Source organism: Schistocerca nitens, chromosome 8, assembly GCF_023898315.1.
Source record: "Schistocerca nitens isolate TAMUIC-IGC-003100 chromosome 8, iqSchNite1.1, whole genome shotgun sequence".
Taxonomy (NCBI): domain Eukaryota; kingdom Metazoa; phylum Arthropoda; class Insecta; order Orthoptera; family Acrididae; genus Schistocerca; species Schistocerca nitens.
This window is the reverse complement of record NC_064621.1, coordinates 324,071,608-324,143,696: the sequence shown is the minus strand read 5'-3', so window position 1 is coordinate 324,143,696 and position 72,089 is coordinate 324,071,608.

The following is a 72,089-nucleotide window of genomic DNA, read 5'->3' as shown; positions in this document are numbered from 1 at the left end:
GACGAAGATTTCCGGTATAAGAATTCACCCTAGTTCTGGCAACGGTCTTGTCAAAGGCGGCGGAGGAGCGGACAGAGGTTTAGGGCACTCTCTTGCACATGGAGTGGGAAACAGCCTCTAAAGTCGTAAGACTCAGTTTTCAACGGCCTGAGGAAGCTGGAGCCACTGGAAAGCACCCCATTAAATACACATAATGTATGCCCAAAGGACAAAATGGTTCAAATGGCTCTAAGCACTATGGGACTTAAGATCTGAGGTAATCAGTCCCCCAGAATGAGTACTAAGGACATCACCCACATTCATGCCCGAGGCAAGATTCGAACCTGCGACCGTAGCAGCAACACGGCTCCGGACTGAAGTGTCTAGAGCCGCTCGGCCACAGCGGCCGGCCCCACAGGACATGTGACCTGTAACGGTCTCTGACTGGCAAAGGATACCAGAATAGGCCCATTCGAATTTCTGAGAAGAAGCAGCCAAGGAGGAGATGATCACGAGAAAGAATTGAACAGCCAACGAAAGGATAATGTTCTACGAGTCAGAATTTTGAACGTGATGGGGAAAATAGAGATTCTGAAAAGGGAAAGGATAAGGCTCAGTCTTGATATAGCGGGCGTCAGTGAAACGATTCATCATGAATAGGAAGGTATTGCTGACAGTGAGTTACTGTGAAAGGTTCAGTGCTAAGATTGTTTTCATCAGAATCGATAACAAACCAATACCAACAACATACCGACATCGCAAGCCGAAGATGAAGAGATAGAGAATCATATGAGGATACTGAATGGGCAATTCGCTACGTAAATAGTCACGGAGGATTGGAATGCGTTTGTTGGGGAAGGAGTAGAATAAAGTGTTACCGGACGGCATGGGCTCTGTGCAAGGAAAGAGAGAGGAGAAAGACTAATTGAGTTCTGAAATTAATTTCAGTTAGTAATAGTGAGTGTTCTATTCTAAGTCAAAAGGACCTATACATGTGAATGGGTGGGAGACACGGTAACATATCAGTTAAATTACATCATTGTCAGGCAGAGATTCAGAAATTGTAAACTATAAGGCGTTTCCAGGAGTAAATATGGAATCCGATCACAATTTAGTAGTGATAAAGAGTAGGCTGAACTTTAAGAGACTAGTTAGGAAAAATTAGTACGCAAAGAAGTGGGATACGGAACTAGTAACAAATGAAAACATACGCTTCAAGTTCCTTGCGGCTATAGTTACTGCGATAGTGAATAGCTCAGTAGGCAGTTGAGTGGATATCTCTATAGAGGGCAACACAAATTTTGAAAAAAAAAACATGGGTACAAAGAAAGTAACTGCGAAGAAACCATGGATAGCATGGTAAATAAGAGACGGAAGTAGAAAAACGTTCAGGGAAACTCAGGAATACACATTGCAAGTGACAGTGGAATGAAATAAATAGGAAGTTCAGGGAAACAGGCGAAATGGCTATGTATGTGAAAAATGTGAAGAAATCGAAAGATAAATGAGTGTCAGAAGTACTGACTCAGCATATAGAAAAGTCAAAACAATCTCATTTGAAATTAAAAGCAAGGGTGGTAGCATTATGAGCGCAAAGGGAATCCTCCTGTTCATTGCAGAAGAGAGAGCTGACAGATGGAAAGAGTAGATAAAAGCCGTATATGAGTTGGACAACTTGTCTGATACGTGATACGAGGATAAGCAGAAGGTAGGGGATCCAGTATTAAAATCAGATTTTATAAGAGCTTTGGTAGATTTAAAGCAGAAGGAATAGGTATTATTCCCTCAGACTTTCTTAAATCATTGGGAGAAGTTGCAACAAAACAACTATTCACGTCGGTGTGTAGGATGTATGAGTCTGGCGATGTATCACCTGACTTTCGGAACAATATCATCCACACAATTACGAAGACTGCAAGAGCTGACAAGTGTGAGAATTATCGCACAGTAAGCATAACAGCTCAAGCATCTAAGTTTCTGACAAGGATAATGTACAGAAGATTGGAAAAGAAAATTGAGGATGTCTTAGACGACCATCAGTTTCACTTTAGGAAAAGTAAAGTCCCCAGAGAAGCACTTTTGACTTTGCGGTTAATAATGGAAGCAAGGATAAAGAAAGACCCAGACACTTTCTTAGGATTTGCCGACCTGCCAAAATCGTTGACAATGTAAAATGGTGCAACATGTTCGAAATTCTGAGAAAAATTGGGTTAAGTTATAAGTAAAGTCATGTAATACGTAATATGTACAAGAACCAACAGATAACAATCACAGTGAGATACCAAGAACGAAGTGCTGAGACTGAAAAGAGTGTAAGACTGGGGTGTAGCCTTCGCCGCTTCTACTCAATCTATACGTCAAAGGGGCAATGACGGATATAAAGGGAAGATTCAAGAGCGAGATTAAATTTCAAGATGAAAGGATTTCAGTGATGAAATTCGTTGATTATATTGCTATTTCTGAAGAGTTACAGGATCTGCTGAATGCAATGGAAACTCTAATAAGTGCGGAGTATGGATTGAGAGTAAATCTCGGAAAGACGAAAGTAATAAAAAAAGTAGCTCAAATGAGAATAGAGAGAAACTTAACACCTGGATTAGTGATCAGGAAGTAAATGAAGTTGAGTAATTCTTCTACCTAGACAACAAAGTAACCCGTATGGATGGAGCAAGGAGGATATCAAAAGCAGACTAGCACTGGGAAGACCGATATTCATGGTCAAAAGGATTCTACTGGCACTAAAATAGGAATTAATTTGACAAAGAAATTTCCTAGAATGTTCATTTGGAGCACAGCATTGTATAGCAGTGAAACATGGACTCAGGGCAAACCGGAACAGAAGACAATTGAAGCGTTTGAGATGTGGTACTGCAGAAGAAAGTTAAAATTAGGTGGACTGATAAGATAGAGAACGAAGAGGTTCTCCTTGGCGAGGAATGGAATACGTGCAAAACATTGACAAGAAGACGGGGCAGGACTTGAGGACATCTATTATGACATCAGGGAATAGGTTCCATAGAATTAGAGGAGTTAGTAGGCTGCATATGCTACTCTCAGGCGTAGAGTTCGTGGCGGGCCGCATCAAACCAGTCGAAAGACTACTGATGCAAAAAGAGGTGTAAGAGCCCCTTCAAATACTTACAGTACCAGTATTTGTCCCTTCCGAGACGACTTCGTTTGTCTGCCAACAGTTCTCCTACACAGTATGGTAAAGTGTTGTTTTCCATATTTTTCTCCAGCACCTGTATATAGGAGTACCAGGATACAGATGAACGGGTGATTTCAAACCCTACGTCATGTATGTGTAGGGGTTGTAGATCACGTCATGCGGAACAAATTTAGACAGAGGAAATATGTTTGGTGACGTTTCCCGCAACGCCGAGCGTCTTTTTAAGACTGATTATGATCCTTGAGAAGCAGTAGGGCGTAGGCGAGGTCGTACTCAGTGTGTGTTGCCTATCAGCCAATTATTTGTTGTGCGCGAAAGATTGTAGGCCGAACAAAATTGAAGTTCATGATTCACTTCTAAGATATCTTTGTCCAGTAAGAGTCATGCATTCTAACGGTTATCTTGTTGTAAATCAGTCTATCACTGTACTGGAGTACGTAATATGCTGCACACGTGGTTGATAGGCTCTGATATTTCGGTGGTAACTCATCGTCGCTGAGACGGGAAATACTAAAAGGACACCTGCCATCATTTTGACTGTAACAAACGGAGTTCCGCATGACGTGATCTACCACTCTCTCACATTTGTCGCAATCACACTGAAATAGCCTACATGCAATCGAAGTTTCGAATCTCTTTTGTGAATTTACCAGTAGTTAATAGATAGTTTGTTCTTATTACGTGTTGAGAACCAGACATGAGACGCAGCTGACGCAAGCTTCTAATGGCGCGCCGTTAATTATCTGCCATTCACGTCAGCCGATCAATCGTGGGGACGAGAGTGCTGTCATGAGCTGCACAAGCTGCAGACTTAGCTGGGCCAGCATTTCGCTCTGCCAGCTGTCCAGGTTTCTGCGCTATCCGGGCTGCCTCTGTCCCCCCCGCCCCCCTGCCCCTACCGCCACCCCACCCAATTCTTCACGCATGGCTGCGCGCATTGTTGCTTGGCGCCAGCATCCTATTATCCACAGTCATCCGCCCTTCCAGCCCGCCACCGACTCAACTAGCGCTGCCAGATACTGATAACCGTGCCACTGATGTCGAAACGTGATTGATGCGATTATACAGACTGTCTTCGTTCCCTGTATTAGGCGCATGCCGAATCTTATTCTCAAGAAAATATTGATAACGCTCTAACGTAATACCTACTTTCCTTGTAACTGGTGATCCCTCTGAAATGCGCGACAGAACTTAAGCCATAAGAGAATGGTCGAATCCGACATGTTGAGAACTAGCCTGGACGTTTTCACACAGGAAGAATACATCGAAAGAATTACATCGACATAATTTTAGCTGCTAGGCCGCACTGAAACTCGCTCATTTTTGCCACACGAAGAACCGCTTAATACGGTGGCTTGTAGAGCCCTTCTTCCGTAGCGTGCAAATTGGCGAATAAGCAGAGCAGCTATGACAGGAGAATGTAGTGCCGTGTAGCGCGAAGTCCAAAGTGCACACACGTGAATTTAAACGCTTAAACTACACCAAAAATATCTCACATCATTAATTGTCTGTATAAATTCATGTCAACAGCTGAACTGTTGCATACGTGATGTTTACGTAAGTGAGGAGCAGAGAAAAGAAAATGAAGACAGTGTGTAATGTTACATTACAGGCGGCTTCCGTCAATCGGGACATTAATTTGATGACTTTAAATATTTTATAACAATTCCTGTAGCAATGTTTAAATGGTTCAAATGGTTCTGAGCACTATGGGACTTAACTTCTGAGGTCATCAGTCCCCTAGAACTTAGAACTACTCAAACCTAACTAACCTAAGGACATTACACACATCCGTGCCCGAGGCAGGATTCGAACCTGCGACCGTAGCGATCGTGCGGGTCCAGACCGTAGCGCCTAGAACCGCTCGGTCACTCCGGCCGGCATGTAGCAATGTTCTTATGATAAATTCTGAATACTGTATATTTCGCTGTCAATGAAACAGTGTCTTGTTTACGCACTGCAGTCGTCACAAAGGAACATCCGATTAAAAAAAATTAACGCATTCAGGCGCTTCACAGTAATTAGTAGTTTTATTTACACAGTAATGGAATAGAGTAAGAAATGGTTGTGGCCGCTGTTCTGCGTATCGTGAGGCGCACGAAGCACACTTGCGCCAGTTCGTAAAATGTGGTGGCGCAAACTTACATTTTGGTAATGACTGCACAAAGCATCCTTGATCCAGTTTGTCTAAATACCGTGGTGCAAACTGACGTTTCGGTAATGACTGAAGTTGCACAGTGCAGTCCCACTGAAAGCAGAAACGATAGAGAGGTAACGGAAATTATAATTCTCGACAATCTTCTGATAAAAGCTTCAGGCTGTTGTAATATTTCGTATTTAGAGGCTGAATCACACTGTTAGTTCTTACAAGGGAACCTCCCCATCGCACCCCCCTCAGATTTAGCTATAAGGTGGCATAGTGGACAGGCCTTGAAAAACTGAGCACAGATCAATCGAGAAAACAGGAAGAAGTTGTGTGGAACTATGAAAAAAAAATAAGCAAAATATACAAACTAAGTAGTCCATGCGCAACACTGGCAACGTCAAGGAGAGTGTGAGCACAGGAGCGCCGTGGTCCCGTGGTTAGCGTAAGCAGCTGCGCAAGTAGAGGTCCTTGGTTCAAGTCTTCCCTCGAGTGAAAAGTTTACTTTTTTTATTTTCGCAAAGTTATGATATGTCCCTTAGTTTATTGACATCTCTGTTCACTGTAATGAGTTTAGGGTCTGTGTTTCGCGACCGCACCGCAAAAGCGTGCGATTAGTAGACGAAAGGACGTGCCTCTCCAATGGGAATCGAAAACATTTGATCACAAGGTCATAGGTCAACCGATTTCTCCACAGGAAAACACGTCTGATATATTCTGTACGACACTGGTGACCGGCATGTGCGTCACATGACAGGAATATGTTGTCGACACACCTAACTTGTACACTTGGCGAATGGGTAAAAAGATTCTTCTACCTTTACACGATTTACGTTTTCTTGTGGATGTGATAATTACTCCCAAAAAAGTGATGAAAATATAAGAGTTTGTTAGATAATAATCGTCTGAAAATAAAAAATTGAACCTTTCACTCGAGGGAAGACATGAACCAAGGACCTCTCGTTCCGCAGCTGCTCACGCTAATCACGGGACCACGGCGCTCCTGAGCTCGAACTATCCTTGATGTTGCCTATATTGCCACGAACTACTCAGTTTGTATATTTTTCCTTATTTTTTTCATAGTTCCACACAACTTCTTCCTGTTTTCTCGATTGATCTGTGTTCAGTTTTTCAAGGCCTATCCACTGTGCCAACTTATAACTAAATCTGAGAGGGATGCGATGGGGAGGTTCCCTTGTTAGTGTAATCCGTATTGTATTAATAGTCTTTTGTCGTCCCCTAAAAGACAGAGGAGTAGTTATGTCCACGCCAAGAGACGTGCAATGGACTTTTTTTGCAAATTGTAGGAATACGTTTCGGATGTAACATTCTTCCAGATTTTACTACATAGTTTCTAGGATTTTTGCAAGTAAACCATTAATTTTTCAAATTTTTTGGCCTAGTTTACCTTCTTGTTCCTGAAGACAAATATAAATCAGCGGAAACCGTAATCCACTGATACTTATCACTGGCATTATTGTATACGAATGTGTTTATCAACTGCACAAGCGACTCCTCGGTAACGGTGCATTGAATCTCACGAGCAGTTCTAAGTCTTTCGAATAGTTTTTCTTTCATAATTTTGCTAGCTTTATATCCACGCAAACTTCCAACTTCCTGTAAATCTTTTTTTCCCTTTGTACACTGAAGCGCCAAAGAAATTGGTATAGGCTTGCGTATTCAAACACAGGCACAACACGGCGCTGCAGTCGACAACGCCTATATAAGACAACAAGTGACTGGCGCAGTTGTCAGGTCGGTTACTGCTGCTACACTGCCGGGTTGTCAAGATATGATTGAGTTTCAACGATGTGTTGTAGTCGGCGCACAAGAAATGGGACACAGCACTTCTTAGGTAGCGATGAAGTCGGTTTTTTTCCCGAACGATAATTTCAGGAATTTGGTAATACATCAAAGCTTCAACATAGTTGCGGCTAGAAAAAGATCCTGCAAGAACAGCAACGACGACGACTGAAGAGAATCGTTCAACGTGGCAGAAGTGCGATCATTCAGAAAATTGATGCATATTTCGATGTTGGGCGATCAAACAGTTTCGGCGTGCGAACCATTCGGCGAAACATCATCGATATGGGCTATAAGAACCGAAGGCCCACTTGTGTACCGTTAATTACTGCACGAGACATAGCTTTACGTCTGGTCTGGGCTCGTCAACACCAACATTGGACTGATGATGACAGGAAACGTATTGCCTGGTCGGACGAGTCTCGTTTCAAATTGCGTCGAGCTGATGCCGGGTACGGATACGGAGGCAACATCATGAACCCATGGACCCTTCATGTCAGTAGGGGACTATTCAAGCTGGTGGAGGCTCTGTAATGGAGCTGTGGGAGCCGTGACACGTCTAGATACGAGTCTGACAGGTGACACGTATGTAAGTATCCTGTCTGATCACATGCATCCATTTATGCCCATTGTACATTCCGACGTTATTGGGCCAATTCCAGCAGGACAATGCGACACCCCAGAAGCCCAGAATTGCTGCAGAGTTGCTCCATGGACACTCTTCTGACTTTAAGCATTTCCGCTGGCCATCAGACTCCCAAGAAGTGAACATTACTCAGCGTATCTGGGATGCCTTGCAACGTGCTGCTCAGAAGAGATCTCCACCCCTTCGTACTCTTCCGGATTTATGGAACTTCTGTAGGATTCATAGAGTCAATTCCCTCCAACACTACTTCAGTCATTAGTCGAGTCCATGCTACGTCGTGTTGCGGCACTTCTGCGTGCTCGCGGTGGCCCTACACGATATTAGGCAGGTGAACAAGTTTCTTCGCCTCTTCAGAGTTTAATCATGTTCAGGTTTTATGAAACAAAATGGCTTTACACAATGCCAGTGTATAAGCATTTTCTTCCTCCTTCGTTTAAACAAAAAATTCTCACGAGAGACTTTAGCTACCACAACACTTGTCGTTCGAACCACAGTTCACAGAATCGCTCGAGTTATTTCCTGTTTTGTGTAATGTTTCCACAATTTCTAACGAAATGTTGATATCATTCAAATGAAGTACCAAGAAATTAAATAATTAACAACAAATTCGTAGGTCTTTAAGAGAAGTAAATGGTTTCGATTTGCATAAAACGTTCTTCATAATTCATCTCCACGAAGTTGAAAACATTAACTCGATTCCACACTACTGTGAAACTGTGGAACCTATACAAAGATGCTATTAGTAAGGATAACGAGGACAGATGCTATTAGCAAGGATGTATGAAGAAATCGCCAAGAAAATTAATTCAGTTTTATCTTCATTGCTGACACTTAGGAATACCGCAAACGTAACTGCAGATTATTATGGATATTAAAGGAGTTGCAAATACGAGCGAATAGTAACCGAAACCAATTGTCAGAGGAACTATCAACGGAAACTGAAATCCACTTTGCAAATTACTATCGCGTTGTGCCATGTGCCTTCAACCAAGGATATGAACCAGCTGCGTTGTGCACGTGCTGTCTGCTGCTGATAAGGTAGGGGCGTACATTTCACCAGGTACTTGGCGAGCCACGAACTTGAGAAATTTCAACATATTTTTTAAAGTACTTGCATTGTGTCTTAGCAGCTAATATTCTGACATTGTACTATGCTGGTGAATTATTCCTAGCTAGAAAAATCAGGGTGCTCTTCGACAAGTTGAGTTAGACGGTTCCCTGGCCAGTACATATTGCATAAATTGCGATGTTGTAATCATTACAGAATGCCCCCAAACGTGGTGCTCTCGGCAAGAAGCCATCCATCTATCTTGAGAACAATGCACTGCAAAATTTCAGGACCAGTTACATAAAGTACCATAACATTTTAAGAAAGCGATACGATATTGGAAGAACAGAGATTTGTGAAGGTGGTTTGATGAACCCTCTGCCAGGCACTTAAACGTGATTTGCAGAGTATCCATGTAGATGTAGATGTAGATGTAGAAATGAATAAAAGTGCACGTCCATGTTCTCAGAGGTTTCATGTTCTCAGAGGTCCACCGGTCGTTGCACAGAAGACTGATATCGCTTAGCATTGGATCAGCGTGACTGAGGCACCAAACGCGAGTTACTCCACAATACGAGGCTGTTGAAGTAGCGGGAAAAGACAGTGTGTGTCAGCCAGCGAGCATGTAAGGTGCACGGTGGTGCTTTACATTACAATACTGTCCAAAGACAACACCTGGATGACTTCACACAGGGAGACTGAGTGTGTATCCCAGGAGTTTCGTACTGCTTACAGCGCTGTTTCACGTGCATGAGGAGCGTTCCGGACGACAGGCTCTTTTGCCCGAAGGAGAGGACGTAGTCGACGAAGGTCAACTACAGCACCAGATGTCCGCCACATCGTTCATTGGGCAAGAAGGGACCCAAGTCGAAAACACTGCGTGACTGCATCCACTACAACAGGACTGTGAGGTACACAGTCTCACCCTCGATAGTGGCACGGTGGCTGAGTGGGAAGTGGTCTCTTTGCTCGACGATCAGGATGTTGTATTATGTTTATATTCGTAAATCTGCGGCTCCATTCGGGATGGTTCCAAGAGCATAGCGACTGGAGTAGCGATTAGCTGAGTTGCGTGCTTTTCTCAGACGAGATCAGATGCGTTCTGAGTAGTGCTTCTGGATATAAGTTCGTCTTATGAGGGGTGGGAACACATAATACGCTCAGGAACATTGTCGAACATTATAGTGGTCCAGGCGTTTTGGTATGGGGAGGCATAGCTTTGCGAGGGTGAACTGGTCTCTGATTTTTCAAACACGGTACACTCAACGGTCGACATCATTTGACAATGTACTCATCCCCCATGTGCGTATTTTCAGGGAGCATTCGGCTCCGAATTTATATTTGTTGATGACAATGAGCGACGGTGTCGAACAATGGAGGTGGAGGTGGAGGAGCTCTTGGAGTCAAAGGATTTTCGCCAAATGGGCTGGTTTGCACGTTCCTGGACTTAAAACCTATTGAGCACGTGTGGATGCAGAGGGGTATGTATTGCAGCACATTCAAGTGCACCAACAACCATACAGCCCTTAACCGTACTGGTGAAGGAATGGAACGCCCTGCCACAGAAACTCCTTACAAACCTGGTGACGACCGTGGGAGGTCGTTGTACTCGTAGATCAAGCATTGCCTTCCTTGGCAGTTAGGCACCCTATTAAGAACGATGCCCCGAATTTTTTAATGACGAGGGGTCCATCGTAAAAGCGTCATCTCTCTCTTCGTCTCATTACAGATTTGTGTCAGTTAACTTCCGTACTAGACTGTAGCAGTGTTTCCTTTGTGCGGTAGATATTTCAGAGAGCTGTGTTACTAGTCGCTGATACAACACGCTAAAATCACTTTTATTCTTAAGTTTTGCACATCACTGCGTGAGCTCCTGTAGCCCCTGATAACTGCGCGGCGGCGGTGGTTCAGATGAATGTTAGCGAACTTGTGTCCTAGTCCACTCGATTTTTGAGCGAGGGGGAAACAACTGGACATGATTAAGTGCACTGAACTTTGTTGTCTTATTCTGATGTTTCCAAAGACAGATATACATTAGTGGCAAATCACAGAATGGTAAGGCAATCGTTCTCGGAAACTGGTGCCGGTACTCTAAGTTTACTCGACAGTGTTTGGCGAGATCTACTTCCTACATTCACGTTGTCCCAGCTCCCCAGATATTCGTATTGGGTGTGCCGATCTGCTGCGATACTAGGCACAAGTCTCTGACTTCTTGGTATTTTCTGTTGTCATGCATACACTTTTAGAACTCAAAACGATGAAGTAGTACTGTAGGACTTGACGCTTGTAAGAGGTCCAATCAGACGTAATTTCGATGTATCGCTCATGCGCTGCCTGCGATATGCAAGGTATAAGAGAATCTCTGACCAGAGAGCAGTGTTGACTGCAATAGGAACTGTGTAACTGTAGCAGTAAGTTGTTGCTAGTGAGCAGTCTGCTCTGGTCTGGTCTGGTGTATCGTGTTGGCTCGGCCGGTCGCGGTGCAGCGATGCCGGAGCCTGAGCATTATTGTACAAGGTAAAAAGCAGCCTCGAGCATCTGTAGTAATGTTATCTCAAGTCCCATGTAAATGTTTTAAAAATCTCGTAATAATAATCTTTCTCATAAAAAGTAACTTTTAACAACCATTCATTTAAATTTAAAGAATTTACTAATTTCTCCAATCCATGATCATCCCGATTATTGCAAAAGAAAAATCAGTTGTTTCCTTTCATAAATGACAAATCTATCGGCCAGCATTGCACAGGGCTGTGCCAAAAAAATTTATTGTAAGAGCATATATATATATATATATATATATATATATATATATATATATATATATATATATATATATATATATATATATGCGTTATCCGGCGACTTCATTGAGGTAAGAATTTTTCTCTTTTTTATTCAGAATGATCTTTCAAGGCCATGACGCAGCACTGCTGACGTCCAAAATTTACCAGGTTAAATTCACAGTCAATTATTGAAAAGTTATAAGTGAGCGACAATTTAATTGAGAGATTAGTTACATTGTATTATCACCAGGTTACTGAATTTATTTTTTGTTGGGACGTTACACTGAATGTGCACGACATAATTACATTTTTTACTGTTGAGAGGTTTAGCAATTTTTCTGTTTTGAGGTTACACTAAATGTGAATGAAAATTTTGTGGGGAGGTTACACTAGATGTGAAAGAATTTTTGTTGGGAGGTTACACGCTCTGTCGCCTTAAGTGCGATTTTCTTTAGAGATGCGATGCAATTTTACATGAAATTTGACAAGCACCAATAAATAATAGCAATAAACAATCAGCAATAAACATATAGTCGTTGGCATTTCATGAAGAGTGGTAGTTTTTAAAATTGTAATTTCCAGTTTCTCATGTGTTTCTTTGTGTGTTTCGGGGTGTGAAAATATCGAGTACAATTTGAAGTTCATTATGCAGTGTCTCAAGCTCAGTTTGGCTTTAGAAAAGGTAAAGGCACGAGAGACGCCGTTCTGCGATGCTGACAATAGGCCAGTGGAAGACCGGCAATCGTTAGACGGCACATCTATTGACGTCAAAGAGCGTTGTTTCCCTCAGCGTCCTGGAATCCGCTGAGCACATCGCTTTGCTCATGACATCACGACGGCGCCCGGCTGCGCTGAGGGGGAGTTCGAATCAAGGCCCTCTGGCAGGAACCGGATGGCAGTTGGTACTGTGATGTCAAATCGCACTAGGAGCTAAGAGTTGGAGGAGTTGGCGGCAGCGTCAGATTGCAGGTCGGCGGGGCCGTGGAAAAACGTCCCATGAAGAAAATAATGCTGACGGCGGATGCAACCCGGTCTTTAATTCATGGATGCTGCTGGTGATGCCCAGTTGTCCCCCTCTCCAGTCTAGCTCTGCCGTCAGGGAAGGGGGGGGGGGGATGTTGGTCTTCGGTGAGGGCTTGTGATCTCTGCATCAAACCTCAAACTTATTTCTAGTGTCTGGCGCACATTTGTTTCACTAAAGCCAGAAGTCTATAGTTCAATTAAAATTACTTTATAGTCGACTTCTGTCACTTGCCGCTTCAGTGTTGCCACATCGGCTATCGGATACCGATCGGCTGTAGATGACACACACACACTTCACAAGTGCTGTTAATGTGTAACATGAAGCAATGATCGAAGTATCCGCCGAGAGGTGTGTCGGGAATGCGACATGCTCTGTCAACAACTGATTTTAAGTGCCCAGTGACAGAACTGCAGCAGACGACGTCTTTTGTAGCCCTGAAATTGTACTTATGTGCTAAGCTAACCACAACCTCGTGATATGTAATGTATCCGAGAAAATGGCGTCCAACAATCTACGGCAGAGAGAAGATCTCGATACTTTCTTGACGGTGATGATAGCTAACCTCTACGAGCAAATCAACACCAAAAATTCAGTTCCAGCGCTAAAACCAAACTGTTATTTCTCGCTATTATTGGTTACGTGAAACCCTCCTTTATCTGCACGAGTGGCGGCGTTACCACAGATGTGAAGTTCTCGTTGGCACTTGATTGTCGATTATAGGCGACACAGGCAGACTCCAGACGAAATAAGAATGATGCGAGGAAATATAAGAGCAAATGAAGTCAATACGATGATGTAAATGACGCAGCAAAGAATTATAAATAAAAATTACATTTAAACCAATTAACGGAATAAAAATAATTATCATTTTATTAAGCATAGAAATGAAAGTCTTACTACATGTGACGAAATCGGAACCCACGACATTCCATACGCCAGTTTTTATACTTTAACCATTACACAGTGCCACAACGTTAGAATAGACCGCTATATTTAAAACAGTGGTGCTGCAGTATCTCTTTCAAATTCTAAAGGCGGGAGGGGTAAAATACAGGGAGCGAAAGGCTATTTACAAGTTGTACAGAAACCAGATGGCAGTTATAAGGGTCCAGGGGCATGAAAGGGAAGCAGTGGTTGGGAAGTTACTGAGAAAGGGTTGTAGCCTTTCCCCGAAGTTATTCAATCTGTATAATGAACAAGCAGTAAAGGAAATAAAAGAAAAATTCGGAGTTGGAATTAAAATCCATGTAGGAGAAATAAAACTTTGAGGTTCGGCGATGACATTGTAATTCTGTCAGAGACAGCAAAGGACCTGGAAGAGCAGCTGAACAGAATTGACAGTGTCTTGAAAGAAGGAGTATACAAGATTAAAATCAACAAAAGCAAAACGAGGATAATGAAATGTAGTCGATTTAAGTCGGGTGATGCTGTGGGAATTAGATTAGGAAATAAGACGCTTAAAATAGTAAATGAGTTTTGCTGTTTGTGGAGCAAAATAACTAATGATGGTCGAAGTAGAGAGGATATAAAATGCGGACTGGCAATGGCAATGAAAGCGTTTCTGAAGAAGAGAAATTTGTTAACATCGAGTATAGATTTAAGTGTCAGGAAGTCGTTTCTGAAAGTATTTGTATGGAGTGTAGCCATATATGGAAGTAAAACGTAGACGATAAATAGTTTGGACAAGAAGAGAATCGAAGCTTTCGAAATGTGGTGCTACAGAAGAATGCTGAAAATCAGATGGGTAGATCACATAACTAATGAGGAGGTATTGAATAGAATTGGAGTGAAGAGAAATTTGTGGCACAACTTGACTAGAAGAAGGGATCGATGGGTAGGGTATATTCTGAGGCATCAAGGGCACCAATTTAGTATTGAAGGGCAGCGTGTAGGGTAAAAGTCGTAGAGGGAGACCGAGAGATGAATAGGAAGGATGTAGGTTGCAGTAGGTATCGGGAGGTGAAGAAGTTTGCACAGGATAGAGTAGCATGAAGATCTGCATCAAACCAGTCTCTGGACTGAAGACCACAACAACAACAACACCAGAAAAGTGGATCTATGCACGTCTGTGAGTATCGATGAATGTGTGTACGTTCCAAATCTTCTAAAGAACTAGTTCAACTTCAACTAAACTCTGTACGCGTATCACCGAGGGATAAAAACGATCTACCTCTCAAAGGGGTCGGCGTGGGGCTGAAACAGAAGCGTAGCTCAATTCCTCGCAAATAGCCACATCGTATTTGTGCAGCATTTGAGAATATGAGCTTTCACTGACTTGCAGTCAACTTCACATACAATTTCTAACCTACAGGAATGTTTTTCCAGCTGACATCCCCATGCCACCTCCCAAAAGAAGGAAGGACAAAATCCTGTCGGTTGCTACAATTTGCTTTGCATCCTGTAAAACTGCCACATCAGGCACGGCCTTTTAATTTATTACTTCTTTACTACTAACTGTATTTGCAGTACAATTTGCAGACAGCATTTGCATATACCACTTTTCCCGGCGTAACGACAAACGCCAATACGAAGATGAAGAACGCAAGAGCAGGGAAGGCTGTGTGACGACGTCAACCAATAGCACGCTAATTAGGACACCCCCACGATAGGGTCGGTCTCTAGGAGAAGATATTATCTCCCGCAATCTACTTTATTGTAATAAAAACCATTAATGGGATTTGCTTGAATTGTTGTACAGCTATCCGAGGAAGCAGCATCCTTTAGGCACCCTATAAGAGACGAGTGGGCAGGACACCACATAGGCGACGATGAGCTACAAACAAACCCAGTGCTTAGCGGCCACGGAATTTTGTTTTGTGTTTGCTGACGTCTAAATTCTCTCTTCTCTTTATTTCGCAGGCGTGCTTACTTACTTTAATAGTCTCTTTTGCTAATGAGTGTTTTGAGGTGGTCGTTGCAGAAATTTTCTTTGCTTTTCTGCTTATTTTGGTTGCTTGCTTTTCTGTTTGTTGTATTTGTCTCTTCCAAAATACTCACCCCGCCTACCCCGCCCCCTGCTCAGGCGCCACAGCTGCAAGCGCTAGATGCCACACAGTTAATGCAGATGTTTCGGTTCCAGACATTGCAAATCTCCACCCTGCTCAACACTGTGCAGCTGCTACTAGCCAACGCTGCGTGCCCAACAGATACCTTTAATTGTAAATAACGCTCAGAACAAACTTATCGCAAATGGGTAACAGATTAGCAAAGTATGACAATTGCAAATGTGCATGTGGTGCTTTATATTCAGATATTGTGTTGCGTGATGCGATCGTGTACAATGTCCCTGATGTCAAACTCAGAGCACAGATTTTGAAACAGTCCGATCCATCATTTCAGCAGATAGTGCAAATACTAGATCAGTACGAGTCCGGTGCCCTGTCAGCTGATAAATTTGAGCAGCCAGCTATTTCTTTGGTTGAGTCCCTTGTATGCGATCGGCCCTTCCAGCGGCAGCTTGCGCTAGTCAAAAGGAGTAAACAACGCTCCACGCCACTTAGTTCGCTAAACAGGAGGCTACACAGGCGAACAGAATTAAGTCTTGCCGTCGGTGTTATTCACGGCACGAACGCCAAGAGTGCTCCTCCCAACGAGCTCAGTGTTACGCATGTGGTAGGACAGGATGTGAACAATCCATATGTTAGCAACGGAACAAACACTAGAATTCGGCTCACTCACAAAAATCTCGTCACAATGCCCACGTCATTAATGCAGTATATTCAAAGTCTACAACAGGCATTCACAAAACTGGCAAGTGAGCAGTTTCTTCAGTGTTACACCAGTCGAAGAAACGTTTTGTTCAATTACCCCTTTGTGGGCCGGCCGGAGTGGTCGAGCGGTTCTAGGCGCTACAGTCTGGAACCGCGCGACCGCTACAGTCGCAGGCTCGAATCCTGCCTCGGGCATGGATGTGTGTGATGTCCTTAGGTTAGTTAGGTTTAAGTAGTTCTAAGTTCTAGAGGACTGATGACCTCAGAAGCTAAGTCCCATAGTGCTCAGAGCCATTTGAACCATATTTTACCCCTTTGTAGGAAACGTGTGAACCTTCAGTTGGACATGGGTGCCTCTCTCACATTGCACAATCGCTACACATATGAATTGTTAGGCTCCCCACGCCTGTCTAAAACTAGCACGCTACTGACGGCTTTGTAATGGACAAGACATTCCCTTACTGCAAACATGTGCTTTGCCTGCCACGTATCGCTGGCATACGCGAACTGAGACTTTTACAGTGTTGCAATCATGCGAAGATGACAACATATTTGGTCTTGATTCAATTGATTTGTTTGGCTTTAACATTCATGACAATGTGTTGTTAGTGTGTTCATTCCATGCAAAAGATACTGTAGCTAGCTCGCTAAAATAGTTACTGGAACTCTTGTCTGACGGTTTAGGCAGAGCTAACAATTTATTTTTTCATATATTACGCTGAAAGACAATGTTCAGCCGAAATTTTTCGTGGTCATAACTGTTCCCGTTGCATTACGGGACCCAGTCGCTGCTGAACTTAAAGATATGCAAGATAGCCGAGTTATTGTGCCCATATCATCTAGTCAGTGGACAAGTCCACTGGTTTTGCTCTTAAAAACCTTCAAGTCACATTCGCCTCTGTGTTGACTTGAAGTCTACGGTCAACCCACAAACAGTGATTGAAACTGATCTATTGCCACGCAGAGAGGATCTCATGGACAAGCGCGGGACGCTATTTTTCAAAAATTGACCTGCATGACGGGTATCTTCAAATACCGCTCAATGAATAATTTCAAAATGTGTGTGTAGTAAATACTCATTTGGGCTTGTTTAAATATTTACGTTTGCCATAAGGCAGTGCTTCCGCATCTGCCATTTCCCAACGGTATTAGGGAGAGCTGACTGCACAAGTGGCCAATTGTTCGAACTATTTGGACGATATTGTCGTAGCAGGTCGTTCACCTGAGGCACACATTTCAAATTTACGAACTTTGTTTCATGTGTTATCTCATGCGGGAATAAATTGCCAAGTAGCTTTTCAAAACGTTAAGGATGGATTGGTTAGTGATCGATGCTTAGTTCAATTTGACTCTGACAAACCAGTGGTATTGCAAGTTGACGCTTCCTCTTTCGGAATCGGGCATTGCTTTCGCACAGAATTGGTGATAAAGAGAGGCCTATTGCTTTCGCAACAAAAGTATTCTCGAAAGCTCAATGTAACTAATCAAAAATTGAAAGAGAGTCTTAGGCTATTTTGTGTGGTGTCACCAAATTTCACCACTATTCGTACGGCAGAAAATTCTGCTTGGTTACGAATCACAAGCCTTTGCAGTCCTAGTTTCATCCGACTAAACAGGTTCCTGTACAAACTGCCCAAATATTGCAATGATGGGCTTTGTTGTTGTATCAATACCAGTGTACCGTCCGATGGCTCAACATGGTAATGCGGACGCGCTTTCTTGTTTTCCTATTGGCACTAACTCAAACTTTGACGCTTCTGCTGCATCTTGTTGTCACATCGGTGCCGGGGTTTCTTAATTCCATCTGTCTTTTCAACTGTATTATAGAAAAATTGCACAGGCCACGGCAGCTGATTCAGATTTGAACATTTTGCTAAAATACATACGAATATCTTGTGCTCGTTCCTTGCATAGCCTACAGAACTGTGTTGTGCGCCGATACTTTGCACGTCGACAGAGCCTCGTTGTACAGACAGGTGTGATTCTTGTTCAAAATGACTGTGGACAGTTAGGCGTGTTGAGCCCGAAAGCCTTGCAAAAGCAAGTGTGGCAGATACTTCACCATGCACACTTGGGGATTGTTCGCACGAAACAGTTAGCGCGTCGACACTGTACTTCGCAGAGGATGTACACCCAAAGAGAACAGATGACGTCACAGTGACACACATGCGCTCCACCACAAAAATTCTCTGCTTGGCCTAAGTCACAATCACCATGGCAACGTGGGCACATAGACATTGCGGGACCTTTTCTATAAGACACGTTGGTTGATTGTGGTTGACTCGTATAGCAAGTTCCTTTTGCTTTGCCAATGAACTCGACAATGTAATGTAGCACAATTCAGGTGTTGTCATAGATTTCTTACCTCGGAGGTTTACTTGAAGTAATAGTGTCAGACAACGGCCCTTAGTTCACGTCATACGAATTTTAAACATTCTATGAACTTAGTGGCATACAGGATCTAACTATTGCACCGTTCCATCCACAGTCAAACGGCGAAGCGTAACATTTTGTCAGAACCTTCAAGCAGCAGATGGTCATACTTCGCTCCGCACCCACGAGGGATCAAGCATTGCAACTGTTTCTAGCCTCCTATCGTTCGCACCCATGAGATGGACCATCGACGGCGGAATTGCTTTACGGCCGCCGGCATCGCACACTGCTCCCCCTGCTCCACCCTCTTCAGCATCCGGCGATGAAGGAAGGCAGCAAGTATCGATTCGCGCCGCATGATATTGTCTTTTACAGGATTTTTAGCGGTAGCAGACGGTGCGATTGTCCATCGACTTGGCTCTTGCACGTATCTTATGTCAGGCCCAGGCGGCTTGCAGAGCCGACATAAATATCAACGCCTCTGTCATGTACACTATGATCTTTCACTATCTTACCCCTGATTCACATATCGAGAGGACAGCGTGGCCAGAGCAGCCGCCAGAGGGTGTCAGTACGACTCCGCGTGACGACCCCATGGAGACGGAGCCTCCACCGTAATCTACCGATGGAGCTGGAAACTTCCACACCGCAGCAGCCGCCGCCCTCTTCATCTGGCGCATGGCTTCAGGAGGTGGACGCGTACCCTTCTGGTTAAGGGACCTTTCTGCCAGCGCGTACGACAGGAAGATTTGACGTCACCTGCAGTCTAGCGATACGGGTCCAGCGATGGGCCCACACTGCTGCCTACCCCACCGTGGTCGCACTTCCTACACGACGACTACACGTCGCTTTGGAGAGGGGGGGGGGGAGGAATGTTCCGGCGTAACGACAAACGCCGGCACGAAGATGAAGAACGCATGAGCAGAGAAGGCTGGCTGGGACTGCACCACTACAAGAGTAGCCTCTAGTCGAAGACAATATAAGCTCCGCTCCCGCCAGCCTCGGCCAGACGGTAGAAGATAGACACTAGTAGACCTGTTACTTCTGATCCGTATCCATTACTTGCACGGACATTCTATACAGCCAAAGACACTGATTATTTGCAAGTCATAAATAGCTTGCGACGCGGCATTGTAAACCAAAGTTTTGGCAGTCTACTTTATTCTAATGAAAAACTTTATTGTGATTTGCTGGAATTGTTGTATAGCTATCCGAGGAAGAAGCATCCTTGTAGGCACCCTATAAGAGACGGGTGGGCAGGACCCCACACCACTGAATGTACTCGCAAAAATACGTAATTGTCTGACGGATACTTCAGGACGTATGATGTTATACACATTGAGCTACGTGAAAACAAATAACTGGACGAAATTCGCTAGAGAAGCAGGTGAAGTATGTATAAATATATGTTAAATGTGTGTGATACGTGTTTACGCAGGCAAAGCAACACGCAAAAAGCTCTTCCTAAATCCTTGGATCGATTTCAGCCAAATTTGTTAGTCATATTACTATCTGGAAAGGAGTCCTGCGTGGTTGAGAACCAGCAGCCTCCTATTTTGGTGGCGGTGGTAACGTGGAGGAAGAAATAGATTCAGATATGGTGGGAAAAGGAGGTAGATGGAGTGAGGGGAAGGGGGAAGTGGACAGAGAGGAAAGCCGAGGAGATGGACAGAACGAGAGGAGAGATGGACTGGGAAATTTGAAATGAGATGGGGAGAGAGAAGACAGAAAAGGAGTGGGACTGCGAGGAGTGGGGAGGGGGTAGGGAAGGAGGAGGTGGATAGGGAAAGAAGGACGACGAGATAGGCAGAGAGACAGACAGAGAGGTGGGAGGAGATATACTAATATAAGATTGGAATAAATACATATCTGGGCAATGCCACGTACTCAGATAGTACTGTATATAAGTAGTTTCTAGAGATATATCATTAGCAGCTATTTCTAGTACTTCCGTATATTTCAGGCTTAATACTCTAAGGTACACAGTTCTATCTTCTATCAGAAAGCAGTTTTCTCACCTCAGGTAAGGTTTCAATTACAGAAATAAGAAACAGACAAGCTGAAAGTCAGAGTCTGTGAGGCTGCATATATTAGGCAGCTTTATTCATTGAAAAAAAAAGAAAAAAAAACCAAAGAAGAAGGAATAAGAGTTTGTAAATTGAGATTATCGTTGAAACTCTCACATTTTTTTTTTCATTTTGCATAGGATGACTGTTGATAATGTAATTGTTACGAAACTTGTTCACTGTACGAACAATGCACAAATAAAAATATTACTGAAACCGCGAGAAGTGCTGTCTATAAATCCTTTTCATTATTAAATTTCTATAACGCCATGAAGGGCGCCATTATGAAATCAGCTCTACGCCCATGTTTCAGATTCTGATTAAGTAGATGAGTTAGCCTCTTACGTTTCCTTCGAAATTATTCAATGTTTGAAACGCTAATGTGGCACAGGAATGCAGAACCACTACAGAGCTCGTGTAACGAATTGTGTGACGACCATACTAAACCTAGATACCGGTTTACCTTACTAGGAAGTAGCGTCTATGAAAGAAATTTCAGTTGTTTCAATAATGCTGTGTACGTGAACTGTTAGCAGAATTCCATGTTCCAGCAAAACTGTGGGCAACGGAGGTAGTTAGTATCGTATGGCTTATTCACTAGCAGGCGACTGAAAGTTTAATAACGCAAACATGTGTTGCTCGTAAGTTCTAGCAATGAAATATTCGAAAGTCGAGGAATCAGCACTACACAGGAGAGTACGCTGCAAATTACTGTTAATAGTATTAATTAGACTCTTGCTCAGCGATGCACAAAATGAGGAGCAAAGTTGGTGCACAACACAGTAACGGAAACGGCTATTCCGCTGTTGGCTGTTTAGCGGCCAGTAGCAGCTGCGTATCGGTTTCCACACCAGTAGCTGTTCAGAGCAGGTACCAGAGTCAACGAGCTGTAAAGCGTATCTTTTTGTTTTACTTCATCAAGACACTAAAAGACAAATGTCGTTCATTCAGAGAGACTAGAAATTCAATAATTCCCTGGGGATACAGGCTCCGATCTAAGTACCCTCCAGACAGATCGTTTCGAAAAACTACCCCCAGGGCCAATTTTAATATACTACATCATAATAGTTACAACGCATTTTTGAGAAGGTATCAATTCAAGAAAAGCTACTGCGGTCTGGAAAAGAGTGAGTAGGAAACTATAGGCGAAAATGAAAGAATTTAATATTTAGCGATGGTGTGCTGACGATGAAAAACCAAATTTCGTGTATTTCCGCTGAAATTTAGTTGTGTTACATTTAGTTCCTTATGTTCCAGAATCGAAGGCTCCACACCTCGCCATATTTTCTGTTATAATACACTCACACGCACACGCACACACACACACTCACTCACGCACACACAGACACACAAAGGCACACAATCAAAAGGGGAGAGATAGGCAGAGACAGAGAAGGAGAGGGAGTGAGAGTGAGAGTGAGAGAGAGAGAGAACATACTGCAGTACTTTCAGAAAGTTTTCTACGCAGTAGGAATGATCAAGCACATATGATTTCACTTTCTGTTTGAAACCAGGTACACGGTCTATTAAATTCCTTATATCACTATTTAGGTGCTGAAAGATTGTAATTGCTTAATAACTCACTTCTACATTCTGTGTTCCTTATTTTTAGGCTCTTTTTCTCCGCAGTTACAGGTACACAAGATCTCCAGGCTAAATTCCGTATTTTGCGTCAATAATGAGAGTCTTATTAAGACACTCTTAACCCTGTAACTCTGCTCTGGACGTGTTAACGCGCGCGCCTTTGTACCTGTCCCTGTGTGCTCTGAACGTGTTTACGTGCACCACGAGTCCTTCTACCTGGTACTCTGAACGTGTCTCTCAAGAGTACAGTCGGGTTTCTCTCATGCAAAAAAAGCGCCGTTAACATGTAACTTAGCAAGTGGAAGCCGCGAATTAACTTCAGTTTTATATATAAACATCCACAACAGTAATGCAGTATCAGAGCGTAATGACGCTGTTTTCGAAGGGTAAGGCTACTGCCATCGTTTGTAGTATGAGGATATTAAGATGTGCTTCGCGGAAGTAAGTCTGCTAAGAACATTATTAGTATGGTGGACTTTTTTACCTTTTGCCGATACTAATCTTTTCTTCTTCAGTCAGTCTGCTCTCTGCTTTGATGCCGCCAGTGCCAACTGTTTCATATCAGACTAGCATTTGAAACCCACGTCCCAAATTATTTCCTGAATATATCCCAATCCCTATCTTCCACTGCATTTTTTACCCTCTACGACTCCCCGTAGGACCATGAAGTTATTCCCTGATGTCTTGACAGATAACCCATACTCTGTCCGCTCTTCTTGTCAATGTTTTCCATACATTCCTTTCCTCGTGGACTCTGTGGAGGGTCTCATCATTTCCTACCTCATCAGACCACAAAATTTTCAACATTGTTTTGTAGCACTACAAGTCCAATACTTAGATTCTCTGCAGCTCCGATTTTTCCGAAATCTGTGTTTCACTACTATATAACGCTCTCCTGCAAACGTACATTATCAGAAATTTCTTCCTCAAGTTAGGAACTATATTTGATACTAGTAGACTTTCCTTGGCCAGGATTGGCCCGTTTTCGAGTGCTGTTCGTAGTTTTATGCCCGCCATCCTCCGTCCATCACGGGCTATTTTCTTGACTAGGTTCCTCAGAGTTGTCCGCCTCATGATCCCCAGTTCTGATGTTAAGTTTCATGTTGTTCCCATTTCTGAAACCTTTCATTACTCTCGTCTTTCTTCGATTTACTCTCAGCCCATGTTCTGTACTCAATCTGTTCAATCCATTAAAGACATCCTGTAATTCATCTTCACTTTCGCTCAGGATGACAATGTCAGAAGTGAATGCAATTAGTGATATCCTTCTGCTTTCAATTTTAACACCACTCGTGAACCTTATTTTTATTTCCGTCATTGTTTCTTCGATATATAGATTGAACAGTAGGTGTTTTAATACGAGAACTTCGTTCTTGGTCTTGCACCCGTACTGTTCGTTCTTGACTCTTGTACGTATTGTACAGTAATCATTTTTCCGTATGGATTACCCCTATTTCTCCCAGTATTTCGAGTATCTTGCACCATTTTACAACGGTCGAACACTTTTTCCTGATTGACAAATCCTATCAACGTGTACTGATTTTTCTTCCCTCTTCCTACCATTATCAACCGCAAAGTCAGGACTGCCTCTCTGAGGCCTTCAACTTTCGTAGAATCAAAGAGATGGTCATCTAACAGAATCTCGATTTTATTTTCCGTTCTTCTGTTTATTATTTTTATCAGTGACTTGATGAGCTGTTAAGCTGACTGCGCAATAATTCTTGAGCTTGTGGGTACTTGCTATTTTTTCCCCGGAAGTCTGATGGTATATCACCAGTCCCGTACTTTCAAAGTGAATGGTGGTTTTGTTGCCACTTCACCCAACGGTTTTCCAAATTCCGAGGGAATGTTATCTGTCCCTTGTGCCTTATTTGATCTAAGCCTTCCAACGCCCTTTTAAATGCTGATACTGGATCCCCTATTTCTTCTCTGTCGACTGCTGTTTCTTCTTCTACCACTTCGTCATACTAGTAATCCCCCACATAGAGGTCTTCAGTGCAACCATTCCACCTATAAAATCTCACCTCTGCTTTAAACATTGGAATTCCCATTGCTCTCTCAACGTTACCGGCCTTGCTTTTAATTTCGCCGAAGGTTGTTTTGACTTTTTTATATCATGTAACTGCGTAAGCGTCCACGATCAGATTCAGTCGACATAAAATTTTTCTGGTTATGGTGCCGTGTCATATTGTATAAAAGTACTGCTGGAGAAAACCAACGTTTCCGTCATGGTTGCAGCGGCCTTCTTCTGGGGCTATTGGTGCGTTATTGCTATGCAGTGTTCGTTGTATTTTGTTATTACTGTTCGCTGCACATGTCATTAAGTCATAATTTAAAAAAAAGATAATTCTTCCCTTAAGGAAGAATGAGAGGGAACTTTATTTTAATAGGTTACTGCGTTGGAGAGAAAGGTTTGTTGTCTATTGCCCCTTGTATTATGTGCCATGATTGATGGTCACCGGCGAATAACAAGTTGGGCCCCTGTTTACTAAGTGCTGGGCGTCGGCCGCGAGGTGGCAGTTACCCGCCGGGAGTGCTCGCGCCTCGGGTTGACAGTGCGGTCTGTTGGGACACTGCAGAGCTACTCGTAGAATGCACCAGTAGCCCCAGAAGAAGGCCGCTGCAACCGTGGCCAAAACGTTGATTTTCTCCAGCAGCACTTTTATGCAATATGACGCGGTTGCATACCCAGAAAACGTTTATGTCGATTTTCTGTACAACTTCAGCTACATGTTGAAAATGACTCCCGCAGCGATCTCGCCGCAGGTCCGAAGTGGTCAACTGCTTTCGTGGCAGGAACTGAACGTGGATCCACTGCATAAAATCTGTCCAGACCAGCGACGGAAACTCCACGGAAGAACTGAAGAGGTCCACAGCTCGTGGTCGTGCGGTAGCGTTCTCGCTTCCCGCGCCCGGGTTCCCGGGTTCGATTCCCGGCGGGGTCAGGGATTTTCTCTGCGTCGTAATGACTGGGTGTTGTGTGATGTCCTTAGGTTAGTTAGGTTTAAGCAGTTCTACGTTCTACGGCACTGATGACCATAGATGTTAAGTCCCATAGTGCTCAGAGCCATTTGAAGAACTGAAGAAATATAGGTGGCTACTAGTAGCATAATTAGCTCCAAACCGAAGAACCTGTCCTCTTTCCAGGTAGACAATCGTCACTCTATCTGGGCTGTGTTGGCCGTCTCATGGCTGCGAGGTGACTCCGTGTCCAAATATCGTACCAAAAACCCATCCTCCGTCCCGCGCTTGCGCCCGTACCAAAACCAGCGCTCGAGGAACTGACGCCCTCTCGCGAAACTTCAAAGAAAACTCCCGATACCACAGGTCGAGGCACGGACAATATCTTGCAGGATACGATACGAACCTATCAGGATTTTTTTACTGTTGGGAATATTTGCGTATTCTCCAAATATTATATATTATTTTTGCTGTGCATTTTGATATTATCTCGCCACAATGGCGCATTAACTTTCTGGTGTGCAGCCGCATAAATTCAGCTTCTTCTTTTATTATTTCAAGTTTTTATTGTTCAACCATCTTCAGAATGACAAAATTTAATGGGGCATTTTACTTCTGATGTACCATATCACCTTTAAATGGTAGCAGAATCGAAGCCTTAAAATATTTTGTTGTCAGTGACACGTCACACCGGTAACCGTTTAAGGAACTTGATTTTATTATAAAGACTTAATTTTAGTGTAAATTAATGCGTATTGTCTTTCTCTTTTTCAAGAAAACCCTTGCAATAAGTTGCACAAAATATACGAGGGCCATGGGAAGATCAAGTTCTGATGTTTCAGAGCAAGCCGCGTAGGACGTCCACGTTGGTGCAAAAGAAGTTAGAATTTTCCTGTTTTCAAGAGCTGGTTCCCTGTATGTGGTAGTATTGAATCTAAATTTATATGCTCAGGAAACATCCAGTTCGGGGAGTAAAAAGATTTGCCATGTGCAGAATGGCTGCAGTTTGCCAACTTAGTCTTGTGAGTGCGAAGGGCTCTTGGCTGTTTCTTCAACTCTTGGATGGCATTGGGTACCCACTGTATTAACTCTTTTAATATCACCATAATAATTCAACAAGGGTGACACCTCTTTCTTTTATTTCAATCTTTTGGCTTCCTGTTGAAGCCTATGCAGCCGTCTCACAAAGGAAACTCCCTATCGCACCCTTCTCAGATTTAGTGTTAAGATGGTCCAGTGGATAGCCCATCAAAAACTGAGAGAAACTGTGAGAAAAAAGAAAAATCGAAACAGTGAACGGTCCAACAACAAGAAGTGCAATTAAGAAAAATGGTTCAAATGGCTCTGAGCACTATGGGACTTAACATCTATGGTCACCAGTTCCCTAGAACTTAGAACTACTTAAACCTAAATAACCAAAGGACATGACACAACACCCAGTCATCACGGGGCAGAGAAAATCCGGGAATCGAACCCGGGCATGGGAAGCGAGAACGCTACCGCACGACCACGAGCTGCGGACTGCAATTAAGAGCAGCCTGATGCAGCAACGTTGTTATGGGTAAGCGCTCATGGTGATGGACTGCCAAATGAATAGGTTCTGTATCAAGTTCCTGACAGAGCGGTAGTCCTTTTCATTGGCTCTCACATGAAGCTGTGGCCCCGGAGCGGAGTCTCACATGCCTACGGGCGCTGATGAGCGCGCAGTTGAGCGCCCCACAAACCAAACATCATCATCCCACATGCCTTACCACCCTACTGCTGGAGGCCCTTGAATCACACTCTCTTTCAGCAGCTATCCAGCTTTCGGAAGTCCCGCCGCCCTTCTTTTACTTCCGCAACTTTTTCTTTGAACGGGGCTACGTCTGTACTGTGATACCGCCAGTGCACTTGACATCTACGAAGGTGGTCTACGGTTTCCTTCAGGATCACAAGTCACCGAATGCGGTTGACGGGAAGCATTCCGATGTCGACTGGCGTGCCGTTTGGCGATCGGTTTGCGCTCCTTATATTGATCAGTCTCCATGGTACCTTACTGTCAATGGGAAGCAAGGATGCTGGTCATGTCTTCACAGGATTCACCTCGCAGACACCCCTCTGGGTGTCGCCTGTGATGTTTTGGACACAGACGAGCACCGCCTGGTCGTGCAGAGGTGTCTGGTTCTTGGTGCGACAGATGATGTCCCTAACTACCAGTACGACTCCTCATCAGATACATACTCAACTGCACCTATTTCCGGACGCTGAATACTTCCCGCTAGCGAAGATGAACTCTGTGAAGTGGATTTTTGGACACGCAGCTCACTAACTTGCTGATGGCGAGAAAAGTGTTCTTGATTCTTGGCAGTACTTTAATGAACGGCTTTTGCAGTTATCTGCAATCCCAAATGCAGACAATTTTTTTCGAATATCCTTTGCAGTGTCTTCCTTAGCCCAATCCAGAGCTGGGGTGTTCTTGTCATGAAGAGTTGATCCCTACCTCTCCCACACTTATAACCGATATATCCTCTGGTCATTGGAATGTTCTTCTCGGCAAACTATGCGTTGATGGTCTCCATGCATCTTAAGCCTTGCTGCGCTATCCTCCTCGCGACGCCAATTTCCTCTTGACTCTTGATTTGAGAAAAAAATAAAGATATAAAAGGAAAATAAGTAAATAAACGATGTTCATTGTACTTATTCACCGCGATCTCTACGGTTTCCTTGGTTCCTGAGGGTGGGAATGGGATATGGTGGCCAGGCCTCGGTTTGCAACCCCTGCACAATTAGTCCCCATCCCTCCTTTAGAGCGCCGGGAAGGTTGTATCTTAGCAGTTGTCATATTATACACTGATTATAGAATATGAGTCGCTTGCTAAGAATACGTTAACGTCGCAAGTAAATGTGATGAAATGAGAGAGTAGGCGAGATACCACATAGACATAATACAGAAATGAAAACAACAAATAAACAGGTGTGAACTATGTTAACAACGAAAAAATTCAAGAGTCAAATTTTCCAAAACGGGACTCAGCTTAAGAAACGTTAAAAACATATGTTATGAAAGAGCACAGAGAAACTTCGTGGTTGACTGTGAAACTGCTACGTTCATTTGTTGCAGCCTACGTGACAAACTATTATGTTTTCATCATTTCCTTTGGAGCGATCACATTCACATTCACACGAACACCTAAACCGGGCAAGGAGGCATATCTCCATCACCAGCCAGACGTACAAATTACGTGCGTCGGTAAGAGATTCCTATCATGTGACAAACATACTGACGCTAATACCGTATGGGACACACCAGACCTGTTTTCCGTTGGAGGATTCGGTTGACTTGTCGCCTTGTCATTAAACTTTTGCGGTTTCATTCGAAAGCTACTTCCTTTAGGCTGCTAATGGAGTAGTTGTGGAGAATCATCTTTCGTTGTAGGACTCTTCTCTATACCTCGCTGTTGAAAGTGTACGTTACAGCACGACACTGACAAATTTGAATATTTGGGCAGCGGCAAAAATAAATGGTGCGAGCAACGTTTGAACACACGGCCCGCCCGCTTGGTACTTCAAAACCATTATCTCGTAACCACTGCCCCTCTCCTCAACATCGCAGTTCTTGTTCTTAAGCCTTTTACTGTCTCTGTTTTGCATTTCTTTTCACAGCGCCGGCCGGAGTGGCCGTGCGGTTCTAGGCGCTACAGTCTGGAGCCGGGCGACCGATACGGTCGCAGGTTCGAATCCTGCCTCGGGCTTGGATGTGTGTGATGTCATTAGGATAGTTAGGTTTACTTAGTTATAAGTTCTAGGCGACTGATGACCTCACAAGTGAAGTCGCATAGTGCTCCTAGCCATTTGAATTTTTTTTTTTTTCACAGCACAGTACATATTCTTCCTGATTTCACACTTAATCTCTGTTCAGATTTTGACGGTCCGTCCACTGGGCGCTCTTACCACTATATCTGAGAGGGTGCAATGGAGAGTTTCCCCTGTCAGTAGTGGAGAGACGATACGGCAGTGTGTGTGAGGTGACTTTTATTGACAGGAATGGGGATAAAAATGTAACGACAAAGCCCAGTCCTCAAGCAGGGAAAATCTCCGACTCGGCCAGGAATCGAATCCGGGCCTGTTCCATTAGCGATACGCCGCGTTGACGCCACAGCTACCGAGGCAAACAACACAATGTTGCGAGGCATCTTAGCTTACTGAGTACTGCATAATCTCGTGCATCAAGATCCGAGCCATATATCCACCCTGGCAGTGGCAACGTTGTGTTAAGATACGTAATTTGTACCAGCGCATATGCACAAGTTCGCTGCTGCCGACTATAATTACTAGACATTTTGTAGGAGAACTGTCTAGGAGGTCCGCCAGGATGATGGGCGCCCGGGTTCCCGGGTTCGATTCCCGGCGGGGTCAGGGATTTTCTCTGCCTCGTGATGACTGGGTGTTGTGTGATGTCCTTAGGTTAGTTACGTTTATGTAGTTCTAAGTTCTAGGGGACTAATGACCATAGATGTTAAGTCCCATAGTACTCAGAGCCATTTGAACCAGGATGGTGGGGCTGTACCGGGCGAGTTCGTCACATAGAACTGCCACTAGGAGTTACGCCGTCGGCACGCGGACCGTGCTGTCGAACGTCAACGTTGAGCTTGATAAGTTTAACGTGCTGATGAACGCTCAGAAATGATGCGACTTGTGTATACGGTACGTGGGCCCCAACGTGGTATACGCGATCACAACGCACTCCAGCGGGTGTTGCTAGATATTTCTAGTTCGTAAATCACATTGTTTACTAAACGGGCGCGCGTAAAATTCCCACGTTAGCTCTATTAAAACGCACATTTCCTCCATCGTTCACGAAAAGGAAAGTAGCATGTCCAAAGAATAAGCACACAGGCTTATAAAAGTTCTACATCTACATTTATACTCCGCAAGCCGCCCAACGGTGTGTGGCGGAGGGCACTTTACGTGCCACTGTCATTACCTCCCTTTCCTGTTCCAGTCGCGTATGGTTCGCGGGAAGAACGACTGTCTGAAAGCCTCCGTGCGCGCTCTAATCGCTCTAATTTTACATTCGTGATCTCCTCGGGAGGTATAAGTAGGGGGAAGCAATATATTCGATACCCCATCCAGAAACGCACCCTCTCGAAACCTGGCGAGCAAGCTACACCGCGATGCAGACCGCCTCTCTTGCAGAGTCTGCCACTTGAGTTTATTAAACATCTCCGTAACGCTATCGTGGTTACCAAATAACCCTGTTACGAAACGCGCCGCTCTTCTTTGGATCTTCTATATCTCCTCCGTCAACCCGATCTGGTACGGATCCCACACTGATGAGCAATACTCAAGTATAGGTTGAACGAGTGTTTTGTAAGCCACCTCCTTTGTTGATGGACTACATTTTCTAAGCACTCTCCCAATGAATCTCAACCTGGTACCCGCCTTACCAACAATTAATTTTATATGATCATTCCACTTCAAATCGTTCCGCACGCATACTCCCAGATATTTTACAGAAGTAACTGCTACCAGTGTTTGTTCCGCTTTCATATAATCATACAATAACGGATCCTTCTTTCTATGTAATCGCAATACATTACATTTGTCTATTTTAAGGGACAGTTGCCATTCCCTGCACCAAGTGCCTATCCGCTGCAGATCTTCCTGCATTTCGCTACAATTTTCTAATGCTGCAACTTCTCTGTATACTACAGCGTCATCCGCGAAAAGCCGCATAGAACTTCCGACGCTATCTACTAGGTCATTTATATATATTGTGAAAAGCAAGGGTCCCATAACACTCCCCTGTGGCACGCCAGAGGTTAATTTAAAGTCTGTAGACGTCTCTCCATTGATAACAACATGCTGTGTTCTGTTTGCTAAAAACTCTTCAATCCAGCCACACAGCTGGTCTGATATTCCGTAGGCTCTTACTTTGTTTATCAGGCGACAGTGCGGAACTGTATCGAACGCCTTCCGGAAGTCTAGAAAAATAGCATCTACCTGGGAGCCTGTATCTAATATTTTCTGGGTCTCATGAACAAATAAAGCGAGTTGGGTCTCACACGATCGCTGTTTCCGGAATCCATGTTGATTCCTACATAGTAGATTCTGGGTTTCCAAAAACGACATGATACTCGAGCAAAAAACATGTTCTAAAATTCTACAACAGATCGACGTCAGAGATATAGGTCTATAGTTTCTTGAAGACTGGGACTACCTGTGCCCTTTTCCAATCATTTGGAACCCTCCGTTCCTCTAGAGACTTGCGGTACACGGCTGTTAGAAGGGGGGCAAGTTCTTTCGCGTACTCTGTGTAGAATCGAATTGGTATCCCGTCAGGTCCAGTGGACTTTCCTCTGTTGAGTGATTCCAGTTGCTTTTCTATTCCTTGGACACTTATTTCGATGTCAGCCATTTTTTCGTTTGTGCGAGGATTTAGAGAAGGAACTGCAGTGCGGTCTTCCTCTGTGAAACAGTTTGGAAAAAGGTGTTTAGTATTTCAGCTTTACGCGTGTCATCCTCTGTTTCAATGCCATCATCATCCCGGAGTGTCTGTATATGCTGTTTCGAGCCACTTATTGATTTAACGTAAGACCAGAACTTCCTAGGATTTTCTGTCAAGTCGGTACATAGAATTTTACTTTCGAATTCACTGAATGTTTCACGCATAGCCCTCCATACGCTAACTTTGACATCGCTTAGCTTCTGTTTGTCTGAGAGGTTTTGGCTGCGTTTAAACTTGGAGTGAAGCTCCCTTTGCTTTCGCAGTAGTTTCCTAACTTTGTTGTTGTACCACGGTGGGTTTTTCCCGTCCCTCACAGTTTTACTCAGCACGTACCTGTCTAAAACGCATTTTACGATTGTCTTGAACTTTTTCCATAAACACTCAACATTGTCAGTGTCGGAACAGAAATTTTCGTTTTGACCTGTTAGGTAGTCTGAAATCTGCCTTCTATTGCTCTTGCTAAACAGATAAACCTTCCTCCCTTTTTTTATATTCCTATTAACTTCCATATTCAGGGATGCTGCAACGGCCTTATGATCACTGATTCCCTGTTCTGCACATACAGAGTCGAAAAGTTCGGGTCTGTTTGTTATCAGTAGGTCCAAGATATTATCTCCACGAGTCGGTTCTTCTGTTTAATTGCTCGAGGTAATTTTCGGATAGTGCACTCAGTATAATGTCACTCGATGCTCTGTCCCTACCACCTGTCCTAAACATCTGAGTGTCCCAGTCTATATCTGATAAATTGAAATCTCAACCTAAGACTATAACATGCTGAGAAAATTTATGTGAAATGTATTCCAGATTTTCTCTCAGTTGTTCTGCCACTAATGCTGCTGAGTCGGGAGGTCGGTAAAAGGAGCCAATTATTAACCTAGCTCGGTTGTTGAGTGTAACCTCCACCCATAGTAATTCATAGGAACTATCCATTTCTACTTCACTACAGGATAAACTACTACTAACAGCGACGAACACTCCACCACCGGTTGCATGCAATCTATCCTTTCCGAACACCGTCTGTACCTTTGTAAAAATTTCGGCAGAATTTATCTCTGGCTTCAGCCAGCTTTCGGTACCTATAACGATTTCAGCTTCGGTGCTTTCTATCAGCGCTTGAAGTTCCGGTACTTTACCAACGCAGCTTCGACAGTTTACAATTACAATACCGATTACTGCTTGGTCCCCGCATGTCCTGACTTTGCCCCGCACCCATTGAGGCTGTTGCCCTTTCTGTACTTGCCCAAGGCCATCTAATCTAGAAAACCGCCCAGCCCACGCCACACAACCCCTGCTACCCGTGTAGCCGCTTGTTGCGTGTAGTGGACTCCTGACCTATCCAGCGGAACCCGAAACCCCACCACCCTATGGCGCAAGTCGAGGAATCCGCAGCCCACATGGTCGCAGAACCGTCTCAGCCTCTGATTCAGACCCTCCACTCGGCTCTGTACCAAAGGTCCGCAGTTAGTCCTGTCGACGATGCTGCAGATGGTGAGCTCTGCTTTCATCCCGCTAGCGAGACTGGCAGTCTTCACCAAATCAGATAGCCGCCGGATGCCAGAGAGGATTTCCTCCGATTCATAGCGACACACATCATTGGTGCCGACATGAGCGACCACCTGCAGATGGGTGCACCCTGTACCCTTCATGGCATCCGGAAGGACCCTTTCCACATCTGGAATGACTCCCCCCGGTATGCACACGGAGTGCACATTGGTTTTCTTCCCCTCTCTTGCTGCCATATCCCTAAGGGGCCCCATTACGCGCCTGACGTTGGAGCTCCCAACTACCAGTAAGCCCACCCTCTGCGACCGCCCGGGTCTTGCAGACTGAGGGGCAACCTCTGGAACAGGACAAGCAGCCATGTCAGGCCGAAGATCAGTATCAGCCTGAGACAGAGCCTGAAACCGGTTCGTCAGACAAACTGGAGAGGCCTTCCGTTCAGCCCTCCGGAATGTCTTTCGCCCCCTGCCACACCTTGAGACGACCTCCCACTCTACCACAGGTGAGGGATCAGCCTCAATGCGGGCAGTATCCCGGGCAACCACAGTCTTAGTCCGATCGGGGGATGCGTGGGACGAGCTGGCCGTCCCCGACAAACCCCCATCCGGACCCCCACAGTGATGCCCATTGGCAACAGCCTCAAGCTGTGTGACCGAAGCCAACACTGCCTGAAGCTGGGAGCGAAGGGATGCCAACTCAGCCTGCATCCGAACACAGCAGTTGCAGTCCCTATCCATGCTAAAAACTGTTGTGCAAAGAACGTCTGAACTAATCTACAGAAAGCGCAAACAAATCGACAAAATTTAAACGGTTATTAAAATACAAGATTGCCTAGTAAATGCAGTAAAGCTGCTACTTGCGCACTGCTGACACACTGCTCGGCGGCGGAAGGAGACAACGCGATTTTACGATATTCAGGTACTAAAACGCGATGCTACAACGCTCAAATACTATAATACGCCCGAAATTTATGAATTAAACAATGCAAGTACCAAAAACAAGCAAAGAAATTAAGAATTAAACTATGTAAGAAATGAGTGAGCTAGGAGTATACGACTTGCTGCTGCAGCTGCTTATCCAACGGCGGCAGAGAGCACACTGACTGTGACCAACCGACACTGGCCGTTCAAAACAAAAACAGAAGACAAACGACTACGCGAATTTACACTATTCAGGTACTAAAACGCGATGCTACAACTCTCAAATACTATATTACGCACGAATTTTATGAATTAAACAATGCAAGTACCAAAAACACGCAAAGAAATTAAGAATTAAACTATGTAACAAATGAGTGAGCTAGGAGTATACGACTTGCTGCTGCAGCTGCTTATCCAACGGCGGCAGGGAGCAGACACATTACAAACCATTACATTCCATTACAAACAGTGCGATACAAATTGGCAATACTTCTTCAAATAAGATAAACATAATTTCATCATTCCCACATTTTAGTAAAACCCCAAGGTCAGTCTTACTTGATCACTGTTCCTACCCAGTAGCAGAACATTTGCAACATGTGAATTACGAAGTGTGAAAGAAAAAGTAGCAAAATATCTTCATGCAAGTAGCGGAAGCTGTCCTGTAGATTAAGCCAATAGAACAACGTCACCCCTCAGATAAGGTGAACTTACATTTACATAACATCAAATATTATAGTATGTTCTTATGTTAAACTAATAATGCAGTATCACAACCCTAAAGAAACGCAAATGTTAGGGAAAAAAATTTGGAAGTGAATGTCCACCCCACCATGCAATTTGATGCGCATCGGTGACGCTACTCACTACGCTGAACCAACACACTACTTGCATGATATCATAACATGTTACCACTTGCTGAAAACCTTAATCGTAGATATGTTACTAATTGAAATTTGACTATAAAAATTGTACCAAGAACTATGCTTTTTGGGTGGATCTTCAGTGTTTTGCTGCCTTCAAATAGCATTCTCTCATAATATGCAAGTTACAATAATTATTTTGCCAACAATTTGATGTTTCTCATTGTTTTATTGGAACGAATCATACAGTTAACAACGGGTTTTCCAGGGATTCTCAATTTGCTGGTGCTCAGAAACGGCATATATACGTATAGACTTGAAATGAATGCCAATATGACGCCTCACAACTATGTACTGAAGGGAAGCGGCGTGCGTGTGACGTAGTTCGCGTTGTGCCATCTCATTGGTCGAAGCTCATACGCACGCTCAGAATATCTGAAATGCTAGATATTGCTCTGCACGTTCGGAAAGAGTCCCGAACGTGCTGTTCTACGTTATGACGTCAGAAACGCGGCACGCTCAACGATCAACGTTCGGATGCATGGTCCGTGTGCCGACGGCTTTACTGGTTTGGGGCCACGTGAGGCAACAGCTCGGTGCTTCCGGATGAGCGCCTCATCACCGCGGGATTCACCCGCATTGACACACTTGAGGCAGTGCTCCGAGCCGCACCAAATATGGCGTCGTCAAGTGTACACATCGATGGTGCGGAAGCCCTGCTGCTGGCTTACCTAACGATGCCGCCGGCGCACAGTGGAGACTCCGCGCCAGCAACGCGGGTGTGCAAGCAGACAGCCCAGCAGAACTCAGCAGCCAACCACCGATTGACCTGGTGCTCCACATAGCACAGATGGTCCAATGCAGAAATTGTTAACTTTGCAAGTAACCTTTTCTGGAGTCTCCTAGGCCTCCTCGGCCTACTTGCATCATCCTGGATCATAGCCACCCTCTCTGTAATGAGGTGTTATAGGTTGCTGTCAGAGTAATCGCGTTACCCTCACTCATCTTGGCTTTTGGACCATGACCCACGGTGTCAACATGGTGCAATGAGTGATTGCTAATTTTTTTTTCATTTTGGAGGGTGTAGTAGATATGGAAGTGAAGCACTACTATCACAACTTGAACGTTGCCTCGTTTAGGCTGGACGACCCACTTGACTTATCTGACTTTAGGTGGGATTGTGGAGTGCTGTACTTTGGGTCCTGTACAGAGCAGCATTTTTTGTCTGTAAGGTGTGCATATATAACTTACTTAGGCATATCAGGCCATGAACAACATCAGTGTCTCTAACCTGTTATATGTGTCATAGGTATGCTAACATTGCAAGGTGGTGTAGAGAGTCTAGGTGGTTCATGATACGACGTAAAGAATAGTTTGTGGTGATATTTTGGATCTGTGGTTTCTTTTTGTATGGCACTACTGTGTGTAAAGGAGAGTGAGAGTGATATAGGTTACGTGTGGTTGAGTACAAGGTGTGAGGTCGTCTGGATCATTAGACGTAGATTTTCGTATAGGAGCGATTTCGTTCAAGCAGTGTGTGGAGGTGGCAACACATATAAGCAAAGGCTGCAGCACTCTCCTGAGATTAGACCTTTTGTATCAACATTGTGCTAAAACAAACAGTCGGCAATGAACAGTAGAATGTGGACTAACATTTCAGCTATGCTAAACTGATGCCAGTGTTGAATACTCACTAGAAATGTTTAGCATACAGCAAAAATTAGCTGAATCGCGTACAGTTGCACTAATGCTTGATTGATATGATTGTGTGCCAGATTGCACTGGGAAGTCGCTTTGGGTGAATGTAGAGCCACATCTAACAATGGGTATGTGTTGTTGAGCCTGTGGATGATGATGTACTGGGTCTAGCAAGCAGGAGATTGGTGCCTATAGACATAAAAAATTTTGGCGCAGGAGAAGTCAAGTTAAGGAAGGCAATGTTAATTGCAAGTGTGGACATTCCGGATAAAGATGAGTGGTGCATGAGAAGTGTGAACCACAAGCTGGTACAGTCCGTCTTTAATACTGCATTAGATAGGAAAATAGAGCATCTAAAGGAAGTAAAGAGAGAGTGGATGGAAGAATTTTCTTCCATGGTGTCCGCTGCCAACAACGCACATGACTCAACACCGGACTCCAGCAGGCAACAAATCACCAATGTATCAGAAACTATATCATATACCTAGGCATTTGTACCCGTTTACGGAAGATTTTATCAACCAGCAGTTAGCCGATGGGATAACTGAGTAGTAGTCCATGGGGTGCTGGAAACGTGGTCGTTCCAGAGAAGACTATGGACGATTTTAGCAAATACAATAAACCAGTTCAAAAGACTTCATTTTGGGACCGAGGGCTGTAATTGCCTTAACTTTAATTTATAAGTTGTCGCTGACCACGTAGCCATGTTTAAAACTTTAAATTTTTTGCTGTGATTGCTGTCAACTGAACAGCAAGATTGTAACGGATGCACACCCTATCACCAACGTTACTGACACCATCGATAACCTGGTGCAATGTCAATGCCATTCGACCATCGATTTAAGGAGTGGTTACCATCGGTTGATGGTTGTGTTGCACACAGGCCGAAGATGGTATTTTCAGTACAATGGCGGTGCAATCGTTTCGAGAGAATTCTGTAGGGACTGAAAAATGCAACTGAAACTTTTTAGAGGTTACTGGGTAGTGTGTTGAGAAATCTGAATTAGTGCCAGTGTCTAGTTTACCTACATAACATCATCCTTCTCTCAAAAGACGTCTTGCAGCATAGACAACATCAGTTGGAAGCGCCTAAGAGGTAGAGGGCTGCACGTCAGATGTTTACCGCTGAGTAGTGTCATTTTGTTTTAGAAAAGAGAGAGTGTATGGGCCATATAATTAGTAAATACGAAGTAAAAAGTGAAGATAGACTCAAGGCCAGTGCAAGCTTTACAAGAGTTCCCAGTGCTATAAATTGATTCAGGAATTTTTTGAGGGGGGTGGGGGGATTTAGACTAACACAGAAAATCGTGAAAGGGTTTGCTGACATAGCACAACTGGTCACGCAGGAGAGTGTTAGGGTACATCATCCTTTCGTATGAATCATCTAATCATGCTTTTGAATGTGTCGTAAGCCTAGGGATTAACGGTGAAGAGCATCCTGTAGCTTACACTTGAAGACAACTGACTGCGGTGAAGAAGTAAGCAGTGAAAGAGGATGAGTTGTTGAGAACTATTTGAGGTGTCACTTATTTTATATGAAAACTTTAAGGGCAAAGATTTTTGGTGATTACTAACTGCCGACGGCCTTGCCACACTGGTAACACCGGTTCCCGTCAGATCACTTAAGTGACGCGATGTCGGACTTTGACTGCTGACCATCCAGGTCTGCCGAGCGCTATTGGCGAGCGGGGTGCACTGAGCCCTAGTGAGGCCAGTTGAGGAGCTACTAGACCTAGAAGTAGCGGCTCTGATCACGAGATCTAAGAAAGGACGGGAGAACGGTGTGTTGACCACATGTCCCTCCATATCCGCATCCAGTGACGCCCCATCACACAGTGGTCGGTCGGCACTGTTTAGTGACGACCACTCTGCATTGAAGTGGTTATTCGGAGAGAAGGACCGTCTAGCCGACTGACAAAATGGACGCCGAGACTCGGAGAGTAAAGCTACAAAGTAGTACACAAGCCAGGGAAGAAATACAGATATGCAAATTCATTAAGCAGAATGTTTTGGGTCATGGTCTTGTGCGATGGAAGCCAGCGCACAGGGCTGACAGTGAATGTAAACAGCACAGGGAGCAATCTCAATTTATCACATGTGACGGACCGTCGGGGAAGGAAGCGAGATTAGGGCCGCAGGTAGTAGTACCAGTAAAGGTTAAGGACGATATTTGAAAGGATCAACATGATGATGTTTACGTGGTCATGTTTATATGGACAGTGGCTCAGAGATATTCGTGGAGAGAAATAAAAATGGATTTGAAGCAATGTATGAGGCATTCCGTGGAGTATGCACAGTGGGCAGACATAAATCGTAAGCGAGGGCCGTGGCAGAAGCTACCGAAAACCCGCGAAACAATTTGAAATCCTTGTAATCGGCGTACTGAGACCCTTGAGTCATATCCCAGCAGGAAACCGAATCATATCAGTAATCGTAAATCACTTTTCTCGGTTCGAGGTGATGGTTGCTGTTTCGAACCAGCGGAGCCTGACAGTTGCACAAGCAATGGTTAACAATTGGATGTTGAAGTTTGGAATGCCAGCTGCAATAATTACCGGCCAAGGCACGAATTTCAAGTCAGACGTACTGAAGTAGCGGTGTCGGTAGTTGTATGTGAAGAATATGAGATCTAGTGTTCTTCGTCATAAGCCACTGGTAGAATGGAGCGAGTAAATAGTCATGCAGAAATGATGTCACAAAACAAGTACACACGAATACTGTACTATCCCTGTATGATGTGGTTTACTGTCCGAAAGTGCCAACACCCTTTGATTTGGTATCAGGAAAGGAAGATAAGAATGGGGAGCTGCTCTGCAAGACTGCTAAAATGTAAACGAGTACAGAAGGCGAATACGAAGGCATTAGAGAAGCAGCAGGTATCAGTGAAACGTATGACGAGTTTACTGCAGTGTAAATGAGGGCAACTGGTGCTGACATCCAGCCTTTACACGCCGAAAGAGCAGGCGAAAAAGTTCATCAAAAGATATCGAGGACACTCTCAAGTGGTAATGACTACTTCACCAGTCAACGATGAAGATTCAGTTGCCAACAAGAACGACAGCAGTGAATGCTGAACGTCAGGTAGCACAGAGTTGATTCCAGAACTTTGAAGCGCAGACTCAGAGAAGAACGCAAGACGAAGGAATGAGAGGGAGAGACATGAAGATGCAGTTGAGCCTGTGCAAGAGGTAGCGTACGTGTTCAGATCAAGAAGATAAGGGGTGTTTGTTGAAGATTTATTTTCATACATATATTCTGACGCAGAAGACAGCAGTGAATAAGTTACGTAAGTGCTAAGACTTTTTTATATCAATTTTTCTTTACATGAATGGGTAGTTGTGGAAGATACACGGTGTAAGAGAGAATGCTAGGTTGCTGAGGGTAAAATTTTGAAAACAATATTGCGACGGCAAGTGATTATATTAGAGAAATAAACGGAACCGTGCAACCAGTAAAACAGATGGCAGAATTAAATAAGCCAGTAGAAGAGAGGCGTGCTGCACACATAGCCAATTTGCAGAACTAAAGGCTTAACAAAGCATGGTTTCATGGAAGTTGACAGACAAAGTAATGACTTACTCTACAGCATCGGAGGATGTGATGTCGGAATTTGGGAGAGTAGCAACCAGGAATAGATGAATGGACATGGTAAGTTTAGTGACAAGGCTGTTAAGAAGGAAACTGCAGTGGCAATGGTGTTATAAGCATTCTCGGATAGCGTTTAGAAAGGACAAATAATTGTGTCAGACTTGCATAAAATCGTATATCATTCGTCTCCAGTCATCTCAACAGTACTTGTCAGGATTACAGAAAACATGGAGGTAGTTGCCTCCTGTGCTGAGCCTGATTATGTAAACCAGTAGACAAAATCCCTCTTATCACTACACAGCGTCAGTGGTAGCAAAAACCGGCCAAATAAGATTGTATACCGTAATTTGATTCCCCGCCACACGGAGACACGCACATTGTATTTGTTACGCCAGTGATGATGGCGTCCTCTTGGGTAAAATATTCCGGAGGTAAAATAGTCCCCCATTCGGATCTCCGGGCGGGGACTACTCAAGAGGACGTCGTTATCAGGAGAAAGAAAACTGGCGTTCTACGGATCGGAGCGTGGAATGTCAGATCCCTTAATCGGGCAGGTAGGTTAGAAAATTTAAAAAGGGAAATGGATAGGTTAAAGTTGGATATAGTGGGAATTAGTGAAGTTCGGTGGCAGGAGGAACAAGACTTTTGGTCAGGTGATTACAGGGTTATAAATACAAAATCAAATAGGGGTAATGCAGGAGTAGGTTTAATAATGAATAAAAAAATAGGAGTGCGGGTTAGCTACTACAAACAGCACAGTGAACGCATTATTGTGGCCAAGATAGACACAAAGCCCATGCCTACTACAGTAGTACTAGTTTATATGCCAACTAGCTCTGCAGATGATGAAGAAATTGATGAAATGTATTACGAGATAAAAGAAATTATTCAGGTAGTGAAGGGAGACGAAAATTTAATAGTCATGGGTGACTGGAATTCGTCAGTAGGAAAAGGAAGAGAAGGAAACATAGTAGGTGAATATGGATTGGGGGGAAGAAATGAAAGAGGAAGCCGCCTTGTAGAATTTTGCACAGAGCATAACTTAATCATAGCTAACACTTGGTTCAAGAATCATAAAAGGAGGTTGTATACCTGGAAGAATCCTGGAGATACTAAAAGGTATCAGGTAGATTATATAATGGTAAGACAGAGATTTAGGAACCAGGTTTTAAATTGTAAGACATTTCCAGGGGCAGATATGGATTCTGACCACAATCTATTGGTTATGATCTGCAGATTTAAACTGAAGAAACTGCAAAAAGATGGGAATTTAAGGATATGGGACCTGGATAAACTGAAAGAACGAGAGGCTGTAGAGAGTTTCAGGGAGAGCATAAGGGAACAATTGACAGGAATGGGGGAAAGAAATACAGTAGAAGAAGAATGGGTAGCTCTGAGGAATGAAGTAGTGAAGGCAGCAGAGGATCAAGTAGGTAAAAAGACGAGGGGTAATAGAAATCCTTGGGTAACAGAAGAAATATTGAATTTAATTGATGAAAGGAGAAAATATGAAAATGCAGTAAATGAAGCAGGCAAAAAGGAATACAAACGTCTCAAAAATGAAATCGACAGGAAGTGCAAAATGGCTAAGCAGGGATGGCTAGAGGACAAATGTAAGGATGTAGAGGCTTGTCTCACTAGGGGTAAGATAGATACTGCCTACAGGAAAATTAAAGAGACCTTTGGAGAGAGGAGAACCACTTGTATGAATATCAAGAGCTCAGATGGCAACCCAGTTCTAAGCAAAGAAGGGAAGGCAGAAAGGTGGAAGAAGTATATTGAGGGTTTATACAAGGGCGAAGTACTTGAGGACAATATTATGGAAATGGAAGAGGATGTAGATGAAGACGAAATGGGAGATAAGATACTGCGTGAAGAGTTTGACAGAGCACTGAAAGACCTGAGTCGAAACAAGGCCCCGGGAGTAGACAACATTCCATTAGAACTACTGATGGCCTTGGGAGAGCCAGTCATGACAAAACTCTACCATCTGCTGAGCAAGATGTATGAGACAGGCGAAATACCCTCAGACTTCAAGAAGAATATAATAATTCCAATCCCAAAGAAAGCAGGTGTTGACAGATGTGAAAATTACCGAACTATCAGTTTAATAAGTCATAGCTGTAAAATACTAACGCGAATTCTTTACAGACGAATGGAAAAACTGATAGAAGCGGACCTCGGGGAAGATCAGTTTGGATTCCGTAGAAATATTGGAACACGTGAGGCAATACTGACCTTACGACTTATCTTAGAAGAAAGATTAAGGAAAGGCAAACCTGCATTTCTAGCATTTGTAGACTTAGAGAAATCTTTTGACAATGTTGACTGGAATACTCTCTTTCACATTTTAAAGGTGGCACGGTAAAATACAGGGAGAGAAAGGCTATTTACAATTTGAACAGAAACCAGATGGCAGTTGTAAGAGTCGAGGGGCATGAAATGGAAGCAGTGGTAGGGAAAGGAGTGAGACAGGGTTGTAGCCTCTCCCCGATGTTATTCAATCTGTATATTGAACAAGCAGTAAAGGAAACAAAAGAAAAATTCGGAGTAGGCATTAAAATTCATGGAGAAGAAGTAAAAACTTTGAGGTTCGCCGATGACATTGTAATTCTGTCAGAGACAGCAAAAGACTTGGAAGAGCAGTTGAATGGAATGGACAGTGTCTTGAAAGGAGGATATAAGATGAACATCAACAAAAGCAAAACGAGGATAATGGAATATAGTCAAATTAAATCGGGTGATGCTGAGGGAATTAGATTAGGAAATGAGACAGTTAAAGTAGTAAAGGAGTTTTGCTATTTAGGGAGTAAAATAACTGATGATGGTCGAAGTAGAGAGGATATAAAATGTAGACTGGCAATGGCAAGGATATCGTTTCTGAAGAAGAGAAATTTGTTAACATCGAGTATAGATTTATGTGTCAGGAAATCGTTTCTGAAAGTATTTGTATGGAGTGTAGTCATGTATGGAAGTGAAACATGGACGATAACTAGTGTGGAAAAGAAGAGAATAGAAGCTTTCGAAATGTGGTGCTACAGAAGAATGCTGAAGGTAAGGTGGGTAGATCACGTAACTAATGAAGAGGTATTGAATAGGATTGGGGAGAAGAGAAGTTTGTGGCACAACTTGACTAGAAGAAGGGATCGGTTGGTAGGACATGTTTTGAGGCATCAAGGGATCACAAATTTAGCATTGGAGGGCAGCTTGGAGGGTAAAAGTCGTAGAGGGAGACCAAGAGATGAATACACTAAGCAGATTCAGAAGGATGTAGGTTGCAGTAGGTACTGGGAGATGAAGAAGCTTGCACAGGATAGAGTAGCATGGAGAGCTGTATCAAACCAGCCTCAGGAGTGAAGACCACAACAACAACAACGCCACTACACGATCCCAGTGAAGTGGGGAGTCCTTGGAAAGCTCATGTAGTGAGGATTACCGGGATATTATTAATTCTGGATGATGGTAGCAAGTATGCAATAAAGACGTATGAGGAGATACAACACTGTCGAAAGGGGGGTAGGGGGACAAAAGCGCGCTACAGGTAAGTTGCTCTCAGACAGAGGGAAGAGTGTAGACAAGTGGTTGTCAAACTGCGCCCCACGGATCGCTTGCAGCCCCAATCAAGTATTCGTGAGGCCTATGGTTCTCAGCCATATTTAACAACAATATGCTTCTAGCAACGAATAGCAGAATACAAAAACGTCAACCAACGTTAGCGACTGCTACAGAGTGTATTTTTCTTTCTAACTAACAGAGATGCTTACAGAGACTGTAATATGTTGAAAGGTGCTTAATTTTAATTGACGATGGTGAATTCGGCCGTGAACTAAGTAAAGCCGCTTACCTCAGGGGCCGAGTGGCATGTAGCGCGGCCCCTGTACGGAGAACGGAAGTGAGAGCGGGGAATATTTTAATGTTTGTCTTGCACTGCTGACAACTCATGACGGTGCGCAACTTCCACCGATCAGCTACTGTGGTACAAATTTCAAACGGAATGCGCATCATGGAGACAGGCATCTTCAATTGTAGTGCATGTTTGTAGGAAGTAATACAAAATCAGAGCAAGACTGTTATAATAGTACAGAATGAGTACGAGGAAAACTACATTCAAAACATGTAATGAATGTCTGTGATCATGTCTCAGATTTCAGTTGCTGCTAATAATTATAATAACGTAGCATCTTATGTAGGTGCCCGCCCGGTTGGCCGTGCGGTATAACGTACGGCATTCCGGGCGGGAAGGAGCGCCTGGTCCCCGGCACGAATCCGCCCGGCAGACTTGTATCGAGGTCCGGTGAACCGGCCAGTCTGTGGATGGTTTTTAGGCGGTTTTCCATCTGCCTCGGTGAATGCAGGCTGGTTCTCCTTATACCGCCTCAGTTACACTATGTCGGTGATTGCTGCGCAAACAAGTTCTCCACGCACGCGTACACCACCATTACTCTACCACGCAAACATAGGGGTTACACTCGTCTGGTGTGAGACGTTCCCTGGGGTTCCACCGGGGGCCGAACCGCACAATAACCCTGGGTTCGGTGTGGGGCGGCGGAGGGGTGAAGTGGACTGCGATAGACGTCGTGGGGTTGTGGACCACTGAGGCTGCGGCGTGGACGGAGCCTCTCCGTCGTTTCTACGTCCCCCTTTAACATACAGTACAATACAATACCTTATGTAGGTGAGCACTGAATAGTAATATCGGTATGGGAAGGCGTGGTAAAGTGGTCAGGTCGGAAAAAGTGACCGTTGCTTGGTTTTTGCCCTCAGTACTGAGTAGACATCATACTAGTTTTTATAGACATTATCACTGTTGTCAGTGAGATTGACAGAAGAAGCTTGTTCCACCATTTTTTTTTTTTGGAAAAACATTTCTGATTTTGAATCGTCTGTTGTAAGGTAACGCATTTATATTATTCTTGTTACCTCACTTGTATGGAGAGTAATATGTTTTTACACTTTCAATTATTGAACAACATGTTTTGACGTACAAATGTAGTTCATTCGTATTTCTTCCAATCTGATAGTTTCTTCTGAGGACTACTAGTGCTGACGTGGCGTCCGATCAGGATGCATGGCCACACTACTCGTCGTAAAATGTGGCCAACATGGTTACATAGGAATTAGTTACTTCCGGAAAACGTTTTTATTTACAAACCTGTCATCCACCATTCTATCCCTTGGTTGCAATTTACAACTCTGTTCTGTTATATTTGGCCTAATACCAATGTTCGACTGAAAATGGTCTGCTGCAGCTGCTTTGTATTCTTTCGGATAGTAGGGCGTGAAGATATCTAGAAGATGTACCCGGGAATCCATGAAACAACATCTTATCCTGTTGCAATGGCGTTGCCTACAGTACCCGCTTAGGTGAGGAAAATTGGTCACCGTATAAGTCTTCAGAGAAATGCAAAACGTTTCTATGTATTATTCTCTTCTTAACTTAAAAATGGGTGATGATACTGATAAAGTGTACATTCAACATGTGCTTCACAGTAAGCTTATATCAATAACCTAGGTACTCACTTTGAATTCCACCGCCCCCTTCCCCCCCCCCCCACACACACACACAATTACCTCCCACCCGCCTATGCGGCCGAGGTGTTGTCCTACAGTGTCAACATTGGCTCTTGAATAAAAGGGTTTGACGACCACTGGACTAGGCTGAGGGATATCGTGGAAGCAAGACTAGATCTCCAGCAAATAGGTTTCCATTAAATTTACTTTATTGATTATGACATTGTAGTAGTGGCGAGTTGTTATGAGCAGGGAAACTCGCAGAGTCCAGACGAAATAAGCTCAGGACAAGGCATTACCAAAGAACGGAACTACGCGTGACAAAAAAATGGCCACAATTAGGGGAACGTGCATTGACTAGCTGTATATTTAGAATTATTGCCATCGCCCAATACAACGTTTCTAAATTAAACTTCAGAAGCAAACCTAATCATTTCTCTGGATCGATTCACTGCCGCGCGGGAAGCGCAGTTTAAAGGACAATGACGCGTGATAGTAATTTTTTGTGCCGTAACATCAAACTCTGCTCTGCCTAGTTTTTATTCTTCTCAGACGGAGAACCTACTGTCAGCATAAACTAACGATAGTTCTGACTGAAGTTCACTAGATCCCTAGAGCATAAGAGAGAATGAGAGTGTGCTTTCGTATTGTGATTGCCGAAAATTTTTAATTTAGGTTTAAGAGGAAAAAAGTGATTGGCCATGCCGTACACACTAGGGACAGCCATAAGCAGTTCTGGAATTTTCTGTTGTGTCTGTTGTTGTGCAATGCGAGATTGTGTTGTTGCTGCCTTTTTAAACACGCATAGTTGTACGCATATGAGATGTAGAATACATTCAGGTAGATTGGGTGATTTATTAATATTTCATGTACAGAATTTTGAAGCAATTAAAGTTCGTTGTATTTTTAAAAATATATATGTAACGCGTGGTAGGTTAAGCCATATGAAACTTCTTGATAGACTGTAACTGTATGCCGTATGGGAACTCGAACCTGAGAGCTTTGCCTTCCACGGACAAGAGCTCTACCGGTGGAGCTAACAAAGTACGACTCACGCCCACCCTCCACCCCACACTTCCTCTCACAGCTTTCGCAAGTACGTCTCCTACCTTCCAATCTTCACAGAAGCTCTCCTGCTTACCTTGCGAGAATTATAATCGTGGAAGACAGTTCTAATCTGCCAAGAAGTTTCAAATTAGCGCAAATTCCGCGGCAAAGTCATAATTTATTCTGGAAACAATTTCCCAGGCTGTGACTAAACCACTGCTCTGCGTATCAGTCCTTCCGGAAATCCTTATCTAGCAAGGAGCGCAGGAGAATTTTTGTTGAGTTTGGAAGGATGGAGGTGAGGTACTGGCGAAAGTAAAGCTGTACGGGAGGCAAGGTCGTGTGTCGTGCTGATATGAAACTTCCTGGTAGATTAAAACTTTATGCCGGGCCGAGACTCGAACTCGGGGCCTTTGCTTCACGGGCAAATGCTGTACCATCTTTTTTTAATCTCATTTTGTTTGTTATCGTTCGTTCTACTTGTTCGGGGCGTTGGTCCATGATGCATCTTAAGTTCATCGTTGATCCATTAACTCAGTTTTTCTTTTATTACAGAGGGCAGCTAACCCTCTGACCGAACATGCTGAACTACCGTTCCGGCTGGCATCTGAGCTACCCACCCTCGACTCACGCCCCCTCCTCACAACTTTACTTCCAGCAGTACCTAGTCTCGTACCTTCCAAACTTCACAGAAACTCTCCTGCGAAACTTGCAGAACTAGCACTCCTGGAAGAAAGGATACTGCGAAGACATGGCTTTGCCACAGAATGGGTGATGTTTCCAGAATGAGATTTTCACTCTGCAACGGAATGTGCGCTGATATGAAATTTCCTGGCAGATTAAAACTGTGTGCCGTACCGAGAATCGAACTCGGGATAAAATCCTTGTTTCCACAATATTGTTTCTTCCAGGAGTGCTAGTTCCACAAGTTTCGCAAGAGGGCTTCTGTGATGTTTTGAAGGTAAGAGACGAGGTACTGGCGGAAGTAAAGTTGTGGGGACGGGGCCTGAGTCGCGCATGGGTAGCTCACATGGTAGAGCTCTTGACCGCTAAGACATATGTCCCGACTACGAGTCTCGATCCGGCACACAGTTTTAATGTCCCAGGAAGTTTCATATCATGCACACTCCGCTGCAGAGTGAAAATCTCATTCAGGGCCTGACTGCTTTGTCCGCTTAAATAAAGTTTTCCACATTGTGGATACAAAACAGAAATACAAATTGAAGAATAAATATACTACACTGAAGCGTCCAACAAACTGTTATAGGCATGCGTATTCAAATACGGCGTATTCAAATACGGCGCTGCGGTCGGGAATCACCTATTTAAGACAATTGATGTCGGGCGCAGATATTAGATCGCTTACTGCTGCTACAATGGCAGATTATCAAGACTGAAGAGAGTCTGAATGTGGTGTTATGGACACAGCATCGCCAAGGCAGTGATGAAGTGGGGATTTTCCCATACGATCATTTCACGAGTATGCCGTATCAGGAAACCAGTATTAGCATCAAATCTCCGACATCGCTGAGGTCGGAAAAAATGCTGCAAGAACGTGATCAACGATGACTGAAGAGAATCGTTCAACAGACAGAGGTGCAACTCCTCCGCAAATTGCTGCAGATTTGAATGCTGGGCCAAAATCAGGTTCATCGTGTGAACCATTCAATGAAACATCGTCGATGTTGGCTTTCGGAGCCGAAGGCACTCTGGCATGTCAGCAGGGGACTTTTCAACCTGGTGGAGGCTCTATAATGGTGTGAGGCGTGTGCAGTTGGAGTGATATGGGGCCCCTGCCGGCCGGCGTGGCCTAGCGGGTCTAGGCGCTACAGTCTGGAACCGCGCGACCGCTACGGTCGCAGGTTCGAATCCTGCCTCGGTCATGAATCTGTGTGATGTCCTTAGGTTAGTTACGTTTAAGTAGCTGTAAGTTCTAGAGGACTGATGACATCAAAAGTTAAGTCTCATTGTGCTCAGAGCCATTTGAACCATATGGTGGCCCTTATACGTCTAGATACGACTGGTGACACGTATGTAAACATCCTGTCTGATCACCTGCATCCATTAACGTTCATTGTGCATTCCAACGGCCGTGGCCAGCTCCAGCAGTACAATGCGACACCCCACACGTCCACAATTGCTACAAAGTGGCTCCATGAAAACTCTTCTGACTTTAAACACTTCCACTGGCCACCAGACTCCCCAGACATGAACTTTTTTGAGAATATCTGGGATGCCTTGCACCGTGCTGTTCAGAAGGTATCTGCACCCCCTCGTACTCTTAAGAATTTATGGACAAGCCTGCAGGATTCATGGTGTCAATTCCCTCCCGCGCTACTTCTGGCATTAGTCGAGTCCTAGGCGTATCGATTTGCGGCACTTTGCGTTCTCGCGGGACCCCTACACTATATTGGGCAGGTGTATCAGTTTCTTTACCTCTTCAGTGTGCAAATACCATATAAAAAAAGCGTCTGCCAAAAATACGTAGAAGTCAACGTCATAGAGTGCATCAGAATAAAAATGTACGTATACAAATGCAACTAATACATGGGGCACGGATAGTTTACAAAAGTATATCTAAAAAATTATTAATAAGACAATGACAAGTGAAGTGTGATAGCAGCATGATGTCGACCGCCAAGATCTGCAATCAGGCATAGATTCGTCTGACAGAGCGAAAACAAACTGTGAGTGTAAAAAGTTTGGACGGAATTAGAGTGATACATGGAACAGGATCAGCTATTACACATGTAAAACAGCATGGTGTATCCATACAGCACCAGACGTAATAAAAGTAAGCGAAAAGTAAAAGTGGGCTATAAAATAGGTCTAAAGAAAGTGAATCCGCAGCCCGTGGTCGTGCGGTAGCGTTCTCGCTTCCCGCGTTCGGGTTCCCGGGTTCGATTCCCGGCGGGGTCAGGGATTTTCTCTGCCTCGTGATGACTGGGAGTTGTGTGACGTCCTTAGGTTAGTTAGGTTTAAGTAGTTCTAAGTTCTAGGGGACTGATGACCATCGATGTTAAGTCCCATTGTGCTCAGAGCCATTTGACCCATTTTTGAGAAAGTGATTAAGGAAACTGAGCATACTTGTTGTGGATGAGAAATCCAAACTTCTGGCACAGTAGGACTAATGCAATGACTGAGTCGTTAAAATGACGTAAAATAAACGGTACTAAATATATGGCACTATCACCGTTAAGACACTAAGTGTAACAATACACACGGTGATTCTTATGAATGTTTAAAAACCTTCGAAGTGACGTACATGACGCTGAGACACGTGTTTTAATGTAAGACACATGAGGCCGCAAATGTCGGCAAATACCCCAAAACTGGACGACAAATGTGGAACATCTGACGACACTAGGCGATCTACCTCGACCCAAGTGCAGCGGTTGAGACTATTGGTTTGTCGCACCTCATTTTTCCGAACCAAAGTCAAGTTTTTACTTCGGTATGGGTCCGAGCCAACATGCATAACTAGTGGGCAACGGGATTAGGCTTCGAGGCTTCAGTGTGGCGAGTAGTATTTTTTTTTCATTGTATGAGAGATTATGTTTTTACATTCAGGTACTAATTTATTAATTTTTTACCGGTCTCTGGTTTCCGATTGTTTAAAACAAGGTACAGTACAACAAAACCTACCGTAATGTGTCACAGGTAAATGAGTATAGACTTCAGTGAGTCGTTACCAATAAATTTCCTTCGTTGTCTTTACTAAATATGTCTGTAAGCAAAAAAGAGACGGGACAAAATGTACAGAATACTTAACAAGAACGGCTTTCGCTTTTCAACAGTGGGTAATACATTCTGTATCTTCCGCGGTTATAGAAGGTCACATTAACAAAACTGTTCGAAATTTGAACGGTCTGCTTGAACGCAAGTATTGCAGAGCTCAGTGATGCGTCCTCGCCCGCTCTTGAAAGTACTCTCCGTACTTTGGATATGATGTAATCCTGTTTTGGGGTCTTTCCCGAGATGTGCAACCCGATGTATCTTGTATTAAATTACTTGTCTCAGCGCCATTTACGTCGCTACAGGGATTGTTAAGCGTTAATCAGAATCAACCAGTGACAACATAAGTTTTCGGCAAACGTGCCTTTAAGTCAGCGTGACAAAACGCATAAAAATAAAGAGATGAATGATAAAAGTGAACTAAAACGGTGGGTACTAATGGTATACAAAATATATCTAAAAGTTAAACGGTAAGGCAACGACAGACGAAGAGCGGCAACAGAATGACGGCAATCGTTAAGATCAGTAATCATCTATAGAATCGTCTTTAAGAACCTAAAATTGGCTTTTCCTTCCATATTGCTACTTCAGCTCCATAGCTCTTGTACGCGAGTAGGTCCTTCTCTTGTTCGCAGTTCATGGCATCTCAAGATGAAGCCTTATTCTTCGAAAACAGTCGGGCAATAAATGACATATTACTGATCACTGAAGAAGGTGTTTCATTCTCTTAAGAATGTTTCTTTCCTAGATACATAACTGTACAGCACCTCGGAAATTTATTTGACATTCAAGAGTAATTTATGAATACGTAGTCTCTCGGCGATATGATATAACAAAATTTCCTCAAGCTTCCAGCCGCGTCAGGTACTTAAAATCCCACGAGCTTTCGATCGAGCTCTCTTCGGCCATTGTCAAGTGATAATGACTGCCGCGTCGCCGAGGCTCGACGTTATGCAGCTACTCTACTGGCTGTAACGTCATTGGTGCTCTCTTCAACTGCAGTAATTATTTCGTCCCGCATCCGTCGCAGCCACTTCCTTCGAGCCCACTTTAACCTTGGTATGGCCTGGTCCCAGACTGTGCCGAGCTACATACAAACTGCCCTCATTACTGATGATGCTTTCAGATACTTTTATTTCTAACGCTACTTTTATGAGACTAATCCCAAATCCTTGGTCCTCATAATAACAGATGTTCATTGAAAAAAATTCGTTATCGATTTTCCAGTTTCCTATAGCACATTCTGTCATGGTTGATTTTCAGGGTAGGTTAGGCGTAAGCAACTCCGTACGCTGGACGACGGAACAAGAGATGCACTTTCGTCTAAGCTATCATGAGACAAACAGCTGCGGCAGACCACACTTTAGATAATCAACAACGAATTGTATTCGAAGAAACATCTGTCATTATGAGGACGAAGGGATTATGGGATAGCGTCACAAAAAATAAAAGTATTGGAAAATATCGTCTACATGGATGGCAGTTTGAGCGCAGCACAGCCTGGGAGCCGGCCGGTAGCTGGACGTAAACGTTATCACAGTTGGCGAAGAAGAGAGCACAAGTTACGTCACAGCCAGCAGCATGGCTACGTAACGGTCTCGGCGACTTGACAATCATTGTCAGTTGACAATGGCCGAGAAGAGCTCGGTCGAATGGTCGTGGAATTTTAACCATCTAATGAGGCTGGAACCCCGAGAAGATTTTATTAATTCGAGAGGAATTTTTCTAATTTCTGAAAAGAAGTACTAGCACGCAAAAAGTGAACGCATTCAGTTTATGATGGAATAAGAAAATATAATAGAAATGTATTACTGATCCGATTAGAGGCGAAAGTAAACCATTTCAAGGTACAACACTCTCCCATATTTTGCATCATCTTTTGTACTTAGAGAGTGCCGTATGGTGCAGAATCACCAAAATATCTCATCAGCAGGGAGACAATGGGTGTGACGATGGCAACATCCTGTTCGTGTTCGTTCTGTGTAAGTGCATCCAAACAACCCTGTTACGCGCCTCACTCAGTTTCAGCGCTGCGCGCCCGTCCCCCAGCTGGAGGAGAGACACACGGCCGTGGGTGGGCGCCCCGGGGGAGCAACGAGCAGGCGGCAACTTGGAGCAGCAGCCGCTGATCCGAAGTCTCCGGGGGGGACGGCGTCATCATCCGGGCGGACGGGGGGGGGGGGGGGGAGACGGTAGTAGGGGGAGGCTTCGCGACGCGTTATCCTCGGAGAGATTCGCGGGCGGCAGCGACGCAACTTCGTTACCGTAAGAGACGGGCGCCCTGCCAACTTGGCCGCGCGTGCCTCTTTACGACTCGAGAGCTGGGCGATGCTTCTGCGCCGCTGGCTCCCAACAGCCGCGGCTAGGCGCTGGAGTGTCACCTCAAGCGCGAGCTGTCTCGTCAGAAGCGTAATATCCACCAAACACTGGCGTGCATGTCTTCATCTCTTTCCAAACGTAGCCGCAAACATAAGATTAAACTGTTCGCTTGAAGATGTAAAAAAATATATTAAAAACGTCATTCCTTAGGGCTTTAAGCAACTAGAAGTAGCACGAACTTCCTTCACTGAAATTAGAACACTTATAAAGATTCTTAGAAAAAAATAAAAACCATTGTGGGGTTCATGATATTTCAGACCTAGTTCTGAAAAGTTGTTCCAGTTTAATGAGTAGTGATATATGCAATGCATCAATGTATATAATGATACTCGCTTTAGCAAATTCATGTATTTTGGAACAGATGGCTTTACATGCAATTACTTTACACTGTAATGCAAAAGTTCAGCTGAATAATTCAGACAATGTTGAGAAGGTAAAAAATTTTGTTTGTTGGGGGAAGATATCAAAGGTTGTCCCACAGGGTTCAATTTGGGATCCACGTCTATTTTTTGTATCTCAGAATGACTTTCCTCTTAAGATTCAACAAGCTGACAATACTAATGTTAAAAGTCAGATGAATAATTCAGATAATGTTTAGGAGGTAAAAAATTTTATTTGTTGGGGAAGATCACAAAGGGTGTCTCACATGGTTCAATTTTGGATCCACGCCTATGTCTTCTACCTCTGAATGACATTGCACTTAACATTCAAGAAGCAGAATTGCTGATTTTTGCAGACAGTACTAGTATTATAATAAATTCCATTAGAGAGAAGGTAGTAGAAGAGTTAGTAAATGATATTTCCCTACGAATTATTAAGTGGTTCTCTGAAAATGGACTTTCTCTTTAATTAAAAAAAAAGAAAACACTACATTCAGTTCTGTACAGCAAACAGGGTCATACCACAACTGATGTGGCACATGAATAGAAGTCAGTAAGTAGGGGAGAGTGCTTCACGGTTTTGGCTGTACATTTTGATGAAAACTGAAGTGGCAGAAGCATATTTCGGAGCTTATCAAACAATTAAGGTAAACTACCTCGAGTCTTCGTATAATTGCTAATATTGCAAACGAACGTATCAACCTCCGGACTTATTTTGCATATTTCCACAATCAATAATGCCATGGGGAATAATTTTCTGTCGTAACTCATCACTTAGAAAGAAAGTATTGATTGAGCAAAAGAGAACAGTAGGAATGTTGTGTGATGTTCACCCACGGATGTCAGGCAGGTACCCGTTCAAAGAGCTAGGCATTTTACGTGCACCATTACAATTAACATTTTATCTGATGAAACTCATAAATATTCAACCACAGTTTGATAAGGACAGTGACGTACACACTTACAACTTCTGCCCTTGTCTGTGGCTCAGAGAAGAGTTCACTATGAAGCAGTAAGAATTTTTAATCATTTGCCCAATAACTTAAAATATGTGACAAGTAGCGGAGCAATTTTTAACTACAATTGAAAATCATTCCTCCTGGACCACTATTCTATCCAACTGACGGATTTCTGCTTAAAATCTGGTAATCAGCCAATAATAATAATAACAGTCTTGTTTTTAGGTGTAGTTGCGTCAGTAGGAATAAAATGATAATGTGTTCATTAATTTTAAGTCCAATCATGTATACACATCCTGCAAACTGACTCGTTTCACAACATTTTGAAACAGGATCCTTCAAATGATCCAAGGGACACATTATTAACTAACTTACTCGTCATCCAACCGGCCAGTCTCCGTCAGTTTATTACGACAGGTGTAGCAGAAAATCACTCCTTGGGAATAATCGAACCACAGACTAAACTAAACGTAAATATTAGTGGAAAGCATTTTGCAACATTTCTTTATCTTACATCCACGACTATTTTATTGTCATCCAGAGCATCTAATGCGTAGCTGTTGGCAGGTGACGTCACTGGAAAGTATTGATCGGTGTTTGCGACCAAGTAAAGCTGCAGGCGGTCCGTTTGCACATATCACCACAGATCAGTGAGCACCTACATTAGGCTGGCGTGTAACTAGCGGAGCGCAGTACATTCTCACTGACTACAGGGCATCGCTTGCATGCCAGAACCTCTAAAATGTCCTCCGCGAAATCCATCCGACCACGGCATAACAGCACAGAATATTTTATTGATTGTAAAATATGTAATTTCAATTGTGTTTATTAATTAAACGCGACATCAAATAGCAAAGTGCAAAAAGACAGTGAGTCTAGCAAAATAATGCAAGATGTGAACAGCCCAGATAACTTCCTGCACTGTCGGGTTGTCATGAACAATGACTTAAGAAGTGATACTAACTGCCATTTAGTCGTGGCACGCTCGTCTTACGGGCAGCAGCCAAGTTGCGTGTTGGCCGCTGTGTCGGCCCAAGGCCAGTTAGGAAAGTTATTTGTAGCTCATCGTGTATGAATAGCACTTTTGTAACATAAGCGCATTATAATGAGGTAACGAAAGTAATAAGATAGCGAAATACACATACACAGATGGCCGTCGTATCGCAGAAAGAAGCTGTAAAATGGCAGTGCAGTAGCGGCGCACAGGTGATTCATGTGAAAAGGTTTCCAACGTGATTACGTCCACATGACGAAAATTATCAGACGATCAACACGGAATGGTAGTTGTAGCTAGACGCATCGGACATTACATTTCTGAAATCGTTAGAAAATTCGTGTTCCGCGGTCCACAGTGTCAAGAGTACAATTACAAGCCAAAATGTCCACTGCCCACCGCGACGTTGCGTCACATGACGCGGCAACAAAGGTTTGTAAGCGGAGCAGACACGGATGAGGGATCAAACTAGCGAAGGACTGGGCTAAAAATCCATTGAGATAAGCAATTTTGACAAAGAACAAATTATTATTACGCAGAGCCTGAGAACGAATATCTCGAAAAAGGTGAAACAGGTCGCATGTTCACGTGCTACTGTCGTGAGCAGCTACGACAAGAGGTAGAAGAACGGTGGAACTACCACCAGGTGCAAAATGATTGCACGTCCACTACTCTTAACAGAACGTGGGACTCGGATGCTTGTCTGCTCTATAAAGGAGTATAGATTATGATCTGTGGCATATCTGTCGAAAAAACACAAAGCTGGTGCACGCAAAAGTGTTTCGGAACACACTGTTCATCGTACATTGTTGAATATCCAGCTCCGCAGCAGACCACACCTACGTGTTCACACGTTGACCACGACATCGTCAATTACGATTGCTGTGGGCACGGGACCATCGGGACTCGACCGCCGATCAGTGGAAACGTGTCCTCTCTTCGGGGGAACTACATTTTTGCTACACTCTCCACAAACGCCATCTCTACAATTTTCCTTGTCTCGGAACTGGAACCGTGCTGCAGCGGTGTCAGTGCATTATAGTGAACACATGTTGATGTCTCGACGACCCAATTCGCCTGATGTAAATCCTATGGAACCCATCGCAAATAAGCGACTCGATATTTACGTGAAATACATGAGCTGTGAGCAGACATCTAATGCCATATACCTCCACAAACCTACCAACAAACTGTCGGATCACTGATATGCAGAATCAGTGATGCATTTCTTTCCAAAGAAGGACAAACTAGCTATTAAGCAGGTCGTCGTAATGCTTTAGCTAATCAGTGTACGCCATGAATACCATATTTCAAGCATCAACTACTACCAAGGACAACAGAGCACCCGACGCTTTCACTTAAAGCCTGAGAGCAGTGGCGTTTGCGTAGAATTATATTGACAGATAAGTAGCACTGCTTGAAATAGCCATAGAGATCGATGTGAGATCTAACGTACGACGAACATATCTGTTACTACAGTACGGCGAAATTTGACCTTAAAATTTGATGTTTATGGTAGCAGACGACCTACGCGAGTGTCTTTACAAACAGCACGACATCGCTTCAGCGCCACTCCTGGGCTAGTGACCATATTGATTGGACTCTAGACGACCATGGCCTGGCCGGACGAGTCCCGATTTCTGATGCTGGGCTTCTACTATTGTGCAGACCCTAAGAAAGCCATCCGACCGAGTTGTCAACAAGGCATTGTGTAAGCTGATGGTGGCTCCATAATGGTGTGAACTGTGTTTACATGCAATGGTCTGCGTGTCTGGTCCAAATGAACCGATAACTGAATGGAAATTGTTACGTTCGGCTTGTTGGAGACCATTTGCAGCCATTCATGAATGGAATTTTTATTGATGACAACACGCCATGTCACCCGGCCACAATGTTTCGCAGAATATTCTGGACGTTTCAGGCTAGTGATTTAGCCACACAGCTCGCCCGCCATGGTCCCTTCAAACATTTGTAGGACATAATCGACAGATCAGTTCGTGCACAAAACCCTGCGCCGGCAACTCTTTCGCTATTATTGTCGGCTGTTGAGGCAACATGGCTCAGTATTTTTGTACGGGACTTCCAATGACCTGTTGAGTCCTTGCCGTGTCGAGTTGCTGCACAATGCAGGAAAAAATGAGATCCGAAACGATATTAGGTTGTTTACTATCTCATGAATTTTGCCAACTCATTGTACTTACCGTGGAGGCATCAGGTCAGCATACTTTATAGGGTTTTGGGATATTTTCTAATACGTTGAGATCCATCTACGAATCCCACAGTTTCAGTACAAATGATGACAAAGCAATGGACACAGTGGTAACAGTTGTTGGAGAGTGAATGTTTGTTATAAAGAGCCGTCGTGATGAATATTTAGTCGTATCAAAATGGTCTTGAAACGTATGAAATAAAATTATAACGTCTTTACTTGCTCTCATTCTTCGTCACCACCGACAACACAGTCACTTTGGGAGTGACAGCATCGATCAAAAAGTATTTGCGGATTGAAATGCATCCACCCTTTGTTAGTGTTCTTGGAGAAGTGAAAAAAGCCTCTCGGGGTTTACTCTGATGGGGATCAATTGTCGTCTTGTAAAAGTGGACGTTATTCTCATTGTGTCCTCCATTAAACACATTGGAATATCGCTATAGTACCCTTTACTGACCGTTTGAGAAGGAGGAACGAACTAACAAACAATACTGACTAAATAAAAAATGTTCTTGGTCGAGATGAAGTAGGACTTTTCCATTGCGACGGTTGCTGTTTAGTTTCAGCGTCATAACTGAAATCTGATTTTCGTCACAAGTGAGAGCGTTGGTTTATATTGTCTTTTTGAGTACACTACCTACTTCCACGTGATATGTATTATGATCGTCTCGAAGCAATCGTGGAATGAAACTGCGCCGCGGTTCTCGCATTTATTTCTTCAGGCGGAATGCGACATCACATAATGTATTCCTAATTTGTTCGGCAGGTCTTGATCAGTTTAGGAACTCGCACACTTTCTAAAAATTTTTTAGTGTACTGCTAGTTGTTGGCCGACTGGAACTGTCGTCATCATCAGTCAATGTCTGTCTGTTTCCTAAACGCTTTTACTCATAGTACGTTTATATCTCGCCTAAAGAGTTGTCTCCAAAACTCTGCATAGACTTACGGCTCTTCTTGGTGACACTGCGAACTCACGCAAACGTGACACTGGAGAAACGCTCACCAACATCTAACGAAACCACTCCGCTCGTCTCCGCTCACTAATGCAAGTAGGACACATGGACAGATACATAGAGGTGTTTCAGCTATACTCATGAACATTTTGGCGTAAAAATCAAATTTCTTGGGGAGATTTCGGATGGGTCAGTAGTCTTGGAAATAAGGAAGAGAGGAAAGAACGTCTTTTATCAATGGAAATGATTTACTAACGACAAACTACACGAGTATGAAGATTATATTACAGCAATTATGAAGAAATCCTGAAAATGATAGGAGTACAAGGTGTAATGGAACAGAATTTCATATACTTATTTATTAAGTAGTGTTTGTAATAATACCACTTCAGAGTCGCATACATCGAGTATGCCTGTTCTGAGGAAACTGTGGCGTTAGGTTGCCGTGTAGGTATTGCGTATTTAATAGGTTACCGCATGAAAACTTCATTCTGTGTAAAATTATTTCCGTTAATCCAAATTGGAATGGTCTGTTCCCCTCCTGATAATGACCAATTTCTTGTGGAGGATAGCACGCAGAAAACTAGGTGCCTTAATTTTCTGAACCTGGGATGCCAGTCATCCGGGCGAGGAGCGTAGCGTACTGACAGCAGCGGACGCACTCATTACCAGACAGTGTTCGATGAAATTCACGTAAAGCGCGCTTTGCGTGAGCTTGGTATTTTTGCAGAAAAGAGGTAGACAGTATGCGTGCGTGTCAAGCCTATAACGAGACATGAAGATAGTGTCACAGCTAACCTGAACAATATCCACGAATGCACAGTGGTTTAACGACAAGCTATTGGTTTATACTTTTGTATTTAGAATTGTTACAAGATAGACAAGAACTTTTGGGTGACTGTGGTGACGTTTTTATACAATACGATAATCATTTTACAGTGATTAGTCTTCCCATAACTGAAAAACATCTTACGTCAATTTTTCAGAATCTTTGTAGATGAATTTTATTACCTAAAATGTATCTCTGTCAATATAAATTTTTGTGTGGTTAAGTAAATGTTCAAATCAGAAAATTATGATACATCCGCGTGAGTTCGATTTGCATTACTCATTGGTTAATTAGTCTTACTTATTTTCTCAGAGCAAACTAAACGTAATAAGAGAAAACGAGTAGCTTCATTCCTGTGAAAAGATTCATTAATTTGATTGCAAAAGTGATTGACGCTAAATTTATTACTAGTTTCATTTTTATCCTTAATGTAAAAGTGCAGAAAAACTAGAAGGAAAATTTCAGTACCGTTTCTCAAGCTGGATTAATCTGCCAGTGTATTTGCACGCATTACCACTCCGCTTCTGCGAATCGGGAAAGCGCCGGGCCCCGGATCGAATACGCTAGGCGAATTAACGACGAGGTTTGGCGTGTGGCCAGCCTGCGTGTAGTTTTAATGCTGTTTCCCTCATCTGACTAGATAAATACCGGCCTGGAACCCATTTCCCGCCTCAGTTACACGATTCACAAGCATTTCGAAAACTTTCACACATTTATAGGTGGGATAACCGTAGACACAACACATGGGATACACAAAATCTGTCCAAATGGGGTGGGATAGAGTGATGATGGAAAAGCCTCTGGCCACCCTCTGTCTAACAATGACAAATCCTGATTAACATGCCGACACCGTGAAGATAGCATCTACGCCAGCAAAAAGGAGGAGGAAGGAAAGAAGAATCTCAAGTTCTCTTAGATGAATTGTTCTCAAAATATCATGCTTTAGGACTGGTGACCGTTTCCTGTAAACAGTATTTTTTATTTTCAAGAACACAATACTGAAGGTGATTTTGTATTGGTTCCTGACCCAAACGTGTATCAGCCATTGTAATTTACTGACAAATGCAGAGTTGCTTGATCAATAACGGAGCGACGTGGTGCAGTGGTTAACACACTGGACTCACATTCGGGAGGACGACCGACCAATCGCGCTTTCGCCCATCCTGATTTAGGTTTCCCGTGATTTCCCTACATCGCTTCAGGCAAATAGCGAGATGGTTCCTTTGAGATTTGAACGCCCCACTTCCTCCCCATCCTTCCCTAATCCGATGATACAGATAATCTCGCTGATTGGTCCCCTCCCCCAAAACAACCAGCCACCCTTAATCAATAAGTAAGGTACGCAGTGAAGTTATATTGCAGAATTATAGCCCTAAAATCGGCTGAAAGGCACCAGATAATAACGAAAGCCTTCTCAATGGTCAAGAAAGTTTCCCACATGATCTGTTATTAAAAGTTTGATTTGAAAAAACTATTGTGAATGTCGAAGTGTGAATGTATTAGTCTTTTCGACTGCACAGCTTCTCTTACAGCAATAGCTAAAAGTCACAGCAAGGTTACAAAAACTAGCAGAGGCGATTATCCATTCATAGGTGCCCGATAAAATTTCATAATATTTAAAGAAGAGAGAGCGAGGTCGTTACGAATCACAATGAAAGGTACTGACAAAAAAGGGAACTGTGTTAAGATCATTTGGACGGCCGGTGTGGCAATGCTGATCTAGGCGCTTCTGTCTGGAACTACGTGACCGCTACGGTCGCAGGTTCGAATCCTGCCTCGGGCATGGATGTGTGTGATGTCCTTAGGTTAGTTAGGTTTAAGTAGTTCTAAGTTCTAGGGAACACGGACTGATAGGGTTCTGGGCTGGATTCAAGAGGGAAAAACGATCTGTGCTCCTCCTCCCGGTTGTGTCTGTGAGCTCAAGGAATTTTAAAATAGTGAAACTGAGAACATCATAAATTAAATAGTTTGAGAAATGAGAAACGGCGTTAGCTTAAAAAATTCAAAAATATAGTTATGTTGAAATTTACTAGCCTACAAAAACTGTGTGCTCGACCGTCACTCGAACTTCATACCTTTGCCTTTTTCGAGCAAACGCACCACCGCCTTTCTTTTTATAAAACTAAGGACTTAGTAGCTTTTTCCTTTAATTGTGAGATTGATTTGGTACCACTGTGAGCGTGTGGGTGCTATTCTGTCATTAATCTGAGATATACCCTTTACCCTGTGGCTCCTGCAAGATGCAATTTCCACCCCCAAACTACTACAGAAGTCAGGCAGACGCTCCTAACGATATAAAGAGAAATGTCTGAAAACCTTTCAGCAATAAATATCTTCTGGAGCCGTCCGCTGTATGAAAATGACACAAAAATTCACAAAATTTATTACGTAACTAGTGGGATACTTGGGTACTGGAGTGTTGCTAGTTAGTGTAAGAAAAACATGAAGCTAACGAAAATTATTATTTATTTTGCTAAAATTCTGAGAAATCACAATGGCACCTTTAGTTATGAACTGAACAAGTTATTTCCGGGTTCTTTTCGGAATGTGAAGTTAACTCTCAAGGATAGGTGTAAGTAGGCTGTTTAGGTTTTTTTATTGGTAACGTCACCTCTGTATGAAAATCACTGGCTGTGGTGTGTGCAGCCTGTGGCTGCTTTGCATTGTTGTAATACTCGCTATTGTAGTGTTAGGCAGCTGGCTGTGAACAGCGCGTAGCGTTGCGCAGTTGGAGGTGAGCCGCCAGCAGTGGTGGATGTGGGGAGAGAGATGGCGGAGTTTTGAAATTCGTCATGAACTGCTATATATATTATGACTATTGAGGTAAATACACTCCTGGAAATGGAAAAATGAACACATTGACACCGGTGTGTCAGACCCACCATACTTGCTCCGGACACTGCGAGAGGGCTGTACAAGCAATGATCACACGCACGGCACAGCGGACACACCAGGAACCGCGGTGTTGGCCGTCGAATGGCGCTAGCTGCGCAGCATTTGTGCACCGCTGCCGTCAGTGTCAGCCAGTTTGCCGTGGCATACGGAGCTCCACCGCAGTCTTTAACACTGGTAGCATGCCGTGACAGCGTGGACGTGAACCGTATGTGCAGTTGACGGACTTTGAGCGAGGGCGTATAGTGGGCATGCGGGAGGCCGGGTGGACGTACCGCCGAATTGCTCAACACGTGGGGCGTGAGGTCTCCACAGTACATCGATGTTGTCGCCAGTGGTCGGCGGAAGGTGCACGTGCCCGTCGACCTGGGACCGGACCGCAGCGACGCACGGATGCACGCCAAGACCGTAGGATCCTACGCAGTGCCGTAGGGGACCGCACCGCCACTTTCCAGCAAATTAGGGACACTGTTGCTCCTGGGGTATCGGCGAGGACCATTCGCAACCGTCTCCATGAAGCTGGGCTACGGTCCCGCACACCATTAGGCCGTCTTCCGCTCACGCCCCAACATCGTGCAGCCCGCCTCCAGTGGTGTCGCGACAGGCGTGAATGGAGGGACGAATGGAGACGTGTCGTCTTCAGCGATGAGAGTCGCTTCTGCCTTGGTGCCAATGATGGTCGTATGCGTGTTTGGCGCCGTGCAGGTGAGCGCCACAATCAGGACTGCATACGACCAAGGCACACAGGGCCAACACCCGGCATCATGGTGTGGGGAGCGATCTCCTACACTGGCCGTACACTACTGGTGATCGTCGAGGGGACACTGAATACTGCACGGTACATCCAAACCGTCATCGAACCCATCGTTCTACCATTCCTAGACCGGCAAGGGAACTTGCTGTTCCAACAGGACAATGCACGTCCGCATGTATCCCGTGCCACCCAACGTGCTCTAGAAGGTGTAAGTCAACTACCCTGGCCAGCAAGATCTCCGGATCTGTCCCCCATTGAGCATGTTTGGGACTGGATGAAGCGTCGTCTCACGCGGTCTGCACGTCCAGCACGAACGCTGGTCCAACTGAGGCTCCAGGTGGAAATGGCATGGCAAGCCGTTCCACAGGACTACATCCAGCATCTCTACGATCGTCTCCATGGGAGAATAGCAGCCGGCATTGCTGCGAAAGGTGGATATACACTGTATTAGTGCCGACATTGTGCATGCTCTGCTGCCTGTGTCTATGTGCCTGTGGTCCTGTCAGTGTGATCATGTGATGTATCTGACCCCAGGAATGTGTCAATAAAGTTTCCCCTTCCTGGGACAATGAATTCACGGTGTTCTTATTTCAATTTCCAGGAGTGTACATTGGTTGTTCTCTATAAAAATCTTTCATTTGCTAACTATACCTATCAGTAGTTAGTGCCTTCAGTACTTTGAATCTTTTATTTAGCTGGCAGTAGTGGCGCTTGCTGTATTGCAGTAGCTTGAGTAGCGAAGATTTTTGTGAGGTAAGTGATTTGTGAAAGGTATAGTTTAATGTTAGTCAGGGCCCATTCTTTTGTAGGGATTTTTGAAAGTCAGATTGCGTTGCGCTAATAAAATATTGTGTATCAGTTTAAGCATAGTCTTGTAAAATTGTTCAAAAGGGGACGTTTCATATGGCGACCCTGCCAGGATACTTCACTGGAATCTTCTGATTTTTTCTTGTAGTTTGTGTAATTAGTGTAGCTTTTGTTTATTGCTAGCACGTAATTGTAGAGAGAATCTCCTTTGTAGTTGCAGTCTTTCATTGTTGTACAGTAAAACAGGTGTGTCACGAATGTAGATTTGCACCAAGTATTTCGCAGCTGCATTTAACTAGATATTATTTTCAGTGTTATGTTAATGTGTTCTCTTATTTTTGCTCTTCAAATTGTGTTTTTCTGTGTTGTCATGTTAAATACTGTGACAATAATGGCGTGTGAAAAACGTAATACTAGGCTCCAAAGTAAACTGAGAAATGACAGTGAAAACGAAAGCAGTGTGTTAGCGCCACCGAGTAATGAATTAACTGATGTTCAAAGTAGTAATTTGGTAATTGTGCATAGGGAAATGGAGCGGGCGGCAAACAATGGCGTGGACAGCGAAACAATTAGTGAAGAGGGAAGCATTATCGATCGATCGGTTGGCAACAGCTCGCCTCAGGAATCGGGAATGACACAGCACAATATTGCAAATACTGTAGACTCAGGTTTTGGGTTCTCACCGTTTTCTCAAATGAGTCAAGACACATTTTCTGCTTGTCAAAATGTGAATGTTGCCGGTGCAACTTCACTGCCTAAAAGCACTGAGGAACATGTTTCAGACACCAGTGCATTGTTATTACAGTTAATGCAACAAATGGGACAAAATCTTCAAAAGTTAGACACAATGGAACAAAATCTTCAAAAGTTAGACACAATGGAACAAAATCAGAGACAAACACAGCCACAGCTTCAAAAGTTAGACTCATTGGAACAAACTCTTGAACAAACACGTGAAGATTTAACTACTGAGTTACATTACATTGAATCGAAATGTCAAAAAGTCTGTAAAGACGTAAAAACTCAAATTTGTGAGCACTTTCAACCTATTTTTTCGCGGCATGAAAATGCATTACAGAATCACGAAGCAGCCATAAATGAACTGCAAACTATTGTTCATGAAAATCATGAGACCTTGCAAGCTGAATTTGACTCAGTTGCATCTACTGATTCGGTTACGGAACATGCAAAAACTCAGAAAAACTTAAAGGACACAGTAGGTACTCTGAAACTTGGTTCAGAAAAACACACTGAGGAAATAAGTACACTATCGGAGAAAGTAGCCGAACTTACGGATCAGTTCACTAATTTATCTACGAAGGTAGATGATAATCTGAATGACACAAAACCGGTAGTCTTTAATGACACAGAAAAGTGCGAACAAATTAGGAAATTCAAACAAAATCAGAATCAAATTAATACGCAACACCAAAGAGAAATCCGCGAAGTACAAGATCAGCTGACACAGGTAATACAAGAATTACGTATTTCAGAGGACACTCGCGCCCCAATACGGGAAGAAGGACATAGAAATACGGAACAGCCACAAAATAATAACACAGGGCACTTCGGAAATTATGAAAGAAATTGGCAAGGTGCACCGAATTTTGAAATGGAACCACCGAAACGACGTAACAATGACCGATATGCGACTCGCCGACATGATGACTTTGACTATAAGCTGTTCATTACTACACGTAAATTCAAAACATTTAAGAATTCTGGCAATGACATTCATCCACAAGCATGGCTCCATCAATTCTCTCATTGTTTTCCTCCCAACTGGTCGTTAGAACACAGATTACAATTTATGTGTGGCTATTTAGAGAATGAACTAGCTGTAAGAATGCGATCGGTCATTCACGATCGTCACAGTGAAGGAGAATTTTATCATGCCTTCCTCTCAGCATATTGGTCTCAAGCTACACAAGACCGAGTAAAACATAGCATCATAATGATGAATCATTTCGAACAATCTGAATTTTCCAGTCTTGTGAAATATTTTGAAGACATGTTGCACAAGAATCAGTACCTGTCAAACCCATACAGCCCCTCAGAACTCATCCGCATTTGCTTAATCAAATTGCCTGAACATTTAGGACACATTATTTTGGCAGGACGTTGCAAAGACGACATTGAAGCTTTTCAGGGACTGTTACAAGAACTGGAAATTGACACTGACAATCGCGGAACGCAGGAGCACAACAATTACAGATCACATCCGTCGCAATTCCGCGATGAAAGGAATAATAACTGGACGCGACAAGGCTATTCTCACAACACAAATCGTGACCAAAACAGACACCACCCTTATGACAACCGCTGGCAAAATAATAGTTACAGAGAAAGATCGCATTTCCGTAGTAATGAATATGACAGAGATAACCATAGAAACAGACAATATGGTAACCAGAACTATTATTATCAAGGGAGACAGAATAATTTCAGACGCAACAATTCAGCGCGCAGTTACGATTCAGGGAGAAATTCTCCACCACATGACGACAATCAAGAAACTATGTAAACTACCGACATGACGACAGACGATATATTCGTAACGACAGACCTGAATTGCATCAGAACTGGCGGGATTTAAACAGGGCAGGGCCTTCTCATCAAAGTGAATTTGTAGAAGTTAGGTCTCCTAATCCCAATAACGGCGCCCGCCAACAAAGAGACAGACAATGACTCGCACAAGCAGGCAGCCGCGTGCACCCGCTGGCTCCGAGAAAAATAACATAAGACGCTAGCCTTGATAAAAATTTTAGCTTTCTTTACCGATGTATACAACATGATAATTGCTTTGAAGTTGAAACTCTGCGTACTAGGAAGAACAAAGGTTTACACCATATTTCACACGTAAAACCGTTTATTGAGAGATAATGTGCTTTTTTAACTTGAGATTTTAATGCAACATTTTGGTTTACTTGAAAATACATTCTGGGTTTAAAGTACTTTCTGTGAGATACCAGACAACACAGTGGTTAGTTTATGTGACAACTACACGATTTTATCACGACGCTACTAATGAGTGACAATTTACAATGTTGCTTTTGCAGTGTTTCTGTTTTATATCTGCACAGTTTTCTGTTTTATTCTGGAAAGTAAAACAGGTTTTAGTAGTAACTTTTGTAGTATAGCTACAATGAGACAGCCTTTTCCGTAGCACAACAATACGTTACAGCACAGTACTTTCCTCATCACGGCAATAAGCGTAATAACTAAGATATCTATACGCAAAGCATTTCACTTTTGTGTATCATGAGGTAAGTACATTGACTTCTGCAGAACTTAGCTTTTGGAGGACGATAACTAGGACACTTCCACAGATATTATGTTGCAATAAGACGCACATTTAGCGCTACAGGACACGTATTTGAGTGATTAATTTCGCACTTAAAACATTTATTTTTTTTAAGATATTTGAAGTACAATGATACAAGGGTTTTCCGTGATATATTTCATTCCATTGCTGTAATCTGTAACACCTGAGGGTATAATTACATTAATCCTCAGGGGGGTACACGCCTACTTTGTGTACCATGTGTTTGGCAAGCACAAGGAGCCCTAGCTAATATGGTATTTGCTTATACAACTTTACACTTTGGTACCATATTTCTCTAACACATAAATTACACAGCTATCTGATCATTTAACTGAGAGAGACAAACATTTCTTTTTTACTACATCAGAGACTCATGCTTACGCAATTACACAGTTGGATAACTTCACACTTATGAAATTGTATTTTGTCTGTACTTTGTGAACTGTTCATAATTTTTCGGAACCATTGTGATGCTATGAGAGCTTTGAATGATGTATTTGGTGTGGGATCATGATTTTTAAAGTACGTTTGAGGTAGATGACACTATTGAAATGAGCAGAGAATTTTTTTTAGGTTTTGACATTATTGCAGAAAGCTACGACGTTTTTGAGATTTGACTGAGGTGTTATGATGCTATTATTACGACGACGATGTGTATTATGCTGCTGAGGTATGTTTATGATCAATAAGCTGATGCTATATGAGTTATTTGATTATGCTACGTCTCTTATGATGAAATATTGAAGAAGTGTCGACGAATAAGGTAAGGAATAATGAGTAGTGGTTAAGGGACTCTGGTTTGTGAAAAAGGTTGTTGGAAACCAAGAATCGTACTTTAAGAGTTATGAAATGTGTGTATATGCGTGAATGTATCACAATGCTGGCGAAAATTTTTTTGGACACTGTTATATTTACAGGATTTTGTTTCTACACATTTGTAACGCAAATTCTTGACCTGTGAAATTTTTTATATGAGACTGTCACTGTAGCGGAAACTGGTGTCGTAAATATTTCGGTAAGAAAGTTAAGTGACCACCTGCACGTAATGCGTCGTGGGCACCCAGCTGGGCGACAGCCGGCCGGAGAAAAAGCCATTAGGTGGAGAAAAAAAGAGGCCATTAACCTCGCTTCTGACATTCCTTTGTAGAAAGCATCGCAAAAACGACACGGTCGAACTTGAAAACATATGATTACACTGTGGAGCTCTTAATTTATGATATTTACTGAAATGCCTAATGAAATGACGAGAAATATTTTTACATCTGCACACCTGATTATGACAAGCGTCTTTCTACGAGAGTTGAGAGAATTTCTACTAACTTATGAAATGTCACATGACTATTGAATGATATTTTTATGCTTTGCTTTTTATAGTTGCTTATTTCATTTGATATCTAGTTTCCAGCTGTGTTGCAGCATTGCTTTTATAAAATAAAATGCATTTGCTAATGTGAACACTTTCTGTCAACAGATCTATTAAATAATAATTTTGTAATCCACATTCTTAAAAAAAGGAGCACTTGGAAAGGAAAGAACAATAAGAAGGGACTAGTAACAGTAGCTGCACACATAATTTTCTTTTCAAGTACATGGTAATATTTTTTTTACAATAAGTTGTTGTGGTGCAGCACTTTAATTACATAGACATTAAGATATTAATAGATATTTCCCTTGTCTGCATTGTTGTCTTTAGTATAATATTTTTTCTGCTTGATCTTTGCCATGCTTAGGTATTAATTATAGCATTTGCTGCTGCTGTTTGCCATGCATAGTGCTACTAAATTTCACTTCGTATTTTTCTTTTAAGCCAGTTTTACTACTGATTTATTTTTCTTGTTTGCTGCTCATTGCCTTATATTAGTTGTAATTTATGCTGCTTGCTTTGCCTTTTGTATTTTTTATCATTGCTGTTTGTGTTAATTGTTTTGTGCTGCTGCATTGCCTCGTTCCTTAGTTTAGCATCTGATCTCAGTAGATTTAAGTTAGCTTAAGAGGGGGTAGACTATATAAGAGATTGCGTTGCGATGAATTGAAAGAAATGCATTGAGAAGTTATACAAAAAAAGTACAGAATGCAGGTATAGATAGGACGTTTTGGAAATAATGAAGAACGAAGGGAGATCTCCGAAAAGTAAAGAAAGTTTTGTTTGCAAAATACTGCAGTAAAACAAACCCTGTCCTTTCCTTGTGTTATCCCACTATGTGTTTGTGTACCCTTGGGTAGTTGTGTTTTTCCTGTCTTAATGTGTTAAGCTAATAGGAGCTATGTTGTAGAATTTTTCTGATAATGTGTTATTTTCTTTGTAAAGATGTTTAGACATTATTTATTCTGTTATGTTTTAATGCTTAGGTGTGAAGTTGATGTTTCAAAAGTTATTCTGATCTTTTATGTATGAACTTATGTCATAATTCCTGTAACACTGATGTATAGGTATATTTTATTCTTTTTTAAAGCCTTTATTACTACAAATGTTATCTGTATTGCTATGTTTTTAATGATGTTTTCTGTATCTTTGTAATTGTATTCTCATGTTATAAAATTGTAATTGACACCAGTTCATCATATTATTAACTTGTAAGTAACATTTCACTGCACACGTTTCTGTTGGTCATAGTATATGGACAATATGTGAGAAGTAGGGACTGTTAGTGTTTGCACGTGTGTTAATAATTCAGCAAGGGACTGGATAACAGCTTTGCTGGTTCTAAGGACAATTAAAAAAAAAACTTAGTGAGTGCACAAGTGGTGGTTTATGGACTTGCTATATTCTCCGCAAGAATCTTCGATGGTGATTGTGCACCTGCACAGTCGCAACGGATGGCTGCTACCCATCTCTACAAGGACTACAGTGGGTCTGCATCTTTGATGACCCACCAGTACCATTATCTCTACAAAGACTACAGTGGGTCTGCGTCTTTACTGACTCACCAGTACTATTATTTCTGCAAGGACTGCAGTCGGTCTGCGCCTCTGGTGGCCCACCAATACCGTAATCTCTACCAGGACTGCAGTGGGTCTGCTCTGTGAAGACCTACCAAACGATATTCTTCAAAACTTCGATTGACTCCGCTGTGGGTTTGCTCTGTTGTGGCCCATTACCTGTCAGCATGTCAAGAGTCAGCACTGTCTTTCCGTTGGAAGGACAACACTACTTCTTCAAGACTGCATGGAAATCCACTACTTCTGTGTGCAATTTCTTTTACTAATGAGACTTTGTGAAAAAAAACTGTAATTACTATTATGATGAATGATCAGAACTATCTTTATGGACTGTGAGAAAATTTTATCTTTTGACCAACATTGTATCAATAAGTGTGTGCATTTGATTTCTTTGTTATTGTAATTACGATTATGAAAAATTTTAACAAATATGTATTGCCCAGTGCCCAAAACAATTTGCAAAATTTTTGTGGGTAGCATGAGGGCTATGTAAGTAGGCTGTTCAGGTTTTTTTATTGGTAACGTCACCTCTGTATGAAAATCACTGGCTGTGCTGTGTGCAGTCTGTGGCTGCTTTGCATTGTTGTAATACTCGCCATTGTAGTGTTAGGCAGCTGGCTGTGAACAGCACGTAGCGTTGCGCAGTTGGAGGTGAGCCGCCAGCAGTGGTGGATGTGGGGAGAGAGATGGCGGAGTTTTGAAATTTGTCATGAACTGCTATATATATTATGACTATTGAGGTAAATACATTGGTTGTTCTCTATAAAAATCTTTCATTTGCTAACTATGCCTATCAGTAGTTAGTGCCTTCAGTACTTTGAATCTTTTATTTAGCTGGCAGTAGTGGCGCTCGCTGTATTGCAGTAGCTTGAGTAGCGAAGATTTTTGTGAGGTAAGTGATTTGTGAAAGGTATAGTTTAATGTTAGTCAGGGCCCATTCTTTTGTAGGGATTTTTGAAAGTCAGATTGCGTTGCGCTAAAAAAATATTGTGTATCAGTTAAGCACAGTCTTGTAAAATTGTTCGAAAGGGGACGTTTCATAGGATCCGCTAATGAAATTTCTATAAAAGGTTTAAGATTGTTATTAACTTGGCAGAATGGCTGAGAGCCGCGCCTACTCAACTTGAATATTTATCCGTTAGAATGTTGCTAGTTACAGTCGAGGCTGTCACATGTGAAATGCTGTGAAGAGTACTGTTGTGGAGGAAATATGGGGCTCGCAAGAGCTGTAGCGCACAATACCTTAAGCTGTGATGACTGCTGTCTGCACCGCTCGCTCCTGACAAATAAGCTGACTCTCGTTCTGTCTGGATTGACCTTTGCCAATCAAACTCTCCCTATGCCTTGATGAAGTCAAGGACTCCTATACACCCCTATTATAACTACTGGCGTGATACACCGGTCAGATAACCAGTCCATCGCGATGCCACTCAAAAATTCCCTCGCAGGCGTTTAACTATAAGTCTGTCCGTTCACACCGCACAATAGGTGTGGCGGCCAACAATGTGAACAATGCTTAATCGCAAGGACTCTATATAGAGTCACACTCCGATTCGCTCTCGACAGAGGTGCTCTCCCAGTGAAGTACTGAGGAGAGACTTGTTCCTCGTTATTTGAGTACACGTACGAGCATGCACACTCTCGTTACACGTTCTCGCTCTAAGAATGACAATGGAACGGCCCCTCTCCATGCCGGACATGAAGGGGTATAACTTTCGGTTTTTTCCATTACCTCTTCAGCTCAAGGCATCAGAAATATCGTCTGCCAATCTTCTAAAACGGGAGAATGACGTTTCGTTTAAGGCGACCAATCCGGAAATCTGTAGCATCGACGTTTGGTGTTTGCTGTCTCCCTGTGGAAACCTCTGAAACTGCGTGCTATATTTGTAAAGAATGCATAGGCTGGCAGCTTCCACACAATGTAGCGGAATTTGCTTTTAAGCCGAACACGGCGTCGTTCTTCCTTTCACTCGGGCGAACGCTGTCTGCTGTATGGGCGGGCGCTTGCCAATGTAGATAGGTTGAGTCAT